The 72,089-nt window shown below is 42.5% G+C and overlaps 2 protein-coding genes, 1 long non-coding RNA gene and 1 pseudogene across 3 annotated transcripts; 3 read left to right on the plus strand and 1 right to left on the minus strand.

The window, feature by feature from the left end:
* The first annotated feature begins 12,582 nt into the window (after positions 1-12,582).
* Positions 12,583-18,297, plus strand: LOC146721171 (uncharacterized). The gene is given in 3 exon segments (XM_085487329.1): positions 12,583-12,972; positions 12,974-13,786; positions 18,211-18,297. Coding segments are annotated over 3 exon segments (1,290 nt in total).
* An 8,155-nt stretch (positions 18,298-26,452) lies between these two features.
* On the plus strand, positions 26,453-27,579 carry LOC146721172 (uncharacterized; annotated as a pseudogene).
* Positions 27,580-31,745: 4,166 nt separating this feature from the next.
* On the minus strand, positions 31,746-37,049 carry LOC114931798 (uncharacterized). Its single transcript, XM_085487330.1, has one exon. The coding sequence runs from the start codon at positions 37,047-37,049 to the stop codon at positions 31,746-31,748; it is 5,304 nt and encodes a 1,767-aa protein (XP_085343456.1).
* A 10,229-nt stretch (positions 37,050-47,278) lies between these two features.
* Positions 47,279-47,907, plus strand: LOC146721173 (uncharacterized). The gene is made up of 3 exons (XR_014925763.1): positions 47,279-47,467; positions 47,558-47,695; positions 47,788-47,907. It is a non-coding gene; the product is annotated as an uncharacterized LOC146721173 (long non-coding RNA).
* The last annotated feature ends 24,182 nt before the right edge of the window (positions 47,908-72,089 follow it).

Genomic DNA, 72,089 nt, shown 5'->3' on the forward strand with positions numbered 1-72,089 from the left:
CTTCCAACTGAGCTATTCAGATCCTTTCGACTCTATACTTTTCTCTGCTATATATAATAATGTTGATAAACAAATGCCTTTAAGCCAGCGTGTGTAAATTAAGAGTTTAACAAGGCTCTATAATATAAATATAAATTTAAAGTGTAAGACAGACAATAAGAGCCAAATCGCGGATGACAGTGCGTTATCCCAACGAAACTAAATTTTTTCGTTAGAATTAAATACTGTGCACAAGGCACCAAATTTTACTTGGTCACGGTCAAGATTTAAAATCGGCAAGCAAAGGTCTCGGGTTCGATTTCCGATTCAGCGATTTTCGGATCTATATTTTTCTCTCGCATTTATTTCTTAGGGGGGAACAGGAAATGTATGGAATCATTAATCTCTTGTAGAGATTATTCTCAATTTTAAAATCTTGGCCGTGACCAAGTAAAAGGACCCCGCAGAATCCTTATGGGAAATAGGTTCTCGGCGAATTTTTTTAAAGATTTGATATGTTGTAGTTCTCAACACGTAGAACAAAAGTTTCCATGGACCCAGGTCCGATCACGGGTAGTTTCGAGATACAGCACTCCAAAGTTGGACTTTTCGTACCTGATTGCAGCGTAGTGCGGGTGCAGTCGATGTCGATGTATGATGATGCTTACGATTAAGTGGGTGTACAGGTGCTGTTTGTTTGTTTGTTTGTGTGTGTGTGTGTGGTGTGTGTGTGCGCAGCGTGTGCGTTGTTGTGTGTGTGTGCGCGTGTGCGCGCGCGGCGGCGCGCGCGTGTGTGTGGTGTGTGTGTGAAAGAAAATGTGGGAAGAAAAATATCTCCAAGACAATACTAATGATCTAATTAATGGATAATAGTATTGTCTTGTAAGTATGGTATACGGTCATCGGGCCCGATTTTCCGTACGGCTGCCACGGTCCGTGGTCGAAATATCACCGCTACGACGATACGGCGTTTTCACGGTGGAACATGAGTATTTTGAGGTCGAGACTCGGAATCATCTGTAGACGACTTAGGGCCTCGATAACATTGGTTAAAAACGTATACTTATATACGTTTTTATATTACCGTTTTTATATAAATGTTTTATATAAACCTTTTATATTACGTTTTATATAAACAAGTTTATATACCCGCGATTTCTTATTTCAATATTAATACATTGTTATACTGTAAATTGGTTCATCCCTTCTACTCATAGTCAAGATATTTTCTTGAGAAAAGAACATTTTTCGTCCTCCATATCATACTTCACTTTAGGTAAGATCCCTTCAAGTACGAATAACTTCTTCTGGTTAATATAATCCGCTGGTGAATGTAGATTGATTCATTGTCCCAATAGAAAAACTTGTTATTGGTAATTTATTTAAAAAAAGTTCCCGTTCACTTACCCGTCATCACCCCCCAGTGAAAAGATGGCTGTCGTAGTACGGCCGCTATGTTATACATGTAATAGACTGTTCAATATTCGTCAATTGGGTCGTATGGACGGTGATGAGAACGTAAATAAACGCCAAATAGCTATTACAAGACGTAATGAGTTTGACCATCCCCCTTTACATCTTGATGATAATTCAAGTTGTGTATGAACTGTAATCGGTCAATTATTGATGAAATGGCTATGATTGAGGCAGATCCTACTTGTCTACGATTAAATGTCTTGACTCAAACAGCATTCCGTACTTGCGTCATTTGTAATGCTCAAAATAATGTACGAAGATTATCAATACATGCAAAGTTCAGGTCTTCATAGAAACAAATATCTATATACCGGATAATGTGAGGAGTTGTGAAAATCATTTGGATGAAAATGGCTATTTTTTGAAAATATTATTACCTGCACTACGTTTCATCAACAGACCTTATGTTATCAAGAGTCCACAGTTGCAAGTTTTTTTACAACAACTAAGAAACGTGGGTGCAAATAGAACAAGAGGTATAGATGAAAATTACTTAACTGATGAGGAATTTCAGAGTATAACACCAATCAATAAACAACAGTTTGAAGAACTTTTTACTTACTGTGATCCTGTACTTCAAAATGGAAAACTAAGATACGTCAGTAGAAAGGATTTGTTGGTCTTCTTGTGCAAGATAAGCAGGGGTTGAGTGACGATTTTCTCAAAATCATTTTTGATTATCCTAGTAGACAAACTATCAGTTCTGTTGTGGCTTATGTTAGGGCATCTTTGTTACAGAGATTCGTCCCGACTAACATTGGGCCCGAATCAATAACAAGGCAAGAGTTTATTATGCAGCATGTGACGGCGTTTGCAAATGAACTGTATAATCCTCAACCCGAAGAACCAAGAGCTGTCGCTGTGATTGACAGTACCTACGCGTATATACATAAAAGTAACAATTTTTGGGTATTGCGTCAATCATATTCCGTTCACAAAAATCGACATCTCCTTAAACCAACTTTAGTTGTAGCTCCCGATGGTTACATTCTAACGATTTTTGGTCCCTATTTTTCTGATGCTCAGAATAATGATGCCGAAATCCTTCGTCAAGAGTTTGAGAGAGATGCAGAAACATTACAAAGCTGGTTTCAGAATGGTGACATCGTTTTGGTGGATAGAGGTTATCGTGATGCAATACCCTTACTCCAGCGTTTAGGCATTGATCACAAGATGCCTGCACTGCTTAAACGCGGACAAAGGCAACTTCCAACGCAAGATGCGAATGATTCACGTATCGTCACAAAAAATCGTTGGGTAGTCGAAGCAAGGAATGGCCACTTGAGGTCAGTTTTCAAGTTCTTAGCACAAACAATAAATCTGCAGCACGCAAAAAACCTTAATGGATTCTATCGCATAGCTGGAGCTATACTAAACAGGTATCATCCTATTATCTAAATGCAAGATGCAGATCCTCAGCTTGCTAGAGAAATGCTACAGAGATCGACAACTCCTAACGTCGCACAAGCGAGAGTAGAGGTAGATAACTTGCGACTAAGAAATGGCCAATGGAGACGGCTCAATTATCGTGATATAGCAGATTTTCCTATACTTGATTTGAATCACCTAAAAGATTTGACTGTGGGCATTTATCAAATAAACCTAGCACCTTCATATATCCAAGATAAACTACTAAGAGATAATGATGAGGAATTTCAACTTGATCAACATTTCAACGAGCCAGGTTCTCTGAGAATTAGATTGTATTTCAGATTTCGTAATGCAACAAGACATCAGCTTTTCATTTCATATGAGATCGATACTAGGGATGATGAGAATACTGCTGACAATCCTAACGAGCCAATTAATGGATATTATTGTACGTGTCAGTCTGGAGCTCGTACTCTAGGTACATGTGCACACGTTGCCAGCGTTCTGTGGTACCTAGGTTTTGCACGACATCAGGGAAATATCAAATACCCTGACATGTCATTGCTCAATACCACATTGGATGCCGCAGACCGAGAACTTCCAGATAATCCTCGGAATATTCAGATTATTGATGAATAGTGCGCGCGCGCGCGCACACACACACACACACACACAGTAGAGAGGGTTTGGAGTCATAAAATACTATGGGAGTGACGAACCGTGGGGTCCTAATCTCTGCTGACACACACACACACACACACACACACACACACACACACACACACACACAGTAGAGAGGGTTTGGAGTCATAAAATACTATGGGAGTGACGAACCGTGAGGTCCTAATCTCTGCTGACTGACACACACACACACACACACACACACACACACACACAGTAGAGAGGGTTTGGAGTCATAAAATACTATGGGAGTGACGAACCGTGGAGTCCTAATCTCTGCTGACTGACACACACACACACACACACACACACACACACACACACACACACACACGCAAACAAACAAACAAGCACCTGTACACCCACTTTAATCGTAAGCATCATCGTACATCGACATCGACTGCACCCGCACTACGCTGCAATAAGGTACGAAAAGTCCAACTTTGGAGTGCTGTATCTCGAAAACTATCCGTGATCGGATCTTGGGTCCATGGAAACTTTTGTTCTACGTGTTGAGAACTACAACATATCAAATCTTTAAAAAAATTAGCCGAGAGCCATTTCCCATAAGGATTCTGCGGGGTCCTTTCAGTAGTAATTGTTTAGATGTCAATCTGCCGCTGGGGTGAGCGAGTCCATGAACAACATCAAAAATTCTCTTGCGTAAAAGTTTAGGAACATATGGACGAATTAATTCCGAAGAGCAATCACAATAAATAGGTATGGTTGATCCTGAAAGAATAAGTTTCTTCAACAGAAATGAAGAATTTGAAGAAAGTAAAACTTGAAGTTCTTCATCTTCTTTCTGATAATTAGCAAGTTCTTCTAAAGAAACTATAATAGGCATTGAAATAGATTCAATTCTTGACAGAGCATCAGCAACTGAATTCATTTTTCCAGAAATATAGGTAATATTTGTAGAGAATTGAGCAATAAAGTCCAATTGTCTGATCTGTCTTGGTGACGCTTTATCCAATTTCTGACGGAAAGCAAAAATCAAAGGTTTATGATCAGTTCTGATAATCAGTTGTCTTCCTTCAACAAAATGTCTAAAATGTTTAATAGCCAAATAAATGCTAAGAAGTTCTCTATCATAAGTGCTATAATTTCTTTGAGCTTTGTCTAGTTTCTTTGAGAAAAATGCTATTGGTTTGATATCGTCGTCAATAGACTGTTCAAGTGATGCACCAACAGCAAAGTCAGAAGCATCACAAGTTAAAATAAGAGGAGCGTGAGGAGCAGGATGAGAAAGAGTAGTAACTTGTAAAAGTTCTTCTTTACATGACTCGAAAGCTAATTCCGCTTCTTTAGTCCAAGAAATAATTCTTCTATCCCTCTTGCGACTGTCCTTTAAATATTCTGTTAACAGAGCTTGATGATTTGCAGCATCCTTAAGACAGCGACGATAATAATTGATAATTCCTAAGAATCTGCGTAATTCATGAAGTGTCTTAGGTTTAGGATAATCAATAATTGATTTCACTTTTTCGGATGTAGGTTTAACTCCTTGGTTAGAAACTAAGTAACCAAGAAAAGAAATCTCGCTTTGACCGAAAAGACATTTAGCGACATTGATTGTCATTCCAGCTTGTTGAAGACAATCAAAAATAATGCGTAAGTGAGCAATATGTTCTTTCTCGTCTTTAGAAGCGATAAGAATGTCATCAAGATAACAAAAGGCAAAACTCAAATCATTAAGTAAAGAGTTCATGAGCCGTTGAAAAGTTTGGGCTGCGTTTCGTAAACCGAAAGGCATTACGACAAATTCAAAAAGCCCAAATGGAGTAGTGACAGCTGTTTTGTGAATATCTTCTTTAGCGACGGGTACTTGATAGTACGCTTTAACTAAGTCGATTTTAGAAAAGATATTCTTACCAAAAAGTGAAGAAGAAAAATCTTGAATATGAGGTAAGGGATAACGATCCGGGATAGTCACTGAATTGAGTGCACGATAATCACCACACAGTCTCCAAGAATTTTGTTCCTTTTTAGGTACCATATGTAGAGGGGCTGCCCAAGAGCTGCTTGAAAGCCTGCAAATTCCTTGCTCCATCATAGACTTGAATTCTTCTTTGGCACATTTAAGTTTCTCAGGAGTAAGTCTTCTGGGAGTCGAAAATTTAGGAGAACCTTCCGTAAAGATATGATGTTCAACACCATGCGTTTTTACCGAGGAAATTGGAGAAAAAACGGGTGAGTCCTGGAAATTTAGTTAAAAATTTGTTGTACACAGAATCAGGAGATGTGGTAAAAATTGACAAATGCGCAACTTCTTGAATTTTTCCAGTATTCATAAGACCGGTAACATTATCAATCAATTTCTTGTTTTTAATGTCAATCAGGAGATTAAAATGACAAAGGAAATCGGCGCCTAAAATAGGACGTTGAATATCCGCGACACAAAATTTCCATTTGAATTCTCTCCTAAGACCGAGGTTCAAAATTAAAGTTTTAGAACCGTAAGTATTAATTTGAGTACCATTTGCGGCATAAAGTTTTAAATTAGTATACCACGGCTTCAATAAAACCTTTTTAGGTAACAACGATATATCAGCGCCCGTATCGACAAGAAAATTCAAATTTGAATGTCTGTCGAAAATAATGAGGCAATTGTTAGAAACACCGTCGTAAGCAGCCTCAGTCTTAAACGGCGTTTTTAGTTTTCCTGTGAAGCCAAGAATGTTTTGGACATAGAACAAGGTAAAGTACATCGTTTAGCCTTATCACCAAACTTCTTATGGTAAAAACAAATTGATGTATCTTTAATATCTTTATTTGATTTGTCTTTGTTACGCGATAACAATCTAAATCTTCTATTCTCTCTAGACCGGCTTTTGGAACGATCTCGACGACGAGAAACTTCAAGAGCTTCGATTCTTCGTAGCAAATCCGCGAAATCCGAAGATTTATTATTTGCATTATTGGAAACTTCCGCGACTTGCAAACCGCCGTCCCGATCAGCAATTTTATTGGCTAATTCCGCAAGTTTAACAAGAGGAACATCCTCTACTACGGCTAAAGTCGTTTGAATTCTATGTGGTAAGCGTTGAAGCCAAATCATTTGCAAAACACTATCCGCTAAAGATCCTCCAGACAAATGACGAATTTCTCGAAGTAATTCCGAAGGCTTTTTATTGTTAAGTTCAATTCCAGCTAATATTTGTCTCAAACGTTTTTCCTCTGAATCCGTAAAGCGATTTATTAATATTTTCTTTAAATAATTATATTTATCTTTTTCAGGTGGATTTTCAATGACTTCAGATATATTTACTAAGGCTTGTTCATCAAGATGACGAATGACAGAACTATATTTAATATCATCTGATCGAATTCAATAAACCGTAAACTCACTTTCAATAGAAGCAAACCAGAGTTTAGGTTGTTTATGCCAGAAAGTCGGTAGTTTTAATAAACGAAACTCATTTGAGTGAATTTGTAACATAGGATCACTCACCTGATGTCCAGTTTGAGAAGGTAAAATATTAATATTATTTGATCCAACCTGATTTGATCCGCTCGCCAAATCCATATCAATCTGTGTATCCGTACAGGGTCTAACTGGTGATCTATCGATTGGCATTTTCCTCTTGTTCCAGAAATCCGATAAAATGATTTAAGAATTTCCGTGAAGGACTAATCCGTCTCTGATGTTTCAAAGATCCGGAGAATGAATCTCTTAAAATCAGAATATCCAGCAATTTTTCCAAGCGATGATAATATTTCGCAGACTTCAAATACGACGATCACTTGGCACTTATTTCGCATCAGCTTTTAAAATGCGTCGGCTTTAATATCACGTCGGGGTCACCAAAAATGTAGCGACTTATGAATAAATTCACCAGATCTTTTAAGAAAGTAATGTTTATTCATTGAAAGTATAAAGCGAAAGAACAAAAAGAATTAATATGTAACAAATAAATGAATGAATGTGTTGTTATGGAAATATTGATTTTTCTTAAAAACATTATGTATATTAATGAATTGAAGTTATTACAAATGTATAAAGATGTAAAAAGTGTAAAAGTGCAGTGAAAAGTGTAAGGTGTAATAAAAGTGTAGAGTGTAAATGAAAGGTGTGGATGATGAATGCTACAGCTCTCATCTGATTATTATCTATTTCTTTCTTTAAAAAATTTTCTTCGGGACAAAAGATTCAAGTCATTCAAAATCCTTAAAAACCAGATCGATCAATTTTTTGCCAGTAAGAAATCTTCATTTTGGAAGAAAGGCATCATGCAACTTCCCGAAAGATGAACCAAGGTGGTTAAACAAAACGGTACATATTTATTTAAATAAAGTTCCGCATTGTGTAAAATATTGCGTTTAAATTTATATTGAAACAAACTTTCCGAACAACCTAATACTATGCCAGGTTCATATTGCCATTTACTCTACTATTTTTATAAAATTTATACGCAGAAAGGCGTAGTTCTTATTTGAATATTTATTATACACTTTTTTGCAACAACACTTACAAAATTGCAATATAAGAAACTTGCATAGCAAATGAAACAAAATTGCCATGTTTAAATATTTGTATCTTGAAAAAATTATCCAGGGTTTTTATTTTTTAAGTAAAAAAATACCCGAGAGTCGCCCGGCAAGCGAAAGATCTCGGGTTCGATTCCCGATTCAGCGACTTTCGGATCTATATTTTTCTCTTACATTTATTCAATTATTTCCGCAGGGGGGTTAGGGTGTTTTTTAAATTAAATCTTAAGTAAGAAATTATTTCAATTTTTAAAGTCTTGGTTGGTACACCGAGAATAATACGTGTCTTGCGCACGCTTTGTTTCCAACGAAAATTTAGTTTCGTTATAAATGTACGTAGAAAACATCCGCGTATGGCTCTTTACGCTTTCTTTATGATTTAGATTTATATTTATATTACAGAGCCGTTATTGAACCTTGGTTTGTTTATACACACGCCGGCGAATAGGCGTTATAAGTATATGTAAGCAGAGAAAGGTATAGAATCGAAAGATCTGAATAGCTCAGATGGAAGAGCAGTCGCCCGGTAAGCGAAAGATCTCGGGTTCGATTCCCGATTCAGCGACTTTCGGATCTATATTTTTCTCTTACATTTATTTAATTATTTCCGCAGGGGGGTTAGGATGTTTTTGAAATTAAATCTCAAGTAAGAGATTATTTCAATTTTTAAAATCTTAGTTGGTACACCGAGAATAATACGTGCCTTGCGCACGCTTTGTTTCCAACAAAATTTAGTTTCGTTGTAAATGTAAGTAAAAATTATTCATTGTAAATCCATGTAGAATCTTACTACAAAAGTAATGATATAAAAAAAAATTGCGCCAAGTTAAAGTAGAAACTTCTACCAGTGAAAAATTGCAAACATATATAGAGTCGTATAATAAACTAGTAAATTAATAGTATAATAGTAAATTAATATAAAATTTAAAAAAAATAAAATTTTAGTTAAAAAAACTGGGCGCGCTGCTGAGTTTCAAAATTACAATGCACCTTAAAGTTACATACTTAGTTAAATTACAACTTAATTTAATTACAAAATATACTTTAACTGCAATAAATTTTAAAGTAGCAAATAATTTAATTTTAATATTATTAGAATATTATTTAACAACGCGCTAAGTTTTTTTAACTAAAATGTTATTTTTTTTAATTTTATATTAATTTACTATTATATTAATTTAGTGGTTTATTATACGACTCTATATATGTTTGCAATTTTTCACTGGTAGAAGTTTCTACTTTAACTTGGCGCAATTTTTTTTTATATCATTACATTTTTAGTAAGATTCTACATGGATATACAATGGATAATTTTTCATACAATTCTACATGGGTTTGCAATGGTTTATTTTGTATAGAATTCTACATAGGTTTGCAATGATTAATTTTTCATAGAATTCTACATAGGTTTGCAATGATTAATTTTTCATAGGATTCTACATGGGTTTGCAATGAGTAATTTTTTGTTTAAAGTAATAACAGCAATCAATTGTCAAATGTTTTGGTTATTATTTAATCATCTTCAGTGACAAACTACAATACAATAATTGATATTAATAAATAATCGGATAAATAAGAATAAATTAATTTACCTTTAGAACAGCAGTGATATCAGTTAAAAAACAACGATCTATGTCGACATATTAAACGGAATTAAACTCGGTGAAAACAATTATATTTTGAGGCACCGACAAAAGTAGAAGAAAGGGGACTCAACAGAGAGAGAGAAAAGAAAAAAGAAAAAAGAGAGGAGAAAAGCGGATAGAAATTCAAATATCTCCCAGAATAGGGAAGATAACATATACTGTATACCTCTCATAAACTCATCTTGAGTGATGCGGGTGTTGTCTTTTATGTACTCCCATCTTTTTGTTAAACTAGAAATAGCCAAATCTATTGGTATATTAGTGAACAAAGAGACCGCATCAAGTGAAACCAATTTATAGTTTGGTTCCAATCTTTCTATAATATTTTGGGAGATATTTGAATTTCTACTTTCAGAATCCTTTAACACAAAAAAGGCACCATAATTAGTTTAGTAGATAAAGTTATCAAACTATCCCATCCTCGTTTTTATCAAAAATATTTGAAAAAAGTTATACACATTTTATTGGATAACTGCTTTTCTTTGGATTTTATTTTTTAGACAATTAAGGACAGACTTTTTTATTTATTCTATTTATCTGACAATAATAATAATGAGGAGTTATCTGGTAATAACAAAGATTCACAAAAACCTTATTTCGTGTTTCTTTATGCTTACTCAGTGGAAAATAAATTTAATTTAATAACAAAAAGTTTCGGATACAAAACTACATTTTCGAAGGCCTATCTCAATAACATCATAAAAACACACAGACAGGTTGAAACATACTAATGCACGTAATGTCGTTTATAAAATCTCCTGCGGGAATTGTAATGCTACTTATGTAGGCCAAACAAAGAGGAAACTTAAAACTAGTGTCAAAAAACATCGGTCTGATATTCTTAGAAATGCAGCATCTCTTGTAATATCTGCATACCGCATAAAAAGTCATGAATTTGATTAGGACGGTATACAAATTTTGGATATTAAACATCACTACAAAAAAAGACTGATTTCTGAGATCCTGCACATTAAAAGACAAAAGAATAGCCTAAATAAAAAAAGTGACACTAAACTTTTCTCTGACGCCTACTCCTCAATTATCAATTCCTTATCCACCCTTTAAGTTTACCCGCTTTTCTCCTCTCTTTTCTTTTTTCGTTTCCCTCTCCCTGTTGACTCCTCTCTCTTCTAGTTTTGTCGGTGCCTCAAAATATAATTGTTTTCACCGAGTGACTTTAATTGCGTTTAATATGTTAACATAGATCGTTTCTATTCGATTTTTTTGATTGATATCACTGCTATTCTAAAGATATATTAATTTATTCTTATTTATCCGATTATTTGTTAATATCAGTTATTGTATTTTAGTTTGTCACTGAAGATGGTTAAATAATAACCGAAACGTTTGACAATTGATTGCTGTTATTACTTTATTACAACTTTACACCAAGATCGTGTACGTACTTTTTGCCCATTTGTTACTAATAATTATTATTTACTGAGTCTAACTAGTAAAAAGCGTGTTAAATAAAAATAATGCAAGAAAAAAATATAGATCCGAAAATCGCTAAATCGGGAAAGGAGACCTAAATTGTACTTATTAAGATAATATAAATCTTACTTTTATTTGGGACCTACTATACATATAAAATAGCACACATCTCTATTAATTCTCTAAAAATTCTTAGAACTTAGAGTTCATAACTAATAAATATATAATTAATAACGATGAAAATTAATTTTGTTCACCAGGAATGAAAAACTATGGTTATAAATTTGAACTGACAACACTGGCTTTAATTTAGAGTTGTTAATATATGTTTATTTTAACGTTTCGACCATACGGGTTGTGGTCCTTATCAAAAATACAATTGTGATATCCTAAAAAAAACCGATATTGTTACATCAGCCACGCTAATTGAACGAAGACATGAATTACAATTTAAAGACTTACTCGGAGTTACAGCATTTCGTCTTTTAGATGTGAGAATAAATTATGATTCGGAGAGATTTAACTTATGTCAAAATAATCAAATTATATCGAGTTATGTTTATGTCATCATGCCTTGACATAACGAACAGTACTAAAGTCGATAATAACGCCAAATAAGTATGTCAGAGGTCTCTCAACTTTTTGAACACAACTGTATGTAAGGATGATAATAATCTTATAACTAATTGGTACAGAAAACCAACATTCTCAGGAAGATATATCAATTTCTTCTCAAATCATCCAATATGAAATATAAAATTAACATTATTATTAACCTAGTCGACCATGCAATACTTTTGTCGGATAAACGGTTTCACGACTCAAATTTAAAAATTGTAAATAACATACTTGTTGAGAAACAGACAAATAATTTGAATGGTAATTTCGTGTCAAATTAATTGTAAGTACAAATAAACGTTAGAGGTAAGAACCCGCTTTTTCAAAACAAACTTGTTATTCCCCGCCAGCGAGGCAAGGACAGCAGTTATCAATATTGATCGATATGAGAAATCAGCCGTTGACCGCGTGATTTCTGTCCCTTTACTCGGTCGGAAATCAATACCGGCCAATCGTGATTCTTCGCAAAAACAAGCGTCCCCTCCAAGAGGTCGTGTCAAAATCTCGCGCCTCGGCGAAGAACGCCCCGACTCTGAGCGTTCACTCCTCGAAAAACTGTAAAGTCAGCGACAACCGAAAATCAGAACGATTACAGATTGGTTGAGTAATTCGAACATAACGTCTAAGACTGAAAGTGTACTCAAAAAAAAAATTAACTAATTGTGATACTGCATTCGGAGTGTTATCTCTCGAGAGTTCTCTTGTCAGCTGTTCTTTCCTTCGCGCTCTCTCTGAGCGATACCGGCGTCCGCGGTCAACGCGAACAAGAAAAAGGGGAAACCCAGTTTGCGTACGCGACATTGTTGGTCCTTCGAGCCGGATCGAAGGAATTGTGGAAGCTCAACGACCTTGGAAGTGACCACTGTGACGGAGATCTGACAACATCATGAGTGAGCAGTTGCTTGCCAAGCAGCAGTCACAACTGCACTCGGTGGCGCGAGCTCTTCCGAATTTCAAAAAACTCGGAAAGAACAATTATACGCCAGCGCTAATTCGATCGCGACTGACGGGCCTGAAAGAAGCTTGGGCGCTGTACACGGCCTCTCACGCTGCGCTGATCCATGTCTTCCCAGGGGCCAAACGGAAGGACGTCGGCTACTTCGACAATGCGGAGTTCGAGGAACACGAGGAGATCTTCCAGAGGACGGCGGACTACATGACGGAATGCCTCGAAGAATTGGAGCCTCCTCTCAACTCAACTCCATTGGCAAGTCCACCGGCGTTCGGTAATCCCTTTGCGTTACTCTCCTTGTCGCACCTACCGTCTATCAATATACCCCCCGTTCTCGGGAACCCATGAGGACTGGGAGAGTTTTCGCGATCGATTCACGTCGCTCATAATTAAAAATACAGAGTTAACTGCATTTTCCCGCATGCATTACTTAGCGTCTAGTCTCTCCGGGCGTGCTCTGGAATCGATACGAACTGTCCCAGTCACCGCCGACAATTTTGAAGTCGCTTGGCGATTGCTAGTCTCGCGCTATGATAACAAACGGCGACTGGTCGGCGTGCATGTCTCCGCGCTATGCAACCTGCCGGCCGTCACACGCGAATCGGCCGTCGAACTTAGCGAACTACAGGATAAAGCCAATCGAGCTATCGCGTCGCTCAGAAATCTCCACCGGTCGTCAGACGAAATTTTGAGTGATGTCCTAGTTCATCTCGTCACTCAGCGACTTGATCACGCCACGCACAAGGCGTGGCGACTGAAAGGAGGTAATGATGCCGCGATTCCAACATTCGAGGATTTAGATAGATTTATCTCCGCGCGCGTGCGAGCCTTGGAAGAACTCACGCCTCATAACGCGGCTAAGCCCACGCGTCCGTCAAGATCCGCCTCCGTGAACGCCGCCACCACGTCTCCAATCTCGTGTCCGATTTGTAAGGCGAGTCATTACTTGAATAAGTGTCCGCAATTTGTTAAGAAAGGTCCGAGTCAACGCATGGAGTTCATCAAACAGCACCAAAGGTGCATTTATTGTCTCAGTGCGAAACACGCCTTGTATTCATGCCCAAGCCAATACACTTGTCGCCGATGCCAGAAAAGGCATCATTCGATGCTCCATGTTGATTCAGGCTCATGCGCTACCGCCTCGGTGGTCACTGCTGAATCGACTTCGCTTCGGTCGAAGCGAAAGGTAATCGCGGCGCGGTAGCGTTGTTTGCTTCGCAAAAATTATCGCATCAAACTCCGGTACTCCTTGCGACGGCGCGAGTCACGGTTCGTTCACCGGCGGGTCGCGACGCGAACGTGCGAGCGTTGCTCGATCCGGGATCGGAGATAACCTTCATGTCCGCTCGGCTTGCACAAACCTTAAGACTGCGTCGTTTCCAAGATCAGTTTTCACTCTCTGCCATCTGCGGTCTTAAAGCGGGTAACTGCAAGTTTGCAGCTCGAATTACGATCTCGCCGCAAAATAAATCAGAGCCGAGTCTCACAATCACTGCGTCGATTTTGCCTTCACTCGCTGATTACAATTCGGGGCTCGATCGAGCCAGGTGCAACTGGGATCATCTCGCCGATCTCGCCCTAGCAGATCCTCACTTCAATGGTTCTGATCCCATTGAGCTTCTCATCGGCGCCGATATCTATGGCGAGATATTCCTTGGCGAAATGCGGAAGGGACCTCGCGGGCAGCCCTATGCATTAAATACTATTTTCGGATGGGCAGTATCCGGTCCTACGAGTGTTTCACTTCAATCCCGCCGAACAATCACTGTTCAACATTGTTCGGCCTCAACGTCGCTTGCGCTCGATCGCGAACTGAGAAGATTTTGGGAGATCGAGGAAGTTCCGCGGCAGACTGTACTCGGCCCGGAGGAACAACGATGCGAGGATTACTTCATGACCACTTATTCGCGTTGTTCCGACGGCCGATACATTGTGCGCCTTCCATTCAAACGTGATCCTCCCATTAATATCGGTCGTTCTCGCGATACCGCTGAGCGATGTCTAAAGAGCTTACTTCGACGCTTTGAAATTAACGCCGAGTTAAGACAACAATATTTCAATTTCATGCGGGAATACGAAGCTCTGGGACACATGCGCAAAGCTTCACCTCTCTCAGAATCCTCTCAGTGCGTGTATATTCCTCACCATCCCGTCTTTCGCGACGGTAGTGCGACCACACACTTGCGCGTGGTATTCAATGCGTCGAGTCTAACGTCTAGCGGGAAATCGCTTAATGATAATTTACTTCCAGGACCGAAATTACAAACGGACTTGGCGGCGGTCGTGATGCGATGGCGACAGTTTTGCTACGTATACTCGGCCGATGTCGAGAAAATGTATAGGCAGATCGTCGTTGATCCGCGTGACACAAATTATCAACGCATATTATGGGTGGATACCGAGACGGAGCGCGTGCAAGAATATGAGCTCTTGACCGTGACGTACGGCATGGCGTCGGCGCCGTTTTTGGCGTTACGAGTGCTGCGCCAACTGGTCCGCGATGAAGGGCATTCCTATCCGTTAGCCGTGTCCGTCCTGACGGATAACATTTATGTTGACGACGTCTTGTTCGGCGCCGACGATATTCCTCTGCTTCGGCAGGCGCGCGCGCAAGTATGCTCATTGCTGCGCTGCGGCCAATTCAATTTGCGCAAGTGGTCCAGTAACTCGTCGGCTCTTCTGAGCGACATTGATGACAGCGATCACGGTTTGGCATGCAGCAAGGACCTTCAACCAGGCGAAAAGGTTAAAGTCCTCGGGATATGCTGGCACCCCGCTAAGGACGTGTTTCAGTTCCGCATTTCCTGCCCTCCCTCTGTCTCGATAACGAAAGATCGATTCTCTCGAATATCGCGCGAATATTCGATCCGTTGGGGTGGAGTGCTCCGGTCACGATAACGGCAAAAATCTTTCTTCAGCGACTGTGGCAATCACAGCTCGACTGGGATGACCAATTTTCCCCCGACCTCGCTGATGAGTGGGAAGTTATTCGGGCGTCACTCTTGTCACTTGATGGCCTTCAGCTCGATCGATGGGTTCGACGCGGATCGGATACAACGGCCTGCGAGCTGCACGGATTCGCGGACGCGTCCTCTCAGGCGTATGCAGCCGTGGTTTATCTGAGGCTTCTCTCGATCTCCGGAGAGGTCTCCTCGATGCTCCTCGTCGGAAAGTCTAGGGTCGCACCCGTTAAATCACTGAGCATTCCGCGATTGGAGCTCGCAGCAGCGGTGCTGCTCTCCAGATTAATGGAGTTCGTGATCGCGTCCCTCCACCTTTCCGAGGTTCCGTGCTACTGCTGGACGGACTCCACGGTCGTCCTTGCGTGGGTGACGCAACATCCGTCAAGGTGGCGAACGTTCGTGGCAAATCGCGTCGCGGAAATCCAGACCCGACTTCCCTCCGCTTCGTGGCGACACGTGCCCACCATCGACAACCCCGCCGACTGCGCGTCTCGCGGAATTCCCGGGCATCAGCTCGCATCACATCCGTTGTGGTGGCATGGTCCATTGTGGCTTAGGCTTCCGATCTCCGACTGGCCGGTGCCTGTCGACCCTCACCCTGAGACCTCAATGGAACAAAATGTAAAGACGCAAGTTCTCGTCGCGATGTCGAGAGACCCTGTCGAGTGGGATCTCGCCGCGCGCCACTCGTCGTGGCCGAAGTTAATGCGCATTACCGCCTACGTTATGCGATTTATCTCGCGTACTCACGGACGTATTACGTTGCCGGCTGAGCGCGTCGAGAGTCCCTCATCCTTGACGGGTCGCGAAATTCAACGCGCTACGAACTTTTGGGTAAAAACCATTCAAGCGGAGCTATTCGCGCGCGAGCTGACCGCGCTTCGAAGGGGAGACGCGCTCTCATCGAAAAGCGTACTGTTGCCTCTCGCGCCGTATTTGGACGAAGATCAAATAATTCGTGTTGGTGGGCGGTTGTCGCGGGCGCCCATCCCGGCTCACGTCAAACATCCGATCGTTCTCGCGCCCCATCCTCTCGTCCAGCTCCTCATACAGGATATTCACAAGCGATATCTCCATGCCGGCATCCAGCTTACTCTGGCTACGCTGCGGCAAAGGTACTGGGTGATCCGAGCTCGCGGTGCGGTCAGATCGGTCATCCATCGATGTGTCGCGTGCACTCGCGAGCGAGCTGCCGTCCCGACACAGCTTATGGGGAACCTCCCGCAATGCAGAGTCTCTCCTCCCGCGCGCGCCTTCATTCACTGCGGAGTGGATTATGCTGGCCCGATACTACTTCGAGCGATGTCTGGGCGCGGTGTGGCCTCCCGAAAGGCCTACATCGCCATATTCGTGTGTATGGCAACGCGCGCGGTACACTTGGAGTTGGTCAAGGGGTATGCCACTCCGGCATTTTTGGGGGCCTATTCGCGATTCGTGGCTCAACGGGGTCTTCCGACGGCGGTGTACTCCGACAACGGGACCACCTTCGTCGGAGCGGATCGCGAACTCACAGTCGCGTTTAGAGCGGCTCTTCGCGATCCCGGTTTTTTTAACAGGACGGCTTCGGACAATGTCGAGTGGCATTTTTTGCCTCCCTCCGCCCCTCATTTTGGCGGCCTATGGGAGGCCGGTGTACGAAGCGTGAAGCACCACATTCGCCGGGTGGTCGGAACGCACACGCTGACGTTCGAAGAATTCTCCACGCTTCTTTGTAACGTCGAGGCCTGCCTCAACTCTAGGCCCATAGCACCGCTCTCCGACTCGATAGATACATACGACCCGTTGACCCCCGGGCATTTTCTCATTGGTGCTGCTCTTAACTCGAGTCCGGAGCCTTCCCTGTTACAGATAAAAGAAAATCGCCTATCTCGATGGCAGTTGGTTCGGCAGCTCACCGAGCGTCTTTGGAAGCTGTGGCAGAGCGATTATATTAACATGCTGCAACAGCGGGGAAAATGGCGACATATTGAGAAGCCAAATATTCGGGTGGGACAATTGGTTTTGCTTCGCAATCCACTGCTTCCACCGTGCAAGTGGGAGCTCGGCCGCGTTGTTTTGTGTCACCCGGGTCTCGACGAATTGGTTCGCGTTGTTACGGTAAAAACGGCGTCGTCCGAGTACAAGCGTCCGATCGGTAGACTGTGCCTTCTGCCGATCGATATTGAGAAGTCGGAAAGCGCCGACAAGTGATGTCAAGTCTCGCCTCGACATGCCGACCACCTCGCTCAATTCTACTCGAAACCTTTTCTGCCTCATTAGTCACTCGCATCTCCTTTTTTCTTTCGAAACTATTGTTTCGAGGTGGGCGGTATGTTGAGAAACAGACAAATAATTTGAATGGTAATTTCGTGTCAAATTAATTGTAAGTACAAATAAACGTTAGAGGTAAGAACCCGCTTTTTCAAAACAAACTTGTTATTCCCCGCCAGCGAGGCAAGGACAGCAGTTATCAATATTGATCGATATGAGAAATCAGCCGTTGACCGCGTGATTTCTGTCCCTTTACTCGGTCGGAAATCAATACCGGCCAATCGTGATTCTTCGCAAAAACAAGCGTCCCCTCCAAGAGGTCGTGTCAAAATCTCGCGCCTCGGCGAAGAACGCCCCGACTCTGAGCGTTCACTCCTCGAAAAACTGTAAAGTCAGCGACACCGAAAATCAGAACGATTATAGATCGGTTGAGTAATTCGAACATAACGTCTAAGACTGAAAGTGTACTCAAAAAAAAAAATAAACTAATTGTGATACTGCATTCGGAGTGTTATCTCTCGAGAGTTCTCTTGTCAGCTGTTCTTTCCTTCGCGCTCTTTCTGAGCGATACCGGCGTCCGCGGTCAACGCGAACAAGAAAAAGGGGAAACCCAGTTTGCGTACGCGACAATACTGAAAAACAATTGTTTTCCGGATAAACTCATTAAAAAATACATCAATAATAGAACCCATAATTTGTTACAAGCAATGTAGATCAAAAAATTTTAAATAGAAATTCGACAGTCAATTTGAAGGAAAACTTCATCGTCATCCCATATTGCAATTGGTTTTTTAACGACATTTATAGATTTCTAAGGAAAAAACAACTTAATGTAATTTTTACCATCCCCAAAAAACTAAATTGTTTAATAAAAACAGGGAAAGATAATTAGATATTAACAAACAAACTGGCGTAGTTTACCGTATCAATTGTAACGATTGCGATTCTAGTTATGTAGGGCAGACAAAACGACATCTCGGTATAAGGATTAATGAACATAGACGCAATATTAAAAATTCAGCGAGTAATTTTTCTGTTGTTAGCGAGCACAGAATTATTCTAGGCCATGAATTTGATTGGTCTAATCCTTCTGTCTTGCACAAAGAAAATAATAGAAGAAAAAGGGAAATCGCCGAAATGTATTTTATTAAAAAACTAAATTCCACAATTAATTTACATAAAGACACAGAAAGTCTTAGCACAGTGTATGATTGTTTGTTTAGAAATTGATGTAACCTCTGACATACTTATTTGGCGTTATTATCGACTTTAGTACTGTTCGTTATGTCAAGGCATGATGACATAAACATAACTCGATATAATTTGATTATTTTGACATAAGTTAAATCTCTCCGAATCATAATTTATTCTCACATCTAAAAGACGAAATGCTGTAACTCCGAGTAAGTCTTTAAATTGTAATTCATGTCTTTGTTCAATTAGCGTGGCTGATGTAACAATATCGGTTTTTTTTAGGATATCACAATTGTATTTTTGATAAGGACCACAACCCGTATGGTCAAAACGTTAAAATAAACATATATTAACAACTCTAAATTGAAGCCAGTGTTGTCAGTTCAAATTTATAACCATATAATTAATAAATTTCTTTACATCTTAAAAAATGCACGCATTATTTTGTTAAAAAGATAAAATTACTTACCAGAGAGCTCTACAAATAAATAATTATAAATTTCTTTTATCATAACTACAAACGTCAATAACTATGCTCACTTCTGATACTTATTAAAGTTAGATTGATTTTGTCATTTCTATAGTCACTTTGTTGATTTTATAAATATTTCGTAGTGTACTTTGTACATGAACATTAATATTAATTTATTGTTATTTTGCATTTGAATATCATTATAATGTTAATGACATTCCAATCATGTTTCCTGTTGTAGTGAATTTATACTGTTTATAAAAATTAAGTTCTCTTAATTTTTCTTTAAAAATAAGCAAAATTTAAACAACTTTGATAAAAATGAACAAAATTTAAATCCAAAGAAAAAGTTTCAAAGCTTGCAATCTTTATAAAATGTTACTTTTTTTAGTTTCTGTGAATTTATTAATTTTTGAAAACCATGAATTATATATATATATATATATATATATATAGTAGTAGTAGTAGTAGTAAATTTTATTGGTCCCCTTGGGGTTTCAATTCCCTTACAATTTAACAATACAGCAGCCGCATATACAAAGGTGCTAATTCAAACAAAAACAAAAAAAAAACAAAAAATATAAAACGCACGCTACCATGACCTCTTCGCTATTAACCTCTTAACCTATCTTATTGCTAACTTAACCTATCTGTCCTAAGGGGTTGGACTTCCGCTTTGGGTCGCCCGTTGTCCAGGCCATCTCCCCTTGGCTTCTGCCCAACCCCATGTACACACACACACGCTTCTTGGACTTCCGTTTCCTCTTGCTTTCTTTTCTTAAACATTCTTCCCCTTTGCCCCCCTCACGTCATTCTCTCCTCCATCATCCTCTTTCCCTCCTATTCTCTCCACACTTCTCTCTCCTCTCCCTTTTCTTATCTCCCTTTCTCTCTCTATCTCTCTCATCCATCCTTCCCCTTCTCCCTTTTCTCCTAGTATCTCCCTCACTACTTCCTGCCAACTCTCTTTCCTCTCCCCCCTCACTTCACACCTCTCCCATACATGCTCCCACGATTCTACCTCCTCTCCACATATCCTACATTTCCTCTTTTCTGCTTCCTCCCAATACCTGCTTTCTAAAATCTCACTTCCTAATCTGAATCTTGCTATCCTCCTCCATCTACTCTCTCCCCAATCCTTTCTTAAGTATTCTGGCACTCCTTTTCCTCTAACCTCCTTGTACCATCTGTTAAATTCCGATCCCTTTATTCTCTCCTCCCTCTCCCTCCTCTGCTCCTCCAGATCCCTCCTTATTAACTCCCCAAACCATCCCTCCTCCATACCTCTTCTCTCCTCCACCTCCTCTATCCTCCTACCTCTTTTCCTGAAATATTCTTCCCTTTCCCTTTCCCACTCCGATCCCACTCTTCCTATTTTCGCCCTTTCTCTCATTTCCTCCCAGCATTTCCTCGCTAGCTCGCTCCCTCTTCCTTCCTCCATTCTCTTCTCGAAATTCCATGCCCTTTTTCCGGCTCTTATCCTCAGCTTCTCTCTTCTCAGTTCCTCCCTCACCATATAACCTGGCGTTCCCCTCTCTACTCCTAATATCCATCTCAGGTATCTTTCTTCCATCCTTTCCATTCCCTCTCTCTCCTTCCACCCCCATATTTCCACCCCGTAGCTCATCACTGTCCACACCAATTTGTCGAAAAGCCATAATCTTCTCCCCCAATCTTTTCCAAACTTTCTCTTTCCTATTCCCCATACTTGCCCCATAATAGCCGCCGCTCTCCTCATCCTATCTTTCACTTGTCCTTCTTGACCTCCATTCCTCTGTAGTCTATATCCCAGATACGTAAACTCCTTTACTTCCTCCATTTTCTCTCCTTTCCATCTCCACTCCCTCTTCTTCCATCTTCCTCCCTTTCTCCTAAACCTCATTATCTTCGTCTTCTTTGCGTTCAGCTCCAATCTCTTGTTGTCTAGATATTCTTCTAACCTTTCTACCATACTTCTCAGTTCCTCTTCCTCCTCTACCAACAACACCATATCATCCGCGTATGCCAATGTATAAATCCTTTTTTCTCCTATTCTTACTCCTCCTCTTTTCACCTTCCCCATTTTTTCCTCTAAGTCCGCTATTAGGATGTTGAATAGTATTGGACTCAATGGGCACCCCTGTCTTACTCCTTTCTCAATCCAAAAACTCTCTCCAACTTCTTCCCCTATCTTTATCCTGCATGTTGTCTCTCTCATCACCATCTCTACCCTTCTTCTCAATCCTTCCCTTATTCCTCTCTCCTCCATTGCCTCCATTAATTTCTCCCTGTCTACCGAGTCAAATGCTGCTCTCAGATCTATAAACAATGCCGTTAGCCTTCCCTCTTTTTTTTCCAGTTGTCTATTGATTAGATAATTCATCACGTATATGTTGTCTATTGTTCCCATTCCTCTCCTAAACCCCATCTGATTTTCTGGCACTATCCCTTTTTCCTCCACATCCTTCCTCAATCTTTCTGTCAGTATCATCGTGTAAACCTTATACATTGATGGCATCATGGTTACTCCCCTGTAGTCTTCCACCTCCTTTCCATCCCCTTTTTTCTTTATCGGTGTAATCACTCCCTCTATCCATCTCTTCGGCCATCCTTCTCCTCTCCATATTCTATTACAAAAATCCAGCATCCAATCCTCCACGTTCCCTCCTCCATACTTCCATACCTCATTCGGAATCTCATCTATCCCTGTCGCTTTTCCTGCTTTCAGCTTCTTTATTGCCTCTCTCATTTCCTCTCTACTTATTTCCTCCTCCTCCTCCTCCCCCTCCTCCTCCTCCTCTGTCCTGTTCCCCTCCTCTCTTCTTTCCTTTCTTACCTTTCTCTCCTCTGTTCCTCCTAACAACTTCATAAAATATTCTCTCCACTTTCTCATTTCAATTTCTTCGTTTATTCCTTTCCATCTTCTTCTCTCTCTGTTTATTATCTCCCATACCTCCGATTCTCTTTTCACCTCTGCTGCCTTCTTTTCCCATTTCTCATTTTCTTCCCTTTTCTTCCTCTCACACAATCTCTTGTAATCCCCTCTTCTCTTCCTATATTCCTCCCCCTCACCTCCTTCCCTCCACCATCTCCTCAGCTCCCTCCTTACCTTTCTTTTCTCCTCTCTGCACTCCCCATCCCACCATCCTCTTTTCTCCTTCTTTCCTTTCCTCCAGTCCTCCTCTGTTGCTCTTAATACTTCCTTCATCCTCTCCTCTATTCTTTCCCATTCTCCATCTATCTCTTCCTCTCCTCCTCCTATTTCTCCTATCTCCTCCACTTTTCCCTCAAAAATCCTCCGGCCCTCCTCATTCCATACTCCTCTCCTCCCTCCTCTCGACTTTCTTCTCTCTCTTCTCTGCCATCCTTCTATCTCCACTTCTATTGGGTGATGATCTGAGTCCACCTTGTCTCTTATTCTTAACCTTCTCACCTTCTCTCCGCTATCCTCATTCCCAATTACGTAATCTATAACCGTGTTCCCTCTTCCTCCTGTAAAAGTCCATTCTCCCTCCTCATCTCCCTTTGTGTTACCGTTCATTATGCTCCAACCTCTTTCTCCCATGAATTCCAGTAGTTTTCTTCCCTCTGCATTGATTAATTTGTCTTTCGACTTTCTTTTCTTTTCTTCCTTCCTCTCCTCTTCCGCATTCTCCTTATCTCTGATTCTACCCCCCTCTTGTCCTGTCCTCGCATTAAAATCTCCTCCTATTATCGTGTAAACCTCCTCCTCTTTCTCCTCCGTCCACCTCTCCATCTCCCTGCACGCCTTCTCTATTCCTTCTCCTACGTATACTCCTATCACCCTCCATTTTTCCTTCCCTATCTTTACTCTTCTTACCACAAAGCCTTCCTTACTCAGCTCCATCATTCCTCCCTTCTCTGCAATCTCCTTTTTTATCCCCATAATCATGCCTCCTTTCGCTCTTCCTCTCTTCTTCTTTCTACTTGCTCCTTGCACTCCCCATACGTATCCTTTCGGTAGGTACCTTCTCATCTTCTTCCATCCTTCCTCTTCCATCCATGTTTCTGATAACACTATTACATCCCATTCCTCTAATCCTTTCCAAAAATCTATGTCCTTATTCCCTACTCCCGCTACGTTCCAGAAAACTACCTTCCATCCTTTTCCTCTCTTCTCCTTTTCCCTCTCTCTCTCTATCTCTACTTTAGCCCATCTTCCTTTCTCCTCTCCTCTTCCCCCATTATCATATTCTTTACATTTCCTTTCTCATCTCTCAGCACTTCCTTCTCCTCATCCCATCTCCACCATTTTTCTCCTATTTTTACCTTGCCATTACTTACCCATGTCCTTTCTCCTCTTTTCTCTTCTCTCCTTGCTATCTCTCCCAACTTTCGTCTTATCTCCCTTTCTTTCCATGTTAAATCCGTGTCTATCCTTTCTTTTCTGCCTTTCAGCCTCTTTTTCTTCTCCATCACTTCCCATTTCTGTTCTTCCTTCTCCAATTCCACCACCACCATTTCTCTCCCCATTTCTCTATCCTCCCCTATTTTCCTTATTTTCATTATCCTCGCTCTTGCCTCTATCTCCTCTAACAATTTTTCGGCTCCCTCTCTTCTTTTCCCCTCTTTGACTAATAAGCCTTTAATTACTATATTCTTTCTTTTTTCCTCTTTTTCTAATATCTCCCATTTCCTTTCCATTTCCCCTACTCTCTTCTGTAAACCATTCCCTGTGTGCTCTCTTCTTTCTCTCTCTCCCTCCTCCTTTTCCTCCATCTTCCTCTCCAGTCCCTCTATCCTCCTCTTCATACCTTCCATGTTCTCTATCATTTCTTTCTTCTCTCTTTTCCACCTTTCCATCTGTATCTTGTAATCTCTCCTTATCTCCTCCATCTCTCCTCTTATCCTCTCTCCCTGTTCCTTTATTTCCTCCCTGATCTCCCTCATTTCTTGCCACATATCTTGCAACAATCTTTTGATCTCTTCCTTCTCTCCATCCTCTTCACCACCTTTTTCCGGTGATCTCGTTGTCTTGTTGCTTCTCTTAAAAATCTCACCGCTCCCTTCTCCCGTTTTTTCCTCTAACTCCCTTTTTTTCCTCTTCAGTAGATCTTCTATATTCCCTAGACTTCCACTTCTTTCTTTTCCCTTTTTACCTACCGATCCTATTATTCCTCCTCCCTCCGCTCCCTTGCCTCCCTCTTTCTTCCCGCTCCACATGCTTTCAGACCCTTTTAATCCAAATCCTCTCCGCTTTCCTCTCTATACTCTTCCTTTCCCCTGTCCCTCTCTTTTCCTACTTCTCGCCACTCTACGTTCTTCCTAATCCTTGCTTCTTCTTTCCTAAATTCCCTAGCTATTCCCTAGCACCTTTACTCTATTTTTCTGCACCCCGCTTTCTTTCTTTATACCCTATACTCCCTGCCCACTCTCAGCTGTCACCAGCCTCCTATTTCTCTCTTTCCTACTTTCTCTGTCTAACTATCCTCTCTCACACTACTCTCTCACCCTCTCACTCTTCTCCCTCTTCCTTTTCAAACTATCCTCTCCACTATCTCTGTGCTCTAACCCCTTTAATCGCCCTCAACTCTTCACTATCACACACCACGTGAACTCTAATTCTGCACCGGAAACGGAAGTCCATATATATATATATATATATATATATATAAAATGTTGTGTGCCTCGGGTGAGACACAAGGGGTCGCGCCAAATTAGGATAAGGATCCGGGGCGTCAGGACTTATTTCGGGTTGATGAAATAAATGCACTTCACTTTTATTATTAAAATTTTTATTCAAGTAAACCGCTTGACTTTTATTTGTTTCACCACTGTTACACTTGTGCGTATATTGGTTTAACGGCACTGTTTAACTATAACTTCGCGTATCGCGCGCGACTGCGAGAAGATGTTAAGATCGCACGCGGCTAGCGAGATCGTTTTAACGAACGACGCGAAAGCGTCTTGAGAGCAACTTTCGACTGAGCGGCGCGTCTCCTGCTTCGTTTTTATAGTATCACTTTTTGGGATTTTCTCGATCGGAAGGGGTGCCTGGCAACAGGCCCCCTCGGTCAAGGACCTAAGTGCAAGCGACGCAGATTCAAAGTCCTTCTGCTTTGCTTGCGCGTTGAGCTATTTCGGTTCCGCGTATATCTCGCATCATATGCGTTTTTACGCGGTCAGTGTCCGTCGTCAAGCGGATGTAATACGAATAATTATTTCTTAATAGTTATATCTCTTAGGGATATAACAAAAATAAAAAATTTTTGTCTTGTGGACTTCTCACTTTCTCAAAAAATCTACGACAATTTTTAACTTTGCAATGTAAGAGTTTAAAGTTGTCCCTGTAAAATCATTTTTTTAATGTTTCTAAAATTTTTTATTATTGCATTATTGCGAATTAAGTAAAAAATGAGTATTTTGACTTTAATTGTTCATAATTTTGTTAAAAATTATCGTAATTCAAAAATAACGATAAAATTAATGAAGTCGCCAGTGATGAGTAAACCCATACAAAATTATCTGATTTGCAAAAAAATGTATCACGAGCTCCAATACGGCTGCTGTGACATCATCCTCAGGTGTTCAAAATGCAACATATTCGAAATTTCAAGCGCTAATGAATCAGAACCGTACGTGACAAAATTTTCCGATTTGCAAAATGTATCACGAGCGCTAATAGGGCTGCTGTGAAATCATTCTCAGATGAAATGTTAGAATTAGTGTGACGGTTAAATAAAATGTGCAAAGTGCAACATATCCAAAATTTCAAGCGCTAATGAATCAAAACCGTACGTGACAAAATTATCCGATTTGCAAAAAATGTATCACAAACGCCAATACGGCTGCTGTGACATCCTCAGATGAAATCATCATAAAAATGCAATATATAAAAAATTTCAAGTGTCAATAATCATATAAAAATCATGGCAAAGAGACATACTCTGTCAGTATTTTATCAAGGTTCCGCAAGAGCATCAAGATGGAAGTAAGTTTGTTGGAGCAATCTACAAGAGTAAATTCGATGGAAGAATACATTGTGTGGGAGCAGCAATGTGATGAATTTATTGCATTATTGGAAGAACAAAGTCGAATTAAACGTCCACGATTAGCGATCGGAGTTCGGCAATCGCTTGTCGCCCAAATTGCTCGTCTGGAAAATTTGAAGAATGCTATACGCAGACGTTTCATACACGCAGGTGCCAGAAGTAGAAAACAGACTCATATGGCGAGAAATTGAGAGCCGCATATTGACTGGTGCGGTCATAAATTGTAATCACATCGAATCTCGTCAATTTCTTGAAAATGCTAAAGACATTGTGATCGAGAACGTGCAAAAAGTGTTGCAAAAGTATACTAGTGTTAAAGTAAACACTGTGTTTAATGGTGAGTTTGTGTCGGGTAATAAACATGCCAATAAAAGTATAAATACGAGAAACTATGAACTTTTTCGCACGTCTGATATACGCGAATGGTTTGAGCACCGCGTCATCGAGCCCACGCTAGCATCGCTTAAAGAATTTCAAGAACGTGATAGTAGTTGGGCATTATCGCGAATAATCAATTTGATTATAAATATCAACAAGTACAATCCGATGCTTGCAGGATGTTATATTAAATTACCGCGTGAGATAATGATGAAGAGAGCGATTGTAAACGTGCAAACCAAAGACAATGCATGTTTTGCGTGGGCGGTAGTCACAGCTTTGTGTTTCACCCTGCTAAGAGAAATGTGGATCGGGAATCCTCCTATCCCCATTACACAACAGTACTGAATTGCAAAGACATTGAGTTTCCAGTGACTCTGAATCAAATATAAAAATTTGAAATAACATCTCAATCAATGTCTACAGCAATGAAAACGGCATTATTCCGCTACGGCTTTCGGAGCAGAAAAAAGACAAGCACGTCAATTTGCTGTACGCGCAAAACAGTAACAGTGTCGGACATTTTGCATGGATCAAAAATCTCTCAAGGCTTGTCAGCTCACAACTGAGCAAATATGGTCACAAGAAATATATTTGTGATTGGTACTGCAACGTCTTTTCCTGTGCCGAAACGCCAAGTTCGGACAGGGGAGCGTTCAATTTAAAGATTCTCCAAGTTTAACTAATAAACGGTAAAAAATCGGTATCAGAAGAGTTAATTCTACGCCCTTAGGGGCGTTCATTAACTCACGGTAAAGTTGGGCGCCAGGCGCAGGTGAACGCGCCACGATAATACTGTGAACGGTACTTAACGTCAATTTTCCAAAAGTCATACAGAGTCGCGGGTCTATAGGAGTGATGGGTCTATGGTTGAGAGAGAGGTATAGAGAGACATACACGTGGTGTTAGAGTTTGACAGATATATATATTTGACACTTAGGAATTACAACTTGACATCGGATACATACAATTGGACAATAAAATTATGTAACAAACAGTAAGATATAAACTAGCGGTACCGAATCAAAAATATAATATAATAAGATCTGCGAGTAACGGTATTTTCGGAATTGACTTATAAAATCAGTATTAATTATACACGGTGAAACATTCGATATAATTTCGCGACAATAATATACAAACGGAATAACAAATACAAAATCGGTAAACGTTATGATGGTCTAACTTATTTTCGCGGGCCCGTGGAATAGACAGAGGTCACAATACGATATTCCGAGACACGGCACGGTATGAAAAAACAAGATAACAACTAGATGACGGAAATTTCGTGATTCTCTCGCACGACTCTCTCGCCGAGTCGAGAACAATGAAATAGTTAACAAACTCGCGGAGACGGCTACACGCAAATCCCGAAAATCTAATAATCGAGCTAATAAAAACGTGACTCTGAATATTTCGGTAACCCGAATTTACGATAATTATTTTCGAGACGATAGACTGTCGGCGGCACTTTTCGGAGAGAGCTCTCTTCGCGAAACGCAAGTCGGCTGGCTCCGCGATACGATATCTCGAAAAACGAAAAAGAGAGAGACCGCTCTCTCACACACAAAACGATACGAAAAATGAGAGAGTACGGTACTCACGGTAATTACGCTATACTATCAATCTCTACGGTACCAACCAACACGTAACTACGACTACTCGAGAGGCGGCTTACAGTTTCTGGCGGTGAATTCGAGTCCTTAAGTCGCACTTGTGGAGTCCTGGAGGCACCCTCTCTAGCCTACGGCACACCGAACAGTGGAGAGCCGGGCCTCGCGCGTCTCGGTACCTTCTTTTTCGCGCCGATCTTTTGCGCATCCCTCGATGATAGGGTCGATGGCGGGGGCCCTAAGGTTTCCCCCCCGCCTCCCCCGTTAGCTGAGGTAATTCTTACGTCGGTAATGTATCGCTGGTTGACAGGATTTTCCTCCGGGTTTCTTCCCGCGGCCTCTCTCCTTCGGGAACAAACGGGAGGCTGGCCGGGCCCTCCGCAGTCCCCCTTCCGGATCGGCCCTGTGGTTTATTTGGCTCCCGGAGTCCTCTCGGTATCTATAATATTCCAACGCCTAGATTCTGCGCGAGATATATCAAATTAAACTACGAATATTTGATACTTAACTGCGCGAGGTCCCGCGCTCTCTCTCTCCTATGCTCGCTCCATCCTCCTTTCGCGCTGCGGTATTCCGGCATCCTCCTTCTCTCTCTTGCTGCGGCACTCCGGCATCCTCCCTCTCTCTCTTGCTTAACATGTCTCTCTCCGGCCGCTTTCTCGAGCCGTCCTTGTCGCTCTACCTACGAATCGCGTCGCACGCGCATTGACAGGCCGATGCTGCGTGCAACGGCGATTCTCGCAAAAATACGGTAATACAAAATACGAAAAACGACGGATCGCACCCTCCCCGAAGTGAGGGGCGCTCCAGGTCTCCGCGGCCTACCCGATCGGGCTCTTTTTCGCCCTTGTGACGGCGCTTCAAAAGCGTCACGTCACAGTACGTATAAATTTACATTATATAAAATGATTTATACATCTAACATATTACGCTTAACACTTTTTTTAACATCTGTGATGTCTTTTTTACGGATTTTACATATTTTTGCAAAGTTCATTAAAATATATATTAATTTTTGCAAAGAATTATTTTGGATATAAAATAAGGTGGGAAGAAAGGTAATATAGTGAGAGAGGGAGGGAGAGAGGATGGGTGAGCGAAAAAAGAAGGAAGGGAGAGAGGGGAGAGGGAGAGAAAGGGGGAGAGAGGGAGTGGGAGAAGGAGAAGAAGAGAGAGAGAGGGGGGAGAAAGGGGGAAGAGAGAGAGAGAAAGAGAGAAAGAGAGAGAGAGAGAGAGAGAGGGGGGGGGGAGATATTTATAGCTCTTTTTATTATATATCATCATATCAAATTGTTTTGTGGGTATTATCGATAGCTGAATGTTTCTATACTGTTGTATACAGTGTTTTTAGATTTATGAAAGTCTTATTGTTTTTAAGTATTAGAGATGGAAGTATTATTATTCATGGTCAGAAAATGTGTAGTAAAAACATCAAGAAACAATTTAGCCATTAAATTTCAAGCAGACATTACACTTTTTTTAAAATTTGATCAGTAAAATTTAAATATAAAAAGATATATATTTTATATACGTATACAATTTCTTAGTGCATTATAAAAATATAGTAATCTTACATATTGTTTGCGCGTACGCTCGATTGCTGACGTTGAATGCTCACGCACGAAGCTACGGATCCTGACAATCGGGTTGTAAATCCGATCGTCGATATCCGTCTCGTGTATAGATTGCACAGGAAGATTCAAAGTGGACTGTATCTTAAGGAGGGTGGACGCGCTCCGATTGGTGCGCAGGATGGGTAACGATTTAAGCCGCGTGCCGAATCGAGAACCAGAATACTGAATTATATGCACAAAGTACACAAAACAATCCATTTATTAACTAAATTTGTCCGAGAGTCACAATGTACATAAACGCAAATTAATTTGAAACCTTTACATAAAATCTTTATCTATTAACGAATAAAATAGTCACCGCGAAAACACGTACGACGTGGTTGTTAAGCAGTCCGAAATGTCTCACTATATGGTATCTAGCATGTGTTGCATGGACACCACCGAAAAACTATTTGTTGCATAACAATTGCTAGTTACGATGAACACGCTCGAAACTCGTGTATCGAATCGTTCGAAATCTCACATTAAGATTTCGTACACGTTGCCGATTGCGGCGAATGCGATATTAAATCGCGAACCGAAATGTTTCAATTAACATGAAGAATCACTGATCACATAAATGTTACAGTGCGTTGAGCACCACGGGCTCGAAGGGATGAAAAAAAGGAACGCAAACACAATCACGACATCAGGTATCAGTCCCAGATGACTGATCACGTGATCTGCGCGCTCCAACTCACGTGATCTACGCGTGCCAAGCGAACACGCGCGAGCCTCATGTATACAATTATTACGTTCGTGGAAACAATCGGACTTCGGCACCTTGATATTTCACCATTGCGTGAATTCTGGTCCCAAATCACTGAATTCCGCTTCGTTAACAATGTTTTGAGCGCAAATTTTATGTCGCGTATATAACGGCGCACCTTGTTGCTACCGTTAATTAGCGAATGTCAAAGTGAACGTATTTCACATCTCACTTATCACTGAATCACAGCAGAATATCAATCTGATTATTTTTTTTATTAATCAAACGAACTACGAACAATTAGAATCGCGACGGAAAACCCACATGTGACTAATCGCAAAGCCGTGCCAGGAGCGAATGCCCAGGTTCGATGACGAGGCAGTTCATCCCCGATCGATTCGATAATCGAACGCTTGAAGCGCGGCGTGTAGGTTCAGTGCGTGCTGCCCCGTGCCGGATTAACTCAAAAATTATAGAATTTCAAATTATCGACCTACTTCTTCATTCTCTTTGAACAAATAATAAAGTTCTTGACCTGGGGTCAACTTACTTCTGAACATACCGCCCGCCTCGAAATAAAGATTTCGAAATGTCTTACAGTAACTAAAGAACTTACCCCAGGTTTGGGTTTTTTTTTTTACATAAAGAAAAAAAAAAAAAAAGAAAAAATAAAACGTTAATCGCTTAATGATTTTTCGAGTGAGATTCAGTGATTACATATTGAACAATAACAGGCATTTGGTTGCTTACATGATTGAATAACAATATTAAGACATAGATTCTTACTAAACTTACATTAACGCGACGCGAGTGGTCTTGAGTAGTCAAGGATATTGAGCGCCGCCCGCCTTAACTAACTACGAAGGACTTGACTTGTCCTAATTATGCTAACGATTGAGACGTTGCATGCGCATTATGGAGTTGGGTTTTCCGCAGTACCTGTCTTACGTTCCGACAGTTGATCGATTAAGTTAATATCGATAGGTAGTAGGCACAATTTAGTTACTGGTCGCTTGTATTCGGACGTCGCTGTTTTAACTGAGACGACTCGAGTTAACCCGTCAGAGCCCGGATGACAATGAATAACTCGCCCTAATTCCCATTTACACGGTGGGAGAAGGGGGTTTTGAATCAAAACCATTGAGCCAACCTGAATCGGAGGCGTTTCTCGACGCCACTTTGATCTTTGTTGAAGAGTATTGACATAATCTGACTGCCACTGCTTCCAAAAACGCTCCGTAATCTGTCTGAGTAATTGCCATCGCGACAATCTGTTTTCGTTCAATTGTAGAACGGAAGGTTCCGGATTCGTAGTAATGGCAGTCCCAATCAAAAGGTGACCTGGGGTCAGGAACTCGTAGTCATCTGGAGTATCATTGAGTGGAGAAAGCGGCCTTGAGTTGAGGATAGCCTCAATTTTGCACAACACTGTCGTGAACTCCTCAAATGTCAATGCGTGTGAGCTTACAATTCGACGAAGGTGGTGTTTGACACTCTTCACTCCTGCCTCCCATAGTCCTCCAAAATGAGGAGCATGAGGCGGGATGAAACTCCAAGTGATCCTATCTGTTGCGATTAAATTGAGAAAATCCGTATTGCGTTGAGCATCCCGATACGCGCGGGATAGCTCTTTATCGGCTCCTGTGAATGTTGTACCGTTATCCGAATACATAACTGCTGGCAAGCCTCGTCTGGCGCAAAATCGTTGAAATGCGTTCAAAAATGCTGGCGTTGAATAATCGCTGACCAACTCGAGATGAATGGCTCGAGTTGCCAAACATATGAAAACGGCTATGTAAGCCTTTCGTGAGGTGATTCCTCGACCAGCAGAGGCTCGAATGAGCACTGGACCGGCATAATCGATGCCGCTGTGCAAAAACGCCCTCGTGGGCGTTGAGACTCGAGTTGATGGGAGTTGACCCATTAACTGATTGGCTACCTGAGCTCTTTCTCGCGTGCATCGAACGCACCTGTAGATAACTGATTTAACTAAAGGCCTAGATTTTATAATCCAAAATTCTTGGCGAATTTTAGACAGGGTAGACTGAAGACCGGCGTGCAGCGAGGCTATGTGCGTGTAGCGAATGAGCATTGTAGTAATTGGATGATCAGCTAGTAGAACTGGATGTTTGGATTGAAATGGTAGATGAGAATGCTCCAATCTTCCGCCAACGCGGAGTAGACCATTTGCGTCTAGGAATGGATTTAATGATATCAGAGCGCTGTTTCTTGATAACCTCTTGTTTGACTTGAGTAAGTAAAGTTCTTGCTTGAACACCTCTGCTTGAATCATATGCAACCAAAAGTTACGAGACTGCATGTACTCAAATGCTGTAATGGCGTGGGACCGGACGTGATCTTTGTGATCTGCCGCGTGCTTCCGTTGACATTTGTTTATGAATCGGTATATATATGCAGTGACGCGTATCAATTTTGGCCACCATGAATACCGTGCAGCAAGACTCCAGTCTTCACGAGTACTGTTTTGATGAGCTTCACATGCCTTCAGTTCCAACTGAGTTTCGTGGTGCTCTGATAGAATTTGATGAGGCCACTCATCAGAATGAAGATGCAACCATGACGGCCCATGCCACCATAGGTTGATGGATATCAAATCTCGGCCGAGTAATCCGCGCGAAGCACAGTCTGCGGGGTTTTCACTGGTGTTTACGTGATGCCAACTACCGGTTGGTAATCGTGTCTGAATTTCGGCTACTCTATGAGCTACGAAAGTTTTCCAATTTGAGGGGTGCTTCTTGAGCCATGCGAGAACTACAGTGGAGTCTGTCCAACAATAAATCGCAATGTCGCTTAAATGAAGTGACTGCTTGATAAAGTCAATCAAGCGAACTAGCAGAACGGCAGCAGAAAGTTTGAGGCGAGGAACCGTCATTGGTTTAAGAGACGCGACTTTAGATCGCCCAGCAATGAGCGAGACCGTAATTTTCCCAGAGGAGGATGTCACGCGTAAAAACACCACTGCTGCGTAAGCGATTGTGGATGCGTCCGCGAACCCGTGTAATTCCACAGTTGCCGTTCCGGACTCAAAACCTGTCCAGCGACTCAGTTGAATTTTTCGTAGATAGGGTAATGACTCGTAGATAGACTTCCAGGATGATAAGATTTCGTCCGGAATAATGTCGTCCCATCCGATACGGTGTCGCCATAATTGCTGCATGAGAGTTTTCGCCTTTAAAATCGCAGGTGTGACCCACCCGAGCGGGTCGAATAATCTTGCTATTGTTGATAGAATTGCTCGTTTGGTGTTAGGAACAGTTTCAGATAATGTAATTTGAAACTGAAAGCAGTCATGTTTCGGGTTCCAGACAATACCGAGGATTTTTAGACTGTCATCAGTCTCCAAATTTTTTGCGTAAGCCAATCCATGATTGTCAGGCTGAATATCTGAAAGCAATTCTGAGTGGTTACTGGCCCATTTCCGGAGATCGAAACCACCACGGTTCAGCAAATTACAAAGTTGAGTGCGAGCTTGCTTTAACAGTGTGATATCGTCTGCACCAAATAATACATCATCGACGTAGATGTTTTCTCTTAGGATGGGAGAGGCTAACGGAAATGAATCTCCCTCGTCACAGTTCAATTGTTGGATTACTCGAAGAGCAAGAAACGGTGCTGACGCAGTGCCGTAAGTAACGGTAAGGAGTTGATATTCCTGTATAGTTGAGTTGTGGTCGACCCACAGTATCCGTTGGTAGTCTCTATCTCTAGGATCGATTAATATTTGGCGATACATTTTAGCGATGTCCGCAGAATATACATATTTATATTGCCTCCAGCGCAATATAACTGCTTGTAGATCGGACTGCAATTTTGGGCCGGTGTACATGTGAAAGTTGAGAGACGTTCCATTGGATGTGAGGCAGGAGGCGTCGAACACGACTCTTAAACGGGTTGTCGAACTTGTCTCCTTGATGACTGGATGATGAGGTATATAGGTCGCTTGAACATTATTTGAATGCAAAGGAGCGACTTGCTTCATATGATTTAATTGCTCATATTCGCGCATGAAGTCCAAATATTCTTGTGCAAGTGTGGGTTGACGAGCAAATTTACGAATTAGCGACGAAAGTCGGCGTTCAGCTATGCTGCGAGAGTCGCCTATTTTAATAGGCGGGCCCTCTTTAAAAGGGAGTCGCGCGACATATCTGCCATCTGCTGTTCTAGTATGCGTGCGTTGAAAGTGATCCTCGCATTGTTTATCTTCTATGGACGCATGAACATGTTGAGGAGTTTCTTCAACCTCCCAAAACTTACATAATTGCCGTTCCAAGGAGCAGCAGTGAGCAACTGCATGATACCTTTGTTGTGAACTGGGTAATGGTGAGCCTTGAGGTTGGGCTCCGACATGCGATGAAACCAAAGTAGAGCCGACTACATGGGTGTTTTGTATGACATGATTAGGGATTGACGTAGGTCCAGATAGAATCCACCCGAAATGCGATTGTATAGCGTCTGGTTGACCTATGGGTCCATTGCGTATATTGACAAGAACCTTGCTATACAAATCAGCTCCAATAATGAGGTCAATAGGAGTTGATCCAGTCGGATCGTCATCCGCTAAGGTCAAGTTGGAGATGTGTTTCCAGTCACGTAATGACGAAGCGTGTCTGGGAGCATACTTCGTCAATGCTCTCATGATGTAAGCTACCGTGGTGAAGGTTGGCTCAGGTTTATCGCGAGGCGAAATATTAATTAACGCGGCAGATCGGCATGTACCGGTATCTGCACAGCTAATCCCCGAAGTTGAAGTAAATGTTTGCATACGAGGTAAGCGTAAAATTTGCGCTACGCGTTCCGTAAGAAATGTGAGTTCTGAACCACCGTCAAGTAAGGCTCTGACAGTTAAGGAACGTCCAGAAAGCGAATGTATTTTCACCGTTGCCGTAGACAACACCACAGGAGTCGGTGATGTAGTTAACGTGACCGCTGAAAGCGCTGTGACATTTGATATATTAGTAACATTCTGCGAACTCGATGACGCAGGAATGCTCGTTGTTTGTTGCAATGAGCCCGAGTCAACGTGGATCATTGTGTGATGCCGCTTGCTACATTTGCGACACGTGAATTTACTCTGACAATTAAGTGCTACGTGCTTATCGCTTAAGCAATTGAAACATCGCTTAAGTTTCTTTATCAATTCGCGTCGTTGATCCGTGCTCATTGAAAGAAATTGTTGACACTTAGAGAGAAAGTGAGATTGTTTACAAATTGGACATGACAAATTAACTGACGCAGTTGCGGTGGCGCTTGTCACTCTCGAATGTGACTTCGTTTTATCGTGTTCGTGAGGATGGAGTTCCTCAAGCGCTATAGCGCGCGAAGATATGAAACGTATCAAGTCTTTGTACGTTGGAGGATTTTCGTTATCGCTACTCTTCAATTTCCACGCTCGACGCGTAGCAGAATCAAACTTTTGTGAAATGAAGTATACTAATATATCGCTTACAATATCCTCTGCTGTACGATCAAGACGTTTCAATGTCGCTAACGCTTGTTCCGTTTTATCTCGCAACTCGTGAAGTTCTGACGCTGATTCGCGAGTCATCTTTGGAAGATGATATAAGGTCGACACATGTACTTCGATCAACCGTCGTTTGTTCTCGAAACGCGTGGTTAACGCTTTCCACGCGACCTTAAAATTTTTGGCGGTTACTTTGATTCCTGATATCGCATCGCGGGCCGGACCTGTCAAACTAGAGATCAAAAAATGCATACGAGTGAAATTTGACAATTCTTTGTTATCTATAATCAACGACTGAAAACGGTCGCGAAAGGTCTCCCAATCCTCGTTTTTTCCAGAAAAAGGCGGTAATTTAATAGGAGGGAGATGCTTTAACGAGAATGACGATGCGTCCATTTGCGCAAAAGAAGTTTCGAGGGATGTATCTCGACTTACGACAGGAACCAGGTCTTCTAGACATTCGTTCATATGATCCAGGGCTGATTGATAGAGATCTTCGTGAAGGTCGAATTGATTCTTCTTGAAATAATTAATTGACCCTTGATCATCCTCTGGAACAAGTTGAAGCAGAATGGTGTGATTGTGCACACCTTGAGTCCATTGAGCTTGTAAAGTCGCAATCCGTGAGCGAACCCTTGCGGCCGTCAAATTAGAACGACCAATCTTTTTGAAATTGTCGAGAGCTCGAGCAATTGAGTGGAAGATAGTTTGCTGATTTGCAAGAGCGTCTTCCATTTTGACACTATAGTTGTTTATGAATATGTCACTAACACGATTGTCTACTTAAACGCGATTACTTGACTGACTGTATCTCGAATCACGCTGCACTTAAATATCACTGGTGTCCTTAATTCAGTGTTCTCGATTCGTCATTACTCTCCTATCCGGCTCGAAGGACCAAAAAATGTTTGCGCGTACGCTCGATTGCTGACGTTGAACGCTCACGCACGAAGCTACGGATCCTGACAATCGGGTTGTAAATCCGATCGTCGATATCCGTCTCGTGTATAGATTGCACAGGAAGATTCAAAGTGGACTGTATCTTAAGGAGGGTGGACGCGCTCCGATTGGTGCGCAGGATGGGTAACGATTTAAGCCACGTGCCGAATCGAGAACCAGAATACGGAATTATATGCACAAATTACACAAAAACAATCCATTTATTAACTAAATTTGTCCGAGAGTCACAATGTACATAAACGCAAATTAATTTGAAACCTTTACATAAAATCTTTATCTATTAACGAATAAAATAGTCACCGCGAAAACACGTACGACGTGGTTGTTAAGCAGTCCGAAATGTCTCACTATATGGTATCTAGCATGTGTTGCATGGACACCACCGAAAAACTATTTGTTGCATAACAATTGCTAGTTACGATGAACACGCTCGAAACTCGTGTATCGAATCGTTCGAAATCTCACATTAAGATTTCGTACACGTTGCCGATTGCGGCGAATGCGATATTAAATCGCGAACCGAAATGTTTCAATTAACATGAAGAATCACTGATCACATAAATGTTACAGTGCGTTGAGCACCACGGGCTCGAAGGGATGAAAAAAAGGAACGCAAACACAATCACGACATCAGGTATCAGTCCCAGATGACTGATCACGTGATCTGCGCGCTCCAACTCACGTGATCTACGCGTGCCAAGCGAACACGCGCGAGCCTCATGTATACAATTATTACGTTCGTGGAAACAATCGGACTTCGGCACCTTGATATTTCACCATTGCGTGAATTCTGGTCCCAAATCACTGAATTCCGCTTCGTTAACAATGTTTTGAGCGCAAACTTTATGTCGCGTATATAACGGCGCACCTTGTTGCTACCGTTAATTAGCGAATGTCAAAGTGAACGTATTTCACATCTCACTTATCACTGAATCACAGCAGAATATCAATCTGATTATTTTTTTTATTAATCAAACGAACTACGAACAATTAGAATCGCGACGGAAAACCCACATGTGACTAATCGCAAAGCCGTGCCAGGAGCGAATGCCCAGGTTCGATGACGAAGCAGTTCATCCCCGATCGATTCGATAATCGAACGCTTGAAGCGCGGCGTGTAGGTTCAGTGCGTGCTGCCCCGTGCCGGATTAACTCAAAAATTATAGAATTTCAAATTATCGACCTACTTCTTCATTCTCTTTGAACAAATAATAAAGTTCTTGACCTGGGGTCAACTTACTTCTGAACACATATTATAATTTAATCAAAAAATACGTTTTAAATTTTAAATATAATTCCTTGCAACAATAAAATGCGTTTATGAAAATATTTTGGTGTCATTGTATCTATTTTGATCTTACTTAAATATTCAAAATTTGTATTGTTTTTTATAAACTTTGACATCACGTACAACATGTTAATTTAAATTAAATGAATAATTAATTTCATATTGTATATATTCTACTTCGCATTGCAGCATTAAAATATTCTTGTGTCATCGTATCTATTTTGATTAAATATTCAAAATTTTGGTATTGCATCCGATAAACTTTGATACCATCTTTAACGTGTTAGTTTAAATCGAATAAATCATTTATTTTATATTGTATATCTTACTTCGAAAAATTAAAAGTCAAGACTTTTTTGAAGCTCATTAGTTAAATTATGATACGTACCCACACATACGCATACGTATACTATTCTTGAAATAAGAAAACAAATATAATTTTATTATATATGATTAAAATTAAAAATATAGGCTTTTAATTTGGTATAAATAATTAAATATTACTTGTGATTAAAGATATCTGTGCACATGCGCTAAAGAAGACAAGAAATGTTCGGCAAGTTAAAATTTAAAAAAATTCGAATCTTGTCATAATTTTAGTGTAATAGATCCTAATAACGAAACCATTATTTTTGTTAGTCCTAAAAAATGAGTTTAGAGGTGCAACCATATCCTTTAAAAAATTAGTTTTTACATTCCGAAGCGAATATTTTTGAAACAAATAAAAATATAATAGATTTCAATGTTCAAATAAAAGTCTTATAGCTTTAAATATACTTTACAAAGGTATGCTTGAATTTAAAAAAATGATAAAATTTTTCAAAATATCTCCCTCAATATTTTTTATATTTTAAAAAATTTTGAATTATATATATTTTAATGCTTATGTGTTATGCCAAATTCAACCATATATATAATAAAATTATGTTTGTGAACAAAGAAGGGCTGTAAGAGCTATATTAAACAAATTGCAGTTGTCAGATAATCTTAATAAAATTCATTTAAAACGAGAAAATAAATACATAAGCCATAAACATTTATGTGTAGATGATATTAATAAAATGTATTTTAAAAAGAGAAAATAAATATATAAGAAATAAAACAATTATGCAAACGTTTCGGCTGACATTTCAAGCCTTCTTCAGCGCAATACAAATATTTTAATTATAAATTAGAACGTGATATTAAACATTAAAGACGGTAGTTAACATAGTCAAGATAATAAATATGTGAAGTCAGTTATTGTCTCAATACATATGTTGTTGAACAAGTCATCGTGTATGACAACCATCGTTTCCGATACATACTTTGTTCGAGAAAACGCACCATGCAATCACCCATGAGAATAGACTTCCTGATTTATTGGTCAAGGGAGATATCTTGATTAAATCCTCCCGATGAAATGTTGTTAAACATTAAATCAAGATCTAAATAAACAAGATCCGATTATTCATTATATTCTGACAAGTAAAATGCACTGTACACTCACTCAAACAAATCGGTGATAATTTAACAAAAGTTCCACGTATCAGATCCGACATCCCTTTAAACAAGGTTTTTTGCAGAGAACAAAACAGAACGTTAAACCATCACAACTCTCAGATCGCAAATGCGAAAATACCTCAATGTTTTACCTTCTTATATCAAGGTTTGTTTATAAACCCTGATAATTTTGGCAAAGACTCTATAATGTTGTTATATATGTCAGGCAAAAATTCCGTATCAGTTTGTAGATTTAATCCATTAGCTTGTCTTTTTATAAATAACATTTCCGATATTAGTCTTTTATTATAATAAGGTTCTTTATCTAACATTTTAACTTCGCTCCAATCAAAATCATGAGAGAACTCCAATCTATGATCCGTAACCACCGATTTCCCCCTTCCTCGGGGATGACGTTATCGACGTCGTGAGTGAGATTCGCGGTGTCCTCGTTGAGAATGTGAAAGGTTTGTTCGTTGTTAAATTGTAAAATGGGGTCGTACTCTGGCGATGTGATTGGTAGATTTTGATCCGGGATATAATATTCAGGATCGGGTAAGAATTGATGATTAAGGTTCGTTATTAACGTATTTGATTCTAACGGCGAGGGCTCCGGAAATTGCGGGTGAGAATAATCAATGTAGGGCGGAAGGTTATTTATAGGCGAATGAACGTCTGGAGAAGGGGATCGAACGATTACTCGCGTAGGAAATATTTGGACATGTAAATTTAAGACTCTTCTTGTCCTACGTTCGCGTAGTCTGTGGAGACGTTGCTCGTCGCGATCAATTTGATTCTTCCTTCGGAAGGGAGAGACCATCTAATGGTTAAATAAATTTATATGAATAATATGTTTAATAGAACTGAGATAGTTAAATAATCAAAGGTAATTGAATGTGACTCACGTTTAAGTCGTGATTTACGTGTTAAAGAGTTAGAGACGAGATGAAAGGTTAATCTATACGAGAATGCCCTTCACCTGTTAATTAATTAAGCGTTGTGTCAATTATAATTATAATTAAACGATACTGAAAGAGAATTGGTAATAATGTGGAATAGGGAAAGGAGTCTTAGTACATGTATTAATATCTATATCAAGAATATTAATATTTGTACTTTCAAGCATCAAAGATTTAAGTCTTAAATATTTCTATTTCTTAATAATAAATTAATTAAATTTAATAAAGGAAATAAAACATTTTATCGTGTTCTGATATTGGACTTATTAACCATAGCGTGTAATTAAATATTATAGGTCTACGCTTATTGTGATAAAGCTCTTTGATTGTTAATTGACTGAAATATAACCTAAGAGCTTTGCACATTCACATTCCACAGTAATCAAAGAGTTAGGATTATCAATTCTTTAAGGTAACGTATTGATAGTTTGTTAATTACTTGTCATATTGCAAATACAATTTGACTTTATCACTTTATAATTATTAAAAATCGTTTTAGAGTGAATCTTATGTAACAAGCTTTTTTTGGTTTACTTCGGAATTTTTTATAAAGAACTCATAAATGTTTTTTATATGTACAAAAAATTTCATTCTAAGAAAGGTAAAAAAAGATGTTAAGTCCGCGTCAAAAACTATATCTCCAAAATCTTACAGAATCTTAATTGTATATATTTGTTACACGTAACGTTTTCACCAACAGATTTAGAATATAATCATGTTAAATCATTATATTCCTTATTAATTTGATTGCATAGAAAATATTTAATTATCACGCACATGATTTTATATAATAAACAATTATCTCATCAATATGAATATGTGCAGATATAATATAATAAATATAAATATGTGAATATATTATTCTGTTTGCAATTTTTAATTATTAAATTATATTATTTCCAAATTATATGCATAATAGATATGCAACAAAACCATTATTATTAACAATATATATTTGCAATCCAGATATTATATGAAACTATTCACACACAAGAAAAATAATATTTTAAAAAGTAATTGCTGGTGTACGATTACATTTTTGTTTAATTGGCAAACAAATATTTAATAAAATTTATTAATTTAAAAAAAGGAAAAAGAAAAATGAATCTTTTCAATATAAAAAAAATATAAATATATAAATAAATACATAATAACAAAATATATACATTCTAAGCATTTAAATAATAATACAATTTTAAAACAAGATCATTTATATAAATATTTATATACAACGTATTCTAATTATGTTATTCAATATTTTTCAATATTTCTCTCTAATAATTTATTTATAATAAATAAACACAATTTGAATGTAATACGTGATTGCCATTTTCCAAATTATGTAAGCGATTATCTAATCGTGTACATAAAATTTTTCAAATATTTCAAATATACAGGGTGAGCCATTTGAATCTATCACCCCAAATATTTCCGTTCCCTTGCATTTTACAAGAAAATGTTTCAGATAAAAGTTATATGGTTTCGAGGGGGACATAAGATGGTGTCAATAAGTTGACCTCGAATAGTTGCTTAAAGGTCACATGAAGGTCACCTTCAATATGTTAAATGGAACTGCCTATTTTTTATTGCATATTCTTGTAGCTTATCTCGAGACGTTTCCAAAACACTATAAACAAATGTATTTTCGTTAAGTATTTTTCGAGTTGTGAGGCTTGAAAGCTACAGTGTTCTGTAACGTTCTGTTCGTTAAGTAGTTTCCGAGTTGTGAGTCATCTGAATAGTCAAAACATCTGAAGGTCATCAGATATGTGGCTGTTTTAAAAATTTCAAGATGGCGGACAAAAGTTTTAGTCAACCGATTTTCACCAAATTAAGTTTACGAGGGTTTTTGGGGTTGCTGATCACGAATCTGAAGTCAGATTTACAAAATTCAAAATGGCGGTTCCAAGATGGCAAACAATTTCAATTGGATGGTGCGCCAGCACCAAATTTAATTGCGGCTAAAACTTTCGTCCGCCATCTTGGAACCGCCATCTTGGAACCACCATCTTGGAACCGCTATTTTGAATTTTGCAAATCTGACCTCGAATTCGTGAGCAGCAACCCTAACGATGCGCGACTAGTTCATGTAGCTCTTCCGCTAGGTTGCTATGACCATGACTACATATCATCCTGCAATCAAAAAGCAGACGTGAATGCTTAAATAGCAACGATATCTCCGCTTATTTGTATCTATTGAGAAATCAATACTTTTAGAACTCAAATAATTACCTATCTTTAATATGGCAGCCTACCCACCAAACGAAATCGTGGACATGATTAAAATATTGGGGGAATGTAGGAATAATTTTTCGAGAGCTGAACGTCTGTATGCTCAACGTTATCCTGATAGACGGCATCCAACTAGGGTAACCATTAAAACCCTTACGCAGAGAGCAAGTGATGGGTCTATGGTTCGCCGATCACGACATCATGAATATGATGTTAATGATAATCGTGTTATAACCATTTTAGCGAAAATTTATCGCGATCGTCCGGACAACAAAGACTTACCTGGGGGCCCTGAAAAAAATTTCGAAAGGGTCACTTGCTAATTTTCATGTCCGAGGAGCGACGCAATACATAGTCGGCATTTTAAAAAAATCAGTTTTATACGGGGTCAAGTCATTACAGTTTTTTTAAATCAAACTCCTATCCCACGCGCCGTATGCTACTTTAAATAAAAAAGAAACTTGTGCTTCGGTCGCGTCGCCCCCTGGAGATTTAAAAAACCCGGGACTTTAAACCCCCGAGAGAATTCACGAAAGCCTGTTTTCAACAAAGTTTAAAATTTTTCTGTTTGGGAATTTTTGAGAAAAAATGATTTAAAATTTACCGGAAACAATTTTAATAATTATAGTTATGGAATACAATATAAAAATGAGCACGTTACTATTGTTTTTCGATTTTTTATTAGGGTCAATTTGCTGTAATTTTTAAAGCATGCTTTCCCCGTCATTGTTTTTTATTTTTTACAGCCTGTTTTTACAGTTTTTTTCGAAAAGTTTAAGCTATCATACTTCGATATATCGGTTTGCTGTTTATATTATTCGCAGAGCCGAGGGTGCGGCGAGCGAGGACTTGCCTCGAGTGAAAGACATGAGGCGGCATAAAAATAAACAATAAATTGAAAAAACTTTTTAGAAAAAAAATTTTTTTAGAAAAATGCAAAAATGATATTAGCATTAACTTAAGTAGCAATTTAAGTAGCAAGCGCGTATGTTATTTTGACGTGTGTGTGTGTGCATGTGTATGTAGAAAAGAAGGGCGGTCAATTACAAATACTAATTTCTTTGAGTGAAAAAATATCTAGATCCGGTTCTGTTTTCTCGGTGGTTTTTTTTTTAACTAGAACACAACCAGCGCGCGCTACGCGCGCGCCATTAATTTATATTTATGTATATATATATTTATATACATATATATATAATAAATTATATAATAAAATAATAATTTAAATTATAAAATTTTAATTACGCCAAGTAGTATAGTGGCACTATGGCCCGTCAAAACAAACCCCCACCACCGACCCGTCTGGCGCCGTGTCTTATCTTATCTTTCCCCCACCACCGGCGTCTGGTTTTTCCGAGTGTGGGTGTAGGGGGAGAGGGTGTTGGGGGAAAAAAAATGGCCGACTGGCCCCGAAAGGTGGGGATGAGAATTTTTTTATTTTTTTTTTATTTTTTCTGATTTCCTCTGGATTTGAACCTGGGGCCTTCGTGTTTCCGAGCAGGGTCCTAGTATGTTGAGCTAAACGAGATCTTACTAGTCTAAGGATTAGATGAGGTATTTAAGCTAAAGTTGCGTAGGGTACGGTATGGGGGTACGGGTATACGTATGGCAAGGATAGCTCGTCGAATCAAATGGTCGATATTGGACGGGGTGGGGTAAAAACAGTTAGGGTATACGTATGGCAAGGATAGCTCGTCGAATCAAATGGTCGATATTAGACGGGGTGGGGTAAAAACATTTTGACCAAGAAAAGCGTCATGCAGTCGAGCGGGGATCGGTGGCAGGTAGTAACTGACAATGCCGTAGGGTAATAAAAAAAGAACACGCAAATATTTGTACTGGCGAGCATTCCGACTCGTGTCACGATAAAAAAATAATGCATCATCGTAGATTAGAAAGAATGCTTATTGTTGAAAAGATGTCAGATAAAATTGTATTTTAAAATAACTCGCTGCTTAATGAAGGTAAACAGAAACATGGATGTTGAGGAAATTTCTGGAAAGAGGAAGTGAAAGAAAATTGAACAATGGTTTTAAAAGTACAAATATGATTTATATTTAAAATATTTTTACAGAACAAAATTATTCACAAACATTTCAAGAAAATATTCGTCGAATAATTATTAAAATTTACGTTTTGATATAATTGTATGTACAATTTGTTCGAAATAAAGTGAAATTATTTCTAAAAATGTTATCTCAAAGTATACATCGAGAAATGTTAAATCTTTCAGTTGGGTACGTACATTACGTTCTATTTCCTTACTGTTACCTCTGATCGTGAGTTTCACGATACTGTTATTAATGCTATCGTTGACAGGAAGATTTAACTGTATTTCATTAATTAAATATCGAGCACATTCGTTGACATTAGTTGAAATAAAATTTAGACGATTTAAATTAGCGTTCACACAATCAACTATATTTTCTACACCTTGAAAAGTCGTTCTCTGCATGACTATCGCAATGTTGTAAGTTTTACGTTTCTTCGCCTTCGGTCCGTTTTCGTTCGTATCCTCCACAGTCTCGGAAGAAAGATCTTCTTGCTCGTTTTCACGATATGTTATTAGTATGGCTCTAGCACCATATGCGGTAGTGAAATTTACAATTATCTTGTTAAAGATGATCGAGCTCAAATTAATTTTATCACCGTTTAAGTAGCTCGACATCGTTTCCATGTTTTCTTGAAATTTTTGCCACGATTCCATGTCGAAGCAAATCCCTACAGCTCCGTGAGATGTTAATTTAACAGCAGGCAGAAAATCCAGTTCGACGTTGTCTTCCGTCATAAGACCCACTTGAATTTTCTTCGTGTAGGATGAATTCAATCCCTATGTTGTTGACAGCAACATACGTGGTTGTTGCTCGATTTTCTTAAGATTGTTCATGGTAGTTGCTACCGCGTAGAAAATCAAAGATATAATAATCAAAGACACGGAAAAATCGAAAAATCGAGAACTTTTTACTAATAAACTTTTTTACTAACGAACTTGAAAGTCCGGACGATGAAAGACGAGTGAGCGAAAATTTTCAAGAAAATTTATAAGAAGGAAGATAAAATAGAAAAGTGGTAGGGAGAAAATGTATGCGTAGATAAATAAAAATTATGAGGAAGGGATTTTTTAAACAATATAAATAATATAATTTTTAATGTGGAAGGGGAATTTTTTAAACAATAAAGCATTAGGGAGAAAATGCATGCGTAGTATAATAAAAATTATGTGGGAGGGGAATTTTTTAAACAATATAAACGATATAATTATTAATGTGGAAGGGGAATTTTTTAAACAATATAAATGATATAATTTTAAATCTGACTTCAGAGAAAATATAAAATTCCTATCGTTATCGAGAAAAGATACTTGAAAATTCCTCATCTTGATTTCTATAAACTTTTTGTAACTAAGTAAATAACGTCCTAGATTAAATATTTTCTGTATCTAAGTAAATATTACCATATATATATATATATATATAAAACATGGGTAAGAATACACGTCTATGAGAAAAAAGATAAAAAAGATAAAATAAATCGAAAAAGTTACCTGAAAATCCCCCATTTTGATTTCCATAAACATGTATAAATACGGCTCTCGGAGTTAAGTTAGCTAGCTACATTTTTGAATTTCGTCTCTCGCGTACTCACGTATTCGACGCAAGTGTACTATTAAATTTCAAATAATGAGTTTGAAAAAAGTAATTGAAATTTGTCTATCACTAGCGCAGAGTTTATGCGGAAAAAATTTTTCCAAGCATATATATGAATTAACATGCGCGAGTGAAGACAAATGCTTCAATATTTTTGGAAAATTCGCGGGGGAATGTCCCAACGCTGTACTAGCGGTATTATTCCGACTAGGACATTTTAGTGTTTTTCGCGAATTAGTGATTATCGCGGGTGAGGTGATCGAGTCGCGATACTATTTTGGTGGTGAGAAAGAAAACGACGCAGCAGGTCACATAGAATATCTCCTCCTACATTTTCATCGAGTTCTCCGTGGAGAAGATAATAATGGTAAATTTTTATTTTTTTTTTACACTTAATTATAAATAAAAATTAATTAAAACTACCCCAATTATTTATTTAAATCGCTAAAACTTTAGCTTTCGTACGCCCTGTCGCACGCGTTACAGGAAACCGGTTGCGCGTACTAGAGAATCGCCCCGTATCACTTAGATTAAGGTTAAATAGAAGACGACGAGCGGATTCTTCGCCGGAGCCCGGACCTTCGCGTAAGCTTTTAACATTATAAATTATATCGCGCTGCTAGAAAACATTATATTAAACAAGAAATTTTTTAATAAAAATAATATACGTTCCAGGCCGTGCACGCATCGTGTTAACGCCGGAGCTGGAACATCCGGTTATTGATTTAGCCGAAAGTGATAACGACGTGGAAGAGGTGCGGGTTCGCGAAGTAAGTCCGTTCGATGAGGCGGCCATATTTACTCCGCTTGAAAGTAAGTAAGAAAAATACTACAGTGCTATATATCAACACAAAAGATTTTTTAATTATGTGAAATACTAATAATATATGACTGATGAATATTAGATGACGCGGCGAATGAAAACGTGGTCGTAGAGGAGCGAGAACGGGAGGAGGAAATCGACGAGGAAATAAACACGATTTCGGAAGATGAAGAGGAGCTGGAGGAGGAAGTGGAGGAGGAGGAGGAGGAGGAGGAGGAGGAAGAGGAAGATGAAGAGTTGGAAGAAGAAGAAATAGAGCAAACGGAAGATGAAGAAGAAGAGCCGGAAGATCGAGAAGAACAAACGGGAGATGAAGAAGAAGTGGAAGATGAAAATAACAACGCCACGTTTTCTGTAGAAGAAGAAGAAGAAGAAAATAGCGGGGCGATGGGCGAGGAAGGTAATAATTTCATATTTTATACTTAATCTTCTCCTACGTTTAAATTTTTTGTTTATTTTAATTAAAATAAAATTTTATTAGGAATTTCTTTCTCTCCTAACATCGCGCCCGAAATTTTATATTCACCGGAGTATTAACCCTCGCAGCGTGATACAAATGCCCCGGTAAAAGAATATTAAAACGTAAGTGAACTTAACATAATTATTATTAATAACAACATTTTCACATTACTAATAAAAATTCAAACGTAAGAGAGTAATATTTTATTAAATATTTTATTTTGTTAATATAATTTTTATTTCTCACAGTACAGAGTGGTGGGGGAAGGAACGTCAGAATACAACAAGAAGATTCCCAAACCCGCTCCGCTGAGGAAACTTCCGACGAAGAGCGAGATTTAGAGGCTGCTGGTGGACAAGAGGAAGAAGAAGAAGAAGCGGAGGAAGAAATAGCGAATCAAGAGCCTGATGGTAATTTTAGATATTTAATAATGTTGGCGGAAAACGTGCGTCGCTTTAGAACTTTTGGTGTAGAAGGACGGGAAATTAGTTTCCGTATTCGTCCGATACCCGAAGGAGCAAACGTGTATGAGTGGTTAGAAAATGCGTTTCGCGAACTTCACGAGTACGCGTTGCATTCGTGCGAACCGAGGGATTACGTCGGTATATCTTCGATTCCGCAAGTTTAACCCGCGGCCCCGCAGGTATATCGTTCCGACCTTTGCGAGATTTGACTTACGAAAATATTTGGGAACTCGTAAGCTCGTTAGCGCAAAGCTGCGGAGGACACGATATAGCGCAAAAATTTAACATTCGGATTTTTAAAGTCACCCCTCCCATTGGTCGCGGCCGTAACAGGTTTACGCACGATGTTATTGCTAAACGCTCGATTTTAACAATTTCCAATACCGATAATTTATGTCTTCCTCGCGCGCTTGTATCGGCTCTAATTTTTAACGAGCGTGGAAATTTACGCACGGGAGAGTTACACGCGAAATGGAATGCGGTAGAAGACAAAACTCGGTGTTACAGCGCGAGTTTGGCGTTGCAACTTACGAGGAATGCCGGTGTCACGATTCCGGAGGAAGGGAGTGGAATTGATGAAATCGAGCGTTTTCAGCAATATCTCGCGAGCGAAAATGTCGCGATAATAATATATAACGACGATACTTTTGTCGAGGGGTAATCCGCTATTCGATGGAAACGCATTTCTAAACCACTTGCAAGCGGGAAATTAAAAACTCGTACTAAAATCTATTATACAGTTTAAATAATAAACATTTCGATGTAATTTTAAATTTAAATGCAGCAGCAGGCGGGCGGGGGATAGTTGTATCCCTGTAATTTAAGTTACCGCTCCGAGGTGAAGGAGAGCAGCGATGCCTCTAATCAGTGTCGCGATGTAACGGGAGCGCCGTGCGACAAGCAATCATTCGCGGATCGTACTAGGTGCGATCATTGTAGACGTGAATTTTTTCAACAGCTGCTTGAGCGTCATCGCGCGGTAAAAATCATACGATGGTAATCACGGTCGGGTGTTTGGTGACACTATACGATTTTGCGAAGATTGCGGACGTTGATTCAAGAAATAATCAACACGGAATGCGACACGGCTTATTGCTCTACGTGTCGTTTCTTCAACTTGAATCATCTTTGTTACATGCTTCCCCTTCGTCGGCATGGCGATAACTCGTCCGATTCGGCATTCCGAACACGAGTATGGAACATAGCGAACAACAACGCGGAGGAACGACGACGGATGACGGCCGAGGTTCGATTAATCAGCTCGCGAAACGTAGAAAGCCGGGTCGCATTCCGTGTTTACTGACTTTGAGACGAGGCACGACGAAACGCTCCAGGTAGCACCACTTTTGTCAAACTTCACGTCCCTCCGCTCGCGTCGCTCCCCACATTGCGCGGCGGTGCCGAAATAGATGAAGTTGTAGGTGCATGTCGCTGGGTGGTATCGCGCATTTCTCTGTTGTCGACCCCTGTTGCAGGCCTTTGTTTCGATTCGTCACGGGCCGCCACAATATTTCACCCACTCCTTGCCTCGCGCATCCCGCGCACTATTCGCCGCGCAATTTATTTTCAAAATCGTGGCAGGCATGGCAACCCCGGTCTTAGCGCCTCGCGTCTTTTAACCGGTCCGAAATTAGTTGTATCAGCTAGGTCTCCGACATTTCTCGCTAGTATCAATTCCCCTGCCGATGCGTTTATCGGGCATTACCTAAGCTTTGGACTGACAGAAGGTACGAATCAAAGGCATTTTTCCACCTTTATCCAATTACTCTCGTAATCAGTTTATGTCGGAGGTTACCCGGTGTTCAATATTCTTTACCCGATTCTATGCGATGCCTGAAAACCACGCGACCCAGTTCCTCGCGTGGCACTCGAGATGATCGCAGCGCGGAAACGATGTGATTTGATTTTCAACGTGAATAATGCTTTATTGTCGTACGATGTAGATATCCTTGACGAGCGTGTATGGCTTTTAGAAAAACATAGGTCTTAGGAGCGTGGAAACTGTGTCCATTCGAGGAATGCACAACATGCCTCAACGGTGTATGGAGTATTAGAAAAACTTTTTACGCGAAAGAGAGATCGGTTATTCCAATGGGGGATACAGCATGCGATCGTCACTCGCGTAAAGACTGCAATGGTGATATGGAAAGGAGCGGGCAGCTCGCTCATCATATATCCATGGCGTTCGCGCGAGAGATATCGATTACGCGAAGGGTACGCTAGTCGATGGATACTACGAGCGTCGGTTAGAAAATAAAGAATTAAAGTACGTATTCAGTTTCACGTTGTTTTTGGCATGGTTGTCCAAGATGTTTTTCGGCAATCGCGATAGACTGCTTTCGACAGATCGACAGAGAATGTGATTAACGCTACGAAAACCCGTGCAACGACATTTCGTCTTCGTAAGCGCGGATATGGTTGATGCGAAATGGGATGGGGCTTGATCGCGAGATGAAGGAAAATATCGCGATGGCGCGAAATCTACATCGACATCAAAATATCGACGTCAAACCGCTCGATCCCCGAGACTCATTTTACGGCGGGAAAGCCAAGAAATATGTAACGCGACGATCGAGATCACGGGTACGAAACGATACGTTCGTGGATGTATGTTCTCTGTCTCGTTTGTGTTGAAGACCGTGATTTTCCGATTGGTCATCCGGACAATATTACGTAGGTGAGGGGAATGCGAGGAATTATCGATTCCACCGGGATATAATTTCGATTCAGGCGAGGGGGTCGTGCGAATGTAAAGTACTTCCTCCCCGCGATCTCTTTCATCCTGTATTACCCTATCGCGTGCAGGGTGTAATTCATGATTTGCGTTATGTCGTAGTTGCTGCGAAAAAAAAAACATTTCTCAGATTGCGTGTACCTACGAAGATCACGAACGCGGAAATCGAAGGAATGGATACGTGCGAATACGAAAGCATCGAGAAAGGATATTTGTGACAGGGGGTAGTGAGATGGGCAATATACATCACTCGTTACGAAACCGGTACGCGACCAAGGGGGTCTATTACAGGAATACATCAATACATTTCTACAATTTTTAAAGCAAGAAGCTAGCGGATGCCCGAGCAAACATGTCGATAACAGTGGCTAAAGAGGTTTCTCCGTGAGTAGGAGGAGTAGAAGGAATCTTCTGAAAAAGAGAAACATGCACAAAATTCCCGGTTACGACGCTAGGGGCTAAAATTATGCTTGAATTCTTTTTGGGGTAAAGTGGTCCACGTGCAAATTGCCGAATACCGTGATTGTCAAAACACAATGAACGATTAATGAGTTGCCACTAGTCCTCAACATGAAATACGATATATTGGCCTGGAAAACGTGAGAGGTGATTATGGTTTCGTTGGCGATACGAGAAGAGGCGATCGTACCTTGCGGCCTCTTACTAAGCGTTATAAGAGCGGCTTACCGACTGCTCAAGCGCGAGTTAAAAGTGTATGATTTATTTAGAACAAATTAGACAAGGCGCGTTTTAGATTACGACACGGATCCTGTATTTAGTAAGTCGCGGAGATCCGCAGGAATTACGAACCGCATACGGGTAATTTTTAGGCGACATGACGGCATGAAACGCGTAGTACGGACCAAGTAGTTAATCGAGTCGTTCGTATAAGGGTGGTCCGCAAACGAAATTTTACGCATATGGTCCGTACACCCGAAGGACTCACAGCGAAGTTGCAAGTAAGGGTATAACCTTGAATTTGAAAACTCGCGTTTAGGTTAATTTTAATGGTATTAAAGATTTATTGTTGCGTAAAGAAAGAGAGAGAAAGAAAGAAGACGAGGAACGGGAAGAGGAAAGCGCTCGGAGGAAACAGGTTGAAGAGGCGATTCCTGGGACATCGATAAATCTTCGTTTTTAACGCCATTCGCGAACCGCATTTTCACGATATAATAACGCGTGACGAACAAAAATATGCAAGCGTTGTTAAAACGAAGATTATCAAAAATCGATATTATCTTCCTTACGGTTATTACCGAAACCTGAACATTGCTCTCCTCTTCACACTCTTCTATTCTTTGGAGATACGCGTGCGTGTTCGCCACTTGCCCATAGACATGCAAATATTATTAAAAGGGTTAAATATGGTAAAAGTAAAACGTAATTCATCAAATATTATGAAACTATATACTTTATTACTAATTTTATTAATCGAGTTTTATTAGTTTTAAATACCCGTAGTTTTAATTTTATTTTTTATATGAGAAAGGATAAGTGAATAGTTTAACTAAAGTTAGGAAGATGTAAATATTAGTAATAAGAAAAAAAAGACTTGTAAATAAACTACAAAATTTATATTTTAATAAAAAATCTTTGTGCCAGATAAAAATTTATATATTTTAATAAAAAATATTGTTTCTCCATCCCCGTTTTAATAATAATAATTACCTTTTAAGTGAAATTCATTTTATTTAGTGAAATTAAAATTTTTAACAAAATGTTTAATATAATTTTTTTTGTCTGAAAACTTGAACATAAAAAATATTTAATTTTTAACAACTTCGTGTTACGTACAATTTTATATATTCAAATCACTATTCAGGACGGATCACATAGTCCGCTATCGCCAAGACATACACACCAACGAGAAATTTGATTAAAGCTGATTGTGGGGCCAGCGCAAAGTAGCGCTCGTCAGCTGATCCGGTAGCGGTGCGCTAACCAGGAGCTAGATCAGTGATCGGTGTGCGGCTACCAGGCGCTCATCAGCTGATCGGCGCTCGTCAGGATGCTCGGCGCTATTCGCTCGCACGAGGCATGCGACCGCGCGCGGGTTAACCACCGGTTGCGCGAATAAGCTTTTTTAGCCGTAAACTCATTTCATACTATGAGTAATATTAAATTTAAATACCACGCGCTCTTTCGTAATTTTTTGGTTTTTAAAGAACGCGGCCGGATTTGCCTTTCGTTCTTTAAGAGATTGTACGGAACGGTGAATATCGGTTTCATTTTGGGGAAAATGGATTTTACCGCTGGAAAATCTGGACGTCGATCGTCTGCGGACTACGGGAGTGGGAAAAAAAAAGTTTCGTGAAAACCTTTTTTTCGTATTTGTCCGAGTGCCCGAACTGTTTTGAGAGAATTTTTTTTTTTGCCGAGGGGAAAATGCCTAAAAAAGCCTGAAAAGCAGGAAAATGAAAGAGAAGAGAAAAGTAGCTTTTTGAAACGCAAAAAGAAATACATTAATAAAATATTTATCTTAAATAAAAAATTTAGAATATTCGTTTTCCCATCGCCCAAAATCAACAGGATATGTTTTTAATGTTTTTTTTTGAAAACATATGCGACAAAATTACCTGTCGTACAAAAAAAAACGCTCAAAAAATAAAAAATTTTAAGGGTTTTTCGCAAAAACCCTTTGCGAAAATTAATTTATTGGGATGCGCGGCTTCTCAGGGGGGCCTGTTTCGCCAAAATCTGTGTCGCCAGCCGCGCAGCTTTTAACAGCCGGGGTTTCGTCTTTTTACGGGGCCCAAAAAGCGTAATACCTCGGTCCCCCCGCGAAATTTAAAAGGGGCGCAAAATTTTTTGGGGCTCCCAAAAGGGGGGTTTTTGGGGAAAACCCAAAAAAAAAGAGGGTTTGCCCCCAAAAAACACAGCTTTATCCTTTTTTCCCCCGTAAAACCCAAACGCCCAAACCCCCTTTTTCAGATACACCGAAAATTCTTTTAGACCCGCCCCCAAAAAAGTTTGAGTTCGTTTTTTTTTGTAAATTAATTTTAAAATTGTAAAAGGGGTTTTTTTAAAATGTTCGTTTTCTAATTTTTTTAAAATTTAAAATCTTTTTAATACAAAAAGTGATATCCTTTCGTGCAGCGCGATCCTTTGCCAAAAAAGGGTTTTGGAAATATTTTTGGCCTTCGAGGGATTTTCTTTTTCCCCCCCCATCCGGAAAATTGTTAAAATGTTCTTTGGGCGGTCGTGACCCGTAGTCGGGCAGGATGTGAACACCTTGACGATCCCCAAAGTGGGGCCCAAAACCCCTTTTTTTCGCCCCCTGGAATACTTGGGAAAAAGCGGGCAGCCCCAAATCACCGCCAGTCCCCTATCCACACGCATCGGATCCAGATCAGCGTGGACCCAAAATTTTGGGGCCCCTGATTATTCGCGGGTTTAAAAAGGGGGAAAATTTTTTGTGAAGCGAAAATTTTAAGCGGAGGGAGGAGATACTTTAAAATTTTTTCTGCCAAAAAAGCAGACCCCGGATGGCTAGTGAACTTTTCCCCGGAAAACCAAGTATCTCATCCGTCGCGTCGGAAACCCCAAAGGGCGTCGCTGCCGGCAAAAAGTTCCCCCGTTTTTTTGGCGCTCGCTGTTTTGGGCCCTCATTTTGATCTTTTTCCCGCCCCTTGTGAGCCCTTCCATCCAAACATTTGAGCTCTTCACCCCCCGCTCGGTTGACAGGTCAGGCTGAAAAATTTATAAGTAAAAACCCCGTCAAAGTGAAATTACGATCGCGTTGGGGAAATTTTAACAAAAATTTCGAAAAACAAAAGAGAATTAACCCTAAAACTTGCCCGTTTACCGCCGTCCAAAGATGAAGGGAGAACCCGGGGATTGAGCCGCATCCACAAACCTGCCCACCGCCCCCAAAAAAATGCACAGGAGAGTTTGGGGGTCCTTTCAATCGGGGGGGGTGGCCCTGTTAAATCACTGGTATCGAATTGTTCGCCCCCCGCCTCTCCGAATAGGGCCCCCCACGTCAAAACCCAAAAAAACCACCACAGAATGAAAAAATTCTGTTTTATTAGTCGAGGGTAGGACCCCAAGCTGAAAGGGCCCCGGGAGGTCCCCAAAAGGATGGAGAGGCTTTCGCGATTCCCCAAAAAGCGACGCCCAAAAAATTAGGCCCAATTTTTCCCCCTCTTTGTGACGGGGTCGGGGAAAAACATTATGTGACCAAAAAGGAGAAAAAGGGCCCCAAAACCCCCGGGGGAAAGGGGGAAAACTTGGGGGGCCCAAAACCCGGAGTGTTCAACTGCTGGGCAATTTTTTTTGGGTCCCGGCTGTCAATCGAAGAAAATTGCCTCACTTGCAACGCACGAACCACACCATGCTGAGGGCCCACCCAACCTCCCCCGTCCGGGGGGCCCCATTTTCACTTCCCACCACGGGGGCCCACCTCACGGGAAAATGGAGAGTCAAAAGGGCCCGGGTCCTTTTTGGGAAAAACCCCCCGCGTAAAGGGGCGCGGCCGCTACGGAACCACACGAGGTTCATTTTTGATGACCAGGCTGAGGTGTCCTCATCTTGAAGCGCGGTCAAGCCTTTTTTTCCTCGAGCTTCAACGAATCTTTCCTTTTTGGAAAGGGGGAGGGACCGCTCTGGTTTCGGTCGTGGAAAGGGTTTCCCCGGGAAAATCACACCCGAGTGCCAACACCGAGTTCGCGTGGTGCCTTTGTTTTCCCTGCATTCACTAAAACAAGGCACCCTCAAAGCAAAAATTTTGCCCCGGGCCTCAATCCAAGGCTCGGTTTTGGGCCCCGACCCGCGGTTGGATAAACGACCCTGCGGAGTACTTTTGGTGCAGGGGTTTACTCTTTAAAATTTTTGGGGGAAAAGGTTTCGCAAGGGGACTAAAGCCCCCGTTTCCCCCAGAGCCCAGTTGGGAGGACCCGGGTCGGAGGTCGATCAGAAAGGTCACCGAGGGGACATGCCGCACTTTTAAAGGCACCCCCGACAACGACCTTGCGCCCTGGTGCGAGGTTTGGGGAAAGCGGGGAAAGCCCCCCAGCAGCGGGATCGTGCCCCCCCGAGGGAAGCCGGGGGGGACCCATGTGGCACGTCACACGCACATCCATGGAAAAGTGGTAAGGGGGCATTTTTTTCACCGCCGAATCCCCCCAAGGGGAAAATTTTTGTCGCCCTGCAGACCCCCTCCTGGAAGCGATGGAGGGGAAAGGGGCCCCGTGAGCTTGGTTCGGGTTTCTATCGAACTTTGGAAAATACAAAAAACCCCTGAAAACATGGAGAAGGTTAGACGTTTACAAAGGGTTTTGGGCCCCAGGTGTTTACCGCATAGGGGGCCCCCAAGGTTTTCGAGCACGCCACAAAGCTCGGGTTTTTTAAAAAACGGTCCCAACCCCACAGGGTCCGGAGAGCGCTAAAATCGACCTCCTAAAGGAAAAAACCCCTCTTCCCAGCACTCGGACTTTTTCCCCCTTTGGGTTTTTGGGAAAATGGGTTTATTTTTCGTCACGGACATCGAAAAAAGGGTCCCGACAAAATTCTTTTTCCCCCGGGGGGATTGTGCCTGAAACCCCCTTTGTGGCCCAAACGCCCCAGACAAATCGCGAGTGGGTTTTAAGCCGGCCTACGGACGGCGTGCGAAACCTTTCGCCATCAGGGGTTCAAAAACTTTGCAAAAAAAAGAGGCACGATACCAGCGGAGGGGGGGCCCGCTCGACAGACTGTTACGTGAGGGACGTGGCCCCCTTTTCCCGACAGCCTGGCGGTCCCATCAAACCCAAAAAGGAAAATACAGAGTTCGATGGGGGCGGGTTTCCTTTTTGCGAAAGGGGGTGCCAAAAACCCCAGAGGTGCCCCCGGGGAATTCCCCCGGAAATCGGTTTAAAAAGCGGACCGCGCTCGTGGGAAGGGGGGGGGCCACGCCCCCGGGGTTTTGTGGATCCTCAAGGGGGGGTTTTTCCCCCTTCCCATACGTCCCGTTCCCCCAACGCCCTCACGAAAAGAAAAACGAGTTTTGGGCGAGACAGCTGGAAACTATTCGACCCGGGATGGGCTGGTAGCGCCTGTCGTATCCGACCCCAAAAATTTGCCCCGTTACGGGGGAAAAAGGTGGTTTGGGGGCTCTGCGCCTGAGGGGGGCCCCACACCCCTGGAAAACAATGCTGAAAAAACTTCCGTTGCTGGTCACACCCGTGGGTCGTTGGTCAGCCCGGAGATGGCCAGTCGAAACCCTGCGCTCCTTTGGTTTGCCGAATCGGAGCGGGGAAACCCGCCCCCCGTCGTTTAACCCCAAAAGGGCTGAAAACGGGGGAAAGGGCATAAAAATCGCTGATGGCAAAAGAAGGTCGCACCAGTCAAAAGGTGTGGGTCCTCGATTGGAGTTTGTGCCGCCCCAAAATCACCCCGCTCATTTTTATGTCGCCCCTACCCGGCTTGGTGTCGCCGGTGCCCCCCCGTGGGCCCCCCCAAAAGGGAATCTTCATGGATTCGCGGCCACTGCCCCCCCTGGAAACTTTGTTCCCAACCCCGGGGTCGCAGTCCAGCCCCCGTTTTCCCGACGTTTTTGGGGACAACGGCCGGAGGGGAAAAACCCGCAGTTTGGGAAAATCGCGTGGTGTACACCTGGGATTACGAAATAAAACCCCGTGGGGCCCGGCCCCTCCCCGGCTGTCAGGGGGGGGTGCGGGCCCCGGTGCAGCATCGAGCCCCGGGGGTGACCCCCCCGAGCAAGAGTCACCCCCCCGGTAGTAAAGGGCCAGTTTTTTCCCCAGGGCCCCTTTTTTGCGGTTCCCGCGCTGCAAGGCTGCTGCGAGTCACTGCGTGGTGTGTCGGGGGCAAAAACCCCGGGGAGATGACGCCAGACCTGGCTGTCCATTGCAGCCTGACGAGTGGACCCCCCGGGGTTTTCATGGTGCGAGTGGTGAGGGCTCCTTTTTCCCCCGGGGGGTAGCCGCGGCCCTGTGGAGCACTACTCCACCCAAAACCCCCGGGGAAAGTTGAGTCCGTTCCCGACGAAAAAGGCTTTACTGCGCGTGGGGGGGAACGTCTAAAAAAAAATTTTAATTTCCCGGGCTCGACGAAAAACCCTCCGAGATTTTTCCGGGGCTCGGGGGAAATCGGGGGGGTAAATCGTTTCCCTTTTCCTCGAGAAAACTGCAGGGGGGGTGCAGCGAACTCGGCCTGCTCCGCCTGCGCTTCGGGTGCCTCGAGGAAGAACCCCCGTAAAACAGGTTTTAAAGATCGTTACCTGCACTCGATGGGTGCGCCACGCCCCAGCCTCGAGGGGGGCTTCCCCGGGCCGAGTAACGCCAACCAGAAACCCTTCCTCAGACCCCGGGGGGGATACGCAGGACCCTCCTCCTTGGCCTAAGGGACGTGGAAAACCCTGGCATTAAAAAGGGGGGATCGCAGTCTTTTGTTTCGGTTTGAAGGCCACTCACTTTTGGGGGGGTCTCCGACAACCTCCCAGGCTTTTTTTTGCCGCTCGACCCCCTTTGTTTCCGCAGGGGCCTTTTTTGAGTCTTTCAGCGAGCGGCCGAATTCATGGGGAGGTAAAATTTCAGGGGTTTTTTTGAGCGAAAACCCAAGGTCATGTACGTCCTTGCGCCCCCGCTCCCAAGGGGAAAAAGCTGGCACTTAAACCCAGCCCGGGCCTTTTTGGGGGGCTTTTGGGGGGCTGCAGTGAAGTCGACCAAGTTCCCCCTCGGGGGGGTCGGCGAGAACCCCCCCAAAGTTGAGGAGTGAGCACAAACCTGCCCCGACGAAACTGTTTTAATTTGTCCATTGCAGGACCCAGATGACCCAAAAGGGGGGGTTTTGCCCTGACCCCCGGTCACTTCCGTCGGGGGCCCCTATTTTGGCCGGCCGTCCCTTTTTAGGGCAGAGGTCCCCCCTTGGGACGTGGGGTCATTTTTAGCAGATGAGGGATCAAATTCTGGCGCGCTGGTCATCCCCCTATTTGCCGGACTAGCTAGACCCCAAAGGCCCAAGGGAAAGCGCAAACCCCCCGTCGGTTTACCTCTGCCGGCGCTCCGAGTCACCCCACCCCCCCCGATGGAAAGGCTCGGGTATCGCGAATTTTTCCCCCCGGGGCGATGGGATTTTACCGTGGTGTCAATCCGAACGGCCCCCCCGAGTTGTGCGCCCACCGTCAAGTTGTTCCTCCCCCGGGGGTGAACGACGCACTACCCCCGGGACACTGGAAATTTTAAGTCAACAATCATCATTCATGATTAGATCTGGGCGCACGGGATATCTATCCACCACCGCCAAAAAAAAAAAAAAAAATTTTTTTGTTTTTACCCCTCACTGCATACCAACCCCTTTACTCAACCCCGCGTTGGGGGCCGGGGGAGGAAATTTTTTCAACCCGCGTTTACCCCCGCTTTCGGTCAGTGATCGTTTTTACCCCCGGGTACCAGGGGATTTCGCCCCGCCGGGGGGCTGCCCCCCCACGCCGGGTATCGACTTGCGATTTTCCCGCCCCAAATAAAATAAAAAAGTTTTCAGCCGACAAGGCGGGGGGAATGTTTGAAAAACATAATAGGGGAAAAATGTAAAAAATATTATTTTTAATGAATTTTGGGAAAAAGCTTCCCATCGCAAAGTCAAGGGTATGTTTTTTAAAAATTTTTTTTTTAAAACTTCGCGACTAAATTTTTCCTTTTAGACAAAAACAACCGCTCGAAATTAAACAATTTTAAAAATGTCCCCACCCCTTCTGCCGAATAATTTTTTTTTATTGAGCATGCGCGGCTTCTCACGGGGCCCGTTTCGCCCCAAAATCAGTGATCGCCCGCTCGCGCATTTCTTTTAAAAGCCCTGGTTTGTCAATTTGCAGGGAATTAAAGGGAATAACCCAAAAAGGGGGCCCCCCGCAAATTTAAAAAAACGCAAAATTTTTGGCGCTTCCCCAAAGGGGGGTTTTTCGGAAACCCCTAAAAGAGGGTGCCCCCGAAATCAAAAGCTTATCGGGTTTTCCCCCGTGAAAACATATCGCAAAAGCTTTTCGATAACCCAAAATTCTTTTTGCCGGGCCCCATTGACATTTATTGGTTTTTTTTTCTTGTAAATTTTAAATTTAAAAATTTTAAAAAAAATTTTTTTAAAGTGTTTTTTTCTAAATTTTTTTTTAAAAAAATTAAAGTCAAATTTTTAAACAAAAAAGTGATACCTTTCGTAAAAACCCATTCCTTTGCTAAGCAGGGGCGTTCGTGAAAGAGCGTAAGAAAAAAAAAAGTATAGCAAAAAAAGCGTTTTCCCTAAAATCGAAGAAAAAAAAACGAATTTCACAGGGTTACCGCGCCGGAAGTTATTTCATCCACTCACCCCCAAATTGTGATAATGCGATTTTGAGAGAGTCTCATGTGCGATGTTACGTAGATTGTTTTTAAAAGGGGGAAACCCCCTAAAATTCATGGTATTCCATTTCGCAAAATCTCCCTTTCCCTCGGGAGAGGGGCAACCCCAAATACTTCAAAGGTTAAAAGTTTCAAAAAAAACCCCCCCGATTTTGCGCGCAAATTCGGCATTTAGGGTCAAGAACCCCGGGCGATCTAAGTTTAGGGGAAAAAACGTAACGACGCCCCGAAACCTCAGGGTATTATTGCTCGATTTTTTAAAAAAAACGACTCCCTGAATATCGATTTTGGACTGTATCTTCCCAACGATAAAACCCCATTTTTGGGACCCTTCCCCCAGCGATCAAAAGGGCGGGGCGTAAAAAAAGGTCGTTTCCCCGGGGTTGCCCGTGCAATTCCCCTGGTGGGAAAAAAAAAAAAAATCGGGCCCCCCGGGTCTGTCGTCGTCGGTTCCGACGGCCCGGTAAAAATGCTAGCGATCTTCGGGGGCCCCCCTCTTTTGTTTGTTTTGCCCCCAAAAAACAGCCCCTTTTTTCGTTCCGTCGGAATAATCTCAAAGTGTATTAAAAGGGGCGGTTTTTTTTATCTTAAAAAAGGGGACCGTTTCGGTAGTGAAAAAGAAACGCCTTGTTGCATTTTAAAACGATCCTACGTCGTATTGGCGAAAAAAAATAATTTTAAAGTAAGGAAAATATTTTGGGGGAAAGCGGAGAAGAAATTTTTTCCATCGCCCCGTCCGAAAGCAAATCGCGTTCCGCAAGGTTTGGAAGAATTTCTCATTCGCCGGCGAATGCAACACGCCGCGAACGGACTTGGATGAATTTCTCGCTCGCCCGGCGATAGCAACACGCCGCGAACGGACTTGGAAGAATTTCTCGCTCGCCCGGCGAAAGCAACACGCCGCGAGCGAACTTGGAAGAATTTGTCGCTCGCCCGGCGAAAGCAACACGCCGCGAGCGAACTTGGAAAAAGCGGCTTGTGCGGCCGGAGGTGTCGCCCGCCAGGCTCTCAAAGGACGCCGGTCCATGTACCATCCCCACCTCCACGCGGTGAAAGCTTGGAAACGTCGAGGTACCCTCTCGGCGGCTAACGGGGCAATAGTGTGTGTACCGACACACATCTCTGGGCATCGGCGGGGTTTTTCGGCTCCTCTCACGAGTGTCACGGTCACGCTCGAATGCCGGGTGAACGCCCAGGCTTGTAGGGCGGGGACAATTGTCCTTAAGCCGTGGCCAGAGGAGCTGGAGACTCTAAAGGTGCTTCGCGGCGCACTAGGCGCGAATCCGAGGGAGCTTTTTCCTTTGGATTAGCCGTCCATAGGAGGAGGGACCCATAGCTTGGCTCAAGTCCCAAATCTTATGGAGACACGGCACGGGTGCCTCACTTGTGGGGCACTCACGGGGGGGCGGTGGCTTGGGGGGAGACGGCTTAGCTCCGGCGAGCCTCCTGGGAACGACCGTCTCCCCGGTAGTAGATTACATCCCCAAGATGGGGGATGCTCGGGTAGGTGCAGTCCCCACTGTGGGACTTGGGCGGCGGTGATGTACCGGTGGGCTTGGCCGTGCCGGGGTGATCCGCCGCTCTTGTCCCATGGATCGCATCGCCTGGGGTTTGCCCGCGTGACCATCTTTTCACTCACTCAAGGGATGTGGGAGGAGATGGTCGTGAGGATTGTACTTGATCCTCCGGAACTTTGCAAGTACATTTACCTCGAGCCATTTACTTCGAGACACGAATGCCCACCGGGGCGCGGTGATGTCAAGTGACGGGACATGATCCCAGAAGCTGACATTGCCAGCAACAAGGGTCCGCCTTCCCCCTCGTATAAAAACGCGGAGGCGGGGACACGGGCAGGAATGATGATGGTTACTCGAAATTACTCGAGTGATCAGACATCATACAAACAGGGGTCTACCTTCCCCCTCGTATAAAACCGCGGAGGTAGCCGGGACGGAGGTGTTTCTGTTTCGTAAACACTTCCGGGGCTGCGATCAGCCGACAGCGCGGAGGTCCGCCTCCCCCTGAAAAATCGGAGAGCGGCTAGGGAACAGATCGCGTGCCTCTGCCGTGAGGATCGGGTAGGAGGTGCTTCACAACAGGGAAAAGGGTTGTGTTTCACCCTTCGGAAATTCGGAAACACCTTAGCACTTCGAGTCACGGATGCCCAGCGGGGCGCGGTGATGTCAGGCGAAGGGACAATGTCCTGGAGCCTGACATTGCCAGCAACAGGGGTCCACCTTCCCCCTCGTATAAAAACTCGGAGGTGGGGACACGGGCAGGGATGATGATGGTTGCTCGACTAACATCGAGTGATCAGACATCATACGCACAGGGGTATGCATTCCCCCTCGTATAAAAACGCGGAGGTACACGGGCCGGGGGTGTTATCGGCATGGAAACATCCTCGGGGCTACTCGTAGTCGACAGCACGGGGGTCCGCCTCCCCCTGAAAAACCGGAGAGCGGCTAAGGAACGTAGATCGCGCGCCTCCACCGGAAGGTTCGGGTAGATTCCCTTGGTGCTAAGGCAACAGGGGTAAGAGGGGCTATGCTTCACCCTTCGGAAAAAACGGAAGCACCCGGGGATCGAGTCACGGATGCCCAACGGGGCGCGGAAATGTCAGGCAAAGGGACAAAGTCCTGGAGCCTGACATCGCCAGCAACAGGGGTCCGCCTTCCCCCTCGTATAAAAACTCGGAGGCGGGGACACGGGCAGGGATGATGGTGGCTTCTCGAGCATGCTCGAGAGGTCAGACATCATACAAACAGAGGTCCGCCTTTACCCCTCGTATAAAAACGCGTAAGGCGGCCGGTGCCGGGATGTATTCAGCATGGAAACATCCTAGTGAGACATGGCATGGTCTGAACGGGAAAAGGCACGTACTCCTGAGAATTCGAGCCTGCGTACGCTGGGTGGTGTGAGGTACGCATCAACCCTTAAGGCAAGCGCGGGGTCTGAGCCCTCTATTCTGCTGGGGTGCTTCACCCTTAAGGGAAAGGTAAAAAGGACTATGCCCACAATTAGGAGGAGCCCCGCAGGAGGGGCTTCATATTTTCCTGGGGGATCCGCAGGAGTGGCGGCCTTAACGTCTGCCTAGTGGAAGATCGTTTACTTCATTATAAATAACCGGTAAACGACACGCGAGGGAAAGAGGGAAATCTGGTGTAACGTCCAGACAATTTCAAAACTTCAAACTTTTTCAAAACTTTATTCTTTAATCTATTAGTCATGACAATCTCTAACCTGCATGAAAGACCGGTAATAACGAATATTTAATCTCACATATAATTACTCATAAGATAAAACATGTCTTCTCACAAATGACGACAGAGTAATTATTCACTTTTAAATTTAATAATATTGATAGCATAAAAGGCATAATTAATAAAGACTCTCTACTCTCGATCATTCGTTAGGAAACATAAACCTGAAATAAGAATAAGCGTGCCTATATTATAACTATTCATAATTCAAGAGACTTAAAAATCGTACACGTAATGCGTAGTAACATTGTATCCGTCACACGTTCGAAAGTACTAAATAAGGATACCATAGTTCGACTATGAATATATAAGTATTTAGAATCCTCATTGATTATTTGTGAGAAAACCTAAAATAAGGTTAAGAACGTATATATATATGTATTTACGTCAAAGGGTTTGTTCCGAGACACCTTCACGACTCTATATATATATGCCAATCGTATACTTTCACGACACTATATATATATATATCAATCGTATACTTTGACGACATATTCTCTGGTGATTTCAACGACTGTATAAGACATATGGTATTCTCCGGTGATTTCAACGACAGTATAGGATATAACGTTTGACATATAATACAATTATTTCCTTTTTCTCTCTTGACTTAAATGGATAATAATTATTTATTTTTTTGAATAAATTTCGATCTGAATAAATCTCGATTAATAATACAGATCGACTATTACGATATAATATTCATTTCACTAATATTAAATGTATTATTCAAATATATACGCGATATATATATATTAACGCACAAAACTTCTTACAAATACATTTACTTATAATTATAAAACCCAAAGATCTTATACATAGCGCAAAATAACATTATATCCATCGTACGCCCAAAGGAGCCACTACACTAAGAGAAGAATACTATTATTTTCTCTCAGTGCATGTATGAAACCCGCCTTATTACTACCTGAAAATATATATATGTACGTATCGTTTATAAAGAAGTATACTAAATAATTAAATAATTATGTATGAAAGCTGCTTTACTATGTGAACTCGGCTTTACTCGCAAGGAAACATCCAGAAGATTCTAGAAGGTTCTAGAACAATAGCGTGATGCAATGCATGATGCAACGCTGAAACACGTTGCAACCTGCAAAGCCTATTGCAAGCCGCATAGCGATGAGTCACCAGCCACCTGCAAATCAATTACCAAGAAGAAGATAAGATAAGTCGGAGCGCATAGCGATGAGTCACCAGCCACCTGCAAAAGATAAGATAAAACATCCAGAAGATTCTAAAAGGTTCTAGAACAATAGCGTGATGCAATGCATGATGCAACGCTGAAACACGTTGCAACCTGCAAAGCCTATTGCAAGCCGCATAGCGATGAGTCACCAGCCACCTGCAAAATCGATTACCAAGAAGAAGATAAGATAAGTCGGAGCGCATAGCCAACAAAGGCATACAGCTATCGCTACCGAGAATAGGATAAGGAAAGTCGGAGCGCTCAGCGATGAGTCACCTTGAACGCCGCTATCTCTACTAAGAAACCATCTCTCCGGGACTTAACCGTCGCAATCTCTACCAGGAACAGATTATCTCCGGTACTTCCCCGGCACATCTCTCCTACCATTGGCTGAGCCACATCGCCCGATGGGAGGAGCGAGCCCCATTTTTGGGTATATAAACCCGGCTCCCGGCACGGAACGACAGTGATCCCGCCGCAGTCAAGAAGCAGTGCTTCCAGTCAACAACAGTCCAGCACTCAACCAGCAAATACTACGGAGCTCTGAAGACATCGAGACATAGCCGCCATTTCGGACCGAGGTACCGAGGCTCCTCAGCTCTTCAACTCAGAGGGAAGAACACAGTAGCGAAGTGTACCATAGCAAGGCACATAAGACATTGTCTAACCTTGTGAGTATTTAAGCCAGTTCACATATCCCTAAATAGTAAAGCGCGACGGACACTCATTATATTTAATCATTATATTTAATTAATTTTTTAACCACTGAATTTCGAACTCAATCTTATTTCACATTACGAACTCTGAATTTAATTATTTAACCACTGAATTTCGAACTCAATCTTATTTCACATTACGAACTCTGAATTTAATTATTTAACCACTGAATTTCGAACTCAATCTTATTTCACATTACGAACTCTGAATTTGAATACAGACATAAGCCATATATTACTCTGCGTTTCCGATATTATTCCAATCTACGATTTGCATCTGCATACGTCTGCGTTACAATCGTCGATCTATTTAATATTTTATCCAATACTATTCAATATTATTTAACCGATATCGCATACTTATTCAATTTATTATAATAAATATACTTATGTATTTTATTATATCACTGCTTATTTATATATGTATGTAACCCCGTATCCTACTACCTATTAGCGAATTGAATAACGCTAATTCCTCAGTACACATTAGAATATTATATCCTGTCAGAAGGTAAATTCGCAAATCATCTCAGAGATGCACGTTTAGTAAAGTGAACGTAGCATTAGCCTAATAAGACCAGGACCTGAGAACCCGGAATAACCGGATGTATACCTACCTCTCTATTCTTTTATGCTTTTAATACCTTGCACTTTCCAATAATTGCGAATTACTTTACCATACCGACTGACAGTGATCTTGCATATTGATATTTAAATTTATTTGACAAGTGTACTCCACCTTACCCTATTTGCTACTATTAAAACCATACCCTGTCATAAGGTAAATTCGTTACTACGATTCTGAGATGCACGTTCTGTAAAGTGAACGTCGCATTAACCTTCGGGGACCGGAATCCACGGGCAACCGTACATTTCTTCACCCTTCCCTGCTTACTCTCTCTCTGCTTTACAAACCTAACGAATTACTTTACCAAACCAAATGACAGTGGTCTTAATGATTATTAAAAATAATTAATTAATAATTTACAATTCAATTATTGATGCTTGAAGCTACACGTATTAATACTCTTAATATAGATATTAATACTTATATTCAAACCTCTATTCCTAACTCCTCTATACCCATTAGAGTTATATCCTGTCAGAAGGTAAATTCGCAAATCATCTCAGAGATGCACGTTTAGTAAAGTGAACGTAGCATTAGCCTATTAAGACCAGGACCTGAGAACCCGGAATAACCGGATGTACACCTATCTCTCTATTCTTTCATGCTTTTAATACCCAGCATTTTCCAATAATTGCGAATTACTTTACCATACCAACTGACAGTGATTTTGATATTCATTCTGTTACTTCAAAGTCTAAGATTTATTCATTCATTAAGAATTACTATTTCAAAGTTTAAGATTTAATTATTAAAGATTGAAACATCAAGTATTAATATTCTCAACGCAGATATTAATACTCCTATTCAAATCCTTCCTTTTATCCACATTATTACCAATTCTCATTTAATACAGGTTTATTATAATAATTACTGACATAAGGTTAATTTATTAATAGGTGAAGGGCTTTCTCACATAAGATTAACCTTTCATCTTTGTTCGCTTTCATTAACGAGTAAATCACGCTACAAACGTGAGTCATATTCAATTATTTCAAATAATAGAACAATCTATCTTTCGATTTATTCATGTAAATTTATTTAACCGTTAGATGGTCTCTCCTTTCCGACGAAGGAATCAGATCGATCGAAACGAGCAGCACCTTCACAGGCTACGCGAACGTAGATCTCGAAGACCTCTAAATCTAAACGTTCAAATTTATCCAACGCGAATAATCATACAACCTTCCTCTCCAGGCGCTTATTCGCCTATTAATAATATTCCTCCATACATTGACTACTCTCACCCTCAATTTCCTGAACAGTCTCATACAGAATCAAATACTTACTTAATCGATCCAAATCATCAATTTTTAACTGACCCTGAATATCACGTCCATAATCAAACTCAACAATTAGCATCTCCGGAACACGATCCATTTTTACAACCCAATTCTAATATTTCCGACGAGGACACCGTGGTACTCTCTCCCGACGACATCGATAATTTCGTCCCAGAAGAAGCGCAGCATAATTTTAGCTCCTTCACAAACTATCTTAACCAATCTAACGACTCTGAACAGGAGTCTAATAACATTATAATACAGCTCCAAGCTCATCCTGAACCGAGTCAGGACCAGCAGATTTTGTATCCACATAAAGGATCTATAAATGAATAAACAATTTTTATATTTGTAAAATATCTTTATTTATCGACCCGACCCGCAGAATTCCTTCTCCATCCGACTGTCTCAATCGAATCTCAAGCTCTCGGCATCCCAGGGTATAGCCGGCCTAGCAGGTTGCTCTAAAAAAGTAGAGAGCAGCTTCTCGAACGTTTAACCGAGGTAGACGCGAGAGAAGACCGACTTGTGCATAAGGTGATTTACCGCAAGGTGAATTGCTGGACGTAACACTGGGAAAGAAACTCAGATATCCCTCTGACGGGATGGGAACCCTAGCAGAGGGAGAACCAAAGGTGGGCCTTCGAGTCTATCTCGTCGTATCCCTCTCGTTGTCCGCCACCTTGTCGTGGTGAGAGGGCTCACCCTTCGCAAGAGGATACTCTTGCGAGGGGTGCCAAGAGCAGACCGTACCTTCCGAGGTACACTGCCCCCGGTCCCGGGGGCACGCCCTCCGTCTCTGGGGGCTCTCCTCGGGCGGTGGAAGAATTCCACCCCCCGGGGAGACGGGACCCACTTCCCCGTTAGAGCTTCGGCTCGTATGTGGTAAGAGATGGCGACCCGGAATTCAAACGCCCGGTGGCATAGCACCGTTAGGAGAGGGGACTGCACGGCGCTTCGGCGCTTCCCCTCCCACCATGCTCTGTGGTCCGGTGAACCTACCGGGTAGGCGGCTTCTGCCGCCCGGGGTTTTTCCTTCCCCTCCATCATGGGGGGGGCCTGCTTGGGGGTTATACCTGGGGGGTGGGATCGGCGGGGGCCGCATCGGAGGTGCCGCGCGTGACTACCCGAGGGGCTTTGCCCGGAGAGTTTCCCGAGGGGTTTTGCCCGGATGCGAAAGCAACACGCCGCGAGCGAACTTGGAAAAAGCGGCTTGTGCGGCCGGAGGTGTCGCCCGCCAACGAAAGCAACACGCCGCGATCGGACTTGGGTTACGAGCGGCGCGTGCCGCCGGAGGTGTCGCCCGCCAACGAAAGCAACACGCCGCGATCGGACTTGGGTTACGGGCGGCGCGTGCCGCCGGAGATGTCGCCCGCCAACGAATGCAACACGCCGCGATCGGACTTGGGTTACGAGCGGCGCGTGCCGCCGGAGGTGTCGCCCGCCAACGAAAGCAACACGCCGCGATCGGACTTGGGTTACGGGCGGCGCGTGCCGCCGGAGATGTCGCCCGCCAACGAATGCAACACGCCGCGATCGGACTTGGGTTACGGGCGGCGCGTGCCGCCGGAGGTGTCGCCCGCTAATCAAGGCAACACGCTGCTATCGGGCCTGGAAAAATTTCTCGCTCGCCGGCGAGAGCAACGCGCCGCGAGCAAACTTGCGCCTGTTCCCGAGTTCTCGCTTGTACCGCTATCGAGCGAGCTAAATGAGATTAATTAAATGAGGACGCATCGGAAAGTTTATTCGTGCAAACACTCCGGTTTCGCTTATCGGCATCCTGCCTGCATTCGTCCACGTATCGGTCGTAGAATTTCGAAGATTGTGCATCCGACGAGTGGTAGCCGGGAATTAGCAGATATCGTAATAATCGTGTCGCGCGGTCGTGCGGAGCGTCGAAAAGTACGAAACCTTTGTCCGAAACGTATTTCCGTATCGTAGCATTAACTCCTCGTAGCGGCGCTACTTGCCGTCAAGTGCCCCGGAGGTACCGCCGGCGGGCGACGGACTTGGTGAAATCATTCGGTCGTCCGGAGGTGTCGCCCGTCCCGGGGGTGCCGTCCGTCCCCAAGTTGACGCCGGCCGTTATGTGGTGCCGCACGTATAATCACGCCCGTAACGAGCCGTCTCGGTTGCCGCGCGCGTGATTTCGCATCGGGCGAGTGTTCCGTACCGTAATCGCGGTCACCGCAGCTTGCGTGTTGCGTATCATCCGTAATAATTCGAAATATATGTCTCCGACACGTGGGTTTAAGAGACACGCTTCGAGTTAGTAATCGGACAGCGCCCTCATGTCGAGCGAGCGCCGAATAATAAGTAACTTTCGTCCGAAACGTTTTTACGTAGCTCTCCTCGTTGCGGCGCCGTAAATCGTCGTTAAGTGTTCCGGAGGTACCGCCGGCGGTCGTCTGACTTCGAGAGATCATTCGGTCGTCCGGAGGTGCCGCCCGGCCCGGAGGTGTCGCCGGTCGGCCGTGGTTCCCGGAGGTGTCGCCCGGCCCGGAGGTGTCGCCCGGTCCGGAGGTGTCGCCGGTCGGCCGTGGTTCCCGGAAATGTCGCCCGGCCCGGAGGTGCCGCCCGGCCCGGAGGTGTCGCCGGTCGGCCGTGGTTCCCGGAGGTGTCGCCCGGCCCGGAGGTGTCGCCGGTCGGCCGTGGTTCTCGAAGGTGTCGCCCGGCCCGGAGGTGCCGCCCGACCCGGAGGTGCCGCCCGGCCCGGAGGTGCCGCCCGGCCCGGAGGTACCGTCGGTGCTTATACCTTATTGTCCCGGCATTTCGTTTGTTTCCTTCTTAATTAATGCTAATTATCGTTGTTTGACATTCGCCATACGGCTATCGTGATAATATTTTATCGTACAATATGACTTTTCGATCGTTCGCTCTCCGCGACAATGTCTCGATTGAACGCGCCTTTCGGCGCTCGCGCTCGCATACGGCCGTGCGTAGGACCGTGCGTCGCCGACCGCCTGGCCGGCCGGTTGGGTACTATTATATAAGAGATACGTCGCGCGTCGAACGAGTCGAGCGAGTCCGGACGAGTCGTAAACGTACTTTCTCGAGTCTCTCGCCACTCCGGCGTGTTTCGACCGCTCTCCGTACCGTCGCCGACCGCTTGGCCGGTCGGTTGGGTACTATAAGAGGTAGGAGAGATTAATATTGTACGTGTCGCGCTCTCGACGTTGACAAACGAAGAATCGCCCGAACGGGTCGAGAACGGATTTTGTCGAGTCGCGACTCTGACACGGAGAGAACATTTATATAAAATGTTTGATTTGGAAACCACGAATATATAAAATAATATACGATCGTCGCAGAACGCGCCGCCGCCAAGTCTTCTCATGCTTGGAGGTTGCGTGTCTCGCGAGAACGTACCTTCGACTCTCGCGTCGTCTCGTATTCCTCTTCGCCGGGGATTACGGTGCGGCTCTTCTCGTTCGTCGCCGAACGCGCGCAAAATTAACGCACACTTATTTATTACGAGCACAGCATTGCCACGAGTCGGTGTCGCAAGACCGAATGGCTCTTATGTGGCGCGCACGCCTCTAGTGTGTTGGCCGCGCGGTTCCCTCTCGTTTCGTACGCAGCAGCGGAATCGTCGCGCTTACCGAGCATCTACTCCACGGATACGAGTTTGCGGGAAGAGTTGCTTCTTCCCGCTCGCTTTGTACGCCGTAGCGAAATCTTATTGCTGGTCGTGTGCGGTTAAACGCGTACGAACCAGACAGAACAGTCCTCGACGTCTAAGCATTGCCATCGTCGATCTAGCGTCAGGGTGAATCGCGCGGTCTCTCGAGACCGCGCATCATAACATTTGGGAGAATAAGAACACGAGTATTTTGATCTTGTGGATTTTTGAACGGAGAGGAGGAGGAAGAAGAGAAGAGGCGGCGGCGTCGGGGGTTTACTCTCGCCTCCGTCGTTCTCTCGTACGCTTTACATAATAGCGTTAAACACAGCAGAGTGTCGCCGACCGGCTGAGCAAGACCGGCGGCAAATAAAATGGCACATACGAGCGTGTCGCGCGCGCGTCGGTGTTTCGGCATCGAACGCGCGCGCGCGCGAAAAAGAGCTAGCGACGAGTCTTCGGGCTCGCTCGCGAGTTACTCCCTTGCGAGTAACCAAACACGAAGCTCCCTGGTTGATCCTGCCAGTAGTCATATGCTTGTCTCAAAGATTAAGCCATGCATGTCTCAGTGCATGCCGAATTAAGGTGAAACCGCGAATGGCTCATTAAATCAGTTATGGTTCATTAGATTGTACCCACATTTACTTGGATAACTGTGGTAATTCTAGAGCTAATACA

This window comes from Nylanderia fulva, unplaced genomic scaffold (genome assembly GCF_048542155.1).
Source record: "Nylanderia fulva isolate GAGA-0341 unplaced genomic scaffold, ASM4854215v1 Scaffold534, whole genome shotgun sequence".
NCBI classification, from domain to species: domain Eukaryota; kingdom Metazoa; phylum Arthropoda; class Insecta; order Hymenoptera; family Formicidae; genus Nylanderia; species Nylanderia fulva.

Coding starts and splice junctions, on each gene's coding strand:
- LOC114931798 (XM_085487330.1), bottom strand. CDS start 37,049: ATGGAAGACGCTCTTGCAAATCAGCAAACTATCTTCCACTCAATTGCT.